The sequence below is a fragment of the Netta rufina genome (assembly GCF_964035555.1).
Source record: "Netta rufina genome assembly, chromosome: 1".
Classification (NCBI taxonomy): Eukaryota; Metazoa; Chordata; class Aves; order Anseriformes; family Anatidae; genus Netta; species Netta rufina.
The window spans coordinates 103,432,639-103,504,727 of NC_140123.1; the positions used below are offsets into that span (position 1 = coordinate 103,432,639).

The 72,089-nt window shown below is 39.2% G+C and overlaps 1 protein-coding gene across 5 annotated transcripts; it reads left to right on the top strand.

Annotated features, from left to right (window-relative positions):
* Positions 1-622: 622 nt before the first annotated feature.
* On the top strand, positions 623-27,273 carry BACH1 (BTB domain and CNC homolog 1). Of its 5 annotated transcripts, none has more exons than XM_084295210.1 (6): positions 623-768; positions 10,772-10,933; positions 11,495-11,792; positions 15,633-17,024; positions 18,645-18,851; positions 23,699-27,273. In XM_084295210.1, the coding sequence occupies exons 3-6, from the start codon at positions 11,553-11,555 to the stop codon at positions 24,158-24,160; spliced, it is 2,301 nt and encodes a 766-aa protein (XP_084151336.1). In that variant the 5' UTR covers positions 623-768; positions 10,772-10,933; positions 11,495-11,552; the 3' UTR covers positions 24,161-27,273. The 5 variants fall into 5 exon arrangements, with proteins under 5 accessions (XP_084151336.1, XP_084151339.1, XP_084151338.1 ...); XM_084295213.1 differs by lacking the exon at positions 10,772-10,933 and adding an exon at positions 19,853-19,947 and having other exon boundaries at positions 23,699-23,824; XM_084295212.1 differs by lacking the exon at positions 10,772-10,933 and adding an exon at positions 19,853-19,964 and having other exon boundaries at positions 23,699-23,805.
* Positions 27,274-72,089: the final 44,816 nt, after the last annotated feature.

Below are 72,089 nucleotides of genomic sequence, written 5' to 3' on the forward strand. Positions count from 1 at the left end.
CATTTTGTTGTTTTTAATGTAGTTTTTATGGAGCATAAATGGAATTCCATAACTCGTTGGTAAAGAAAATTGTTAACTTTATTAGAATTTCGTAACAATGACGTTCCTATTAGTTGGTACTAGTGACAGTGAGGCTTTCACAGCTGCCGTCATTGGTGTTTTTTGTTTTATTCAGGATATGCAGCTTCTGGAAGGACATTACCCTCCGTGGCATCCTTGAACGGACAAGCAGATGGAGCTCACCCCCCTCCCAAGCGGCCAACAGGATTTCCCCCCCATTTTAATGCACAACAGAGGTGAGTTCTTTCTGTGTGACGCCAAGTTCCCCTCAGCAGTGCCTTCAGGCTGATAATTGGTGAGATAACGAGCAGCCTTTGGCTATTTATTGGCAGAGGGAAGCTTTAACCCGCGCCACAGCCGCCTGACGGGGGGCTCCCCTCAGAGCCCGGGGCGCCCGCAACAGACACCGGCGGCGGCGGCGGCGGCCGCGCGCATGCGCCGTGCGCGGGCGGTCGGCGGGGAGCGCGGCGCCCAATGGGCGGGCGGGGTGTGCGCGCGGGGGCGGCCCGTGCTGCCGGGGGTCACCTGACCGCCGCCAAGCCGCCGCAGTCGGGCCGCAGCCGCCGGGGCAGGAGCAGCCGGGGCGGAGCGGTGGCGGCGGCAGGAGTAAAGCAGGGAAGGAGGGAAGGGTGCGAGCAGGCAGGCGGTGGCCGCGCTGCTGCTCCTGCTGCTGCTGCCCCCGCCGCGGCGGCGGCGGCAGGCGCTGAGGTGAGGCGAGGTGCGCTGCGCGCGCGCGGAGCGGCCGTTGGGTGCCCGTTGGGCTGGGGGCGGGGGGGGGGCGCGAGGGCAGCACCACTTCAGTGCCGGGGGGAGGTGGGGGGGGTGAGGCTGAGGCGCGCTGGCCGCGCTGCGCCCGGGCAGCCGCAACCCCCCTCGGTCCCCCCCCGCCGCCCCGCGCGGTCTGGGTGCCCGGCAGGGGAGGGGGGGGGGGGGGGGAGCGGCAGCGGGCCGTAAACAAGGAGCCGCAGCGCCCGCCCGGAGCCTCTGCGTTGTCGCTGAGATTAAAGGGAGTTCAGAGCGGTGTTGTGGGGGTAGAGGTAGCGCTCTGCGTGCGGCTCCGTCACGCCGTGACTTCTGACAGACGCGTTGATCTGAGGCGCTTTCGGGAAGGTGTGTGGGAAAACGTGCTTAGCTGTAGTAATGACGAGTTGCCGTCTGGAGAGAAATGCCGTAAGTTAGTTACACAGCTCCACAAATCCTTTACAGCCCTATAAACTGAGGGAGCAAACAAATGGGAATCTCCTTACCAAGCAGGAGTGAGTAAAGCTGTTAAGCTACGATGTCGTATTTTGTGGGTCGAGTTTCCCCTTTAAAGGTGACTTGCATGGCATGATTCCTCCTGCGTGTCCTGACACCTGTGAGTAAGCGGCGTGCACATTTCCAGGTGGTGAGGCCCGAAGGTGGCAGATGTGGAGAGAGAAACACTTGCTGAAAGCAGAGTATCCATGCTGCATGCCTTTCATAAGGATCATTCTGAGATGATTCCGCTAAATCCCTTAGTATTTGGGCTTCTTTTGGTGTACTTCTAGACTATATCTTAATACAGAAGGAATCTACAAGACATTTAGATGTTGAGCTTAGTGATATGGTTTAGTGGAGGACTGCTAGTGTTAGGTCAGAGGTTGGACTCGGTGATCCTGGAGGTCTCTTCCAACCTAGATGATTTTGTGATTCTGTACAAATCCACTTTTGTAGGCTGGATCTGTTTTGTGAGGTGAATGGAGGCACAGTAGGTGAGATGTTTGGGAATTCTGCTTCACTGGCACGTGAAGTAACCAAAATGGATGTTTTAACTTGTATCTGCTGAGTTATTGTCTTATACTCAAAAACATCCAAGACCTTAGTTTAATAGGATCTTAGTACCTTAAGGGTATTTAAGCAATAGCAATTTGATGTTAATGTTAGAATTGTCTGGTATTAGAAGCCATGCTCTTCACCTGATCATTTTGATCAGGTAGCACTACCATTGGACATAGAAAAAAGGTACTGTTGGGGGTAGAATAGAGACATTTTTGTACTTGAGTAGTAATTTGAGTCCCAAATAACTGCCCAGTGGTTTTGGCCCAAGTATTTTTGCCCTGATACTTCTTCCACTCTTCCCCCACCTGATCAGGTGAGAAAAGGTGTTCAGATAAATTTCTCATGTTTCCATTCAGCCGTCAACCCAGCTTTCTCCCTGCTCTGGGCAGACTGGTGTGAAGGGAGGGATTGGTAGGCCAGTTGAAGGACTTGTCTCTGAGTGCTGGTGTTTTAATTGCCCCTTTGTGTTTTGCCACTGCAAGTTTCAAGAGGGAGGTTTTAGGGGCTGAAAAAAACTTGGGGGTATTTATAGCATAAGTCCTGTTTGTATGCAGCCCATAGTTAAACAGTGGTAACATGTTGGTTAATGCAAATGTGAGTAGGAACAAAACCGTAAGTGAGCAAAAAATAACTGCTGAAGCAGCCATGAAGTTGTGTGAATTCAGCCAAGTATGCCCAAACTGGGGATAATTTGTGAGGACTTCCTGCAGCTTTCCCTGTCTTCGTTTCAGAAGTTAACAGTGGGGTGGTGTTGGGAGGGGGTGCTCACTGTGCTGAAACAAATCATAGGCTGTGTTGCAAAAGTAACTTCATCTCCAGCAGCATGCTATATTTTTCAGTTAAGGACCTTTTTGTGGTGGAGAGAGGTTTTGTTCTTTGGTAATGTGAAGGGAAGTCAGTGTTCTTTAGTGTTTTGTGTAAATGTGAGGTAGCAGGTCAGAGTAAAGCTCAACTGACCTGTCGGCTACTGAAACTTTACAAAGAAGAGGGAAGTGTGTTATGGAAAATTGGCTTTAGAAGCATTAGTGAAACACAAATTCAGTTTAACCATTAGATGTATGCTGAAGAGTGGAAGACCCTAGCATAGGGTCTGCTAAAATGCCTTTAGATTGACTGCGTCTTAAACAACATCCAAGTAGTCTTCAGGATCGTGTTGAGATAGTGTTTGTGAGTGACTTAATTTTAACTGTCAAGATAACATTTGGATTCTAGTCTTGGCCCATTAGCTAATACTTTCATAAGGAATTAAATAGTACTTGCTATTCCCATTACCGTTTGAAGTCAGGTACATTCTGTCTTCTAAACAGAAATATATAAATATTGCGAATTCTGATCAAACTTCCATATGCTTTTCTGTTTCCATAGAAGTGTGTCCAAAATTCTTCCTGATTCATGCCTAAAATCTTCTTAAAATTCTGTTTGTTTCATGTGCTGTGAAGAAAGGTTGTGGAAGCAAATCAGAAGAGCTAAAAAGCTAACACCACAAACAGTGTTACTTTCAAAAAAGAAATAGTTACTTTGAATTGCCAATATATTGGCTTCTCAGTTCTTTCTGGGTTGTTTCATACATTAGAACTAATGATGGTTAATTGACTATTTGTTGTAAATATTTTGACATTCATACTTATGAATGGATTCTGACTGTTGTTTATACATAATTCATGTGGTTTAACTGTGGCAAGGAGTAGAATATGTAGATATAAACGCAAAGGTATTTGTCCTTTAAGGCAAGAGTTGACAGTAAGTACTTGTTGAGCAAGCTTTGTTATTCATTTTACCTTTCATTCTAAATGAATATTTTCAGTCAGGGCATAGCCACCTTCCCAGAGTAACTGTTGAATACCAGCAGAGAAGACGGGTTGTAAATGGTGGGATTTTGCTGCAAAAGAGTCTGAAATCCCTGCAGTCCTGTTTGTTTCTAGCACTGGAACAAATCAAATCCCACAAAGTGATTTTTTAATTTTTTTTAATGCCTCATACAAAATTTTAGTGGTGTAAGTTAATATTAAACTGCAAATCAAAACACTTTCTGGCTTTGATATGGACTGCTTTATGTCACCTTCTCAGGGAAAGTGTTCAAACCTTTACTCTGGTGAAAGTTCTCTGTTCATACAATATCCTAGTCTTCTTTTTTTTTTTTCTTTAAAATCCAATCCTATGCAGTGTAATGTCTACTAGGATTCTCAATTCTCTTTCATTTTTTCCTCTCTGAGTTCTCATACAGATGGCAGATATTTTAAAAAAGTGAATCTCTAGGCTTAAAACCTGGAAAACAAATGGTGACTGTGAGACTTGTCAGTGGCCTGACTTTCCATGAGTCTTTAGTTCTCACTTGTGACTTGACAAGAGTCCAAATGCTGTGGTAAGAATTACGCAGAAATGCAGCCTAATCATTTTTAAAAGCTCATTTTGTAATTAAGCTGTGAACAATACCATCCAGGTGTTTAGACTAATAAAGAATAGCTTAGAGTTTTAATTATGAATGTGCTAATCATCTGAAGAGGAGACCTACTTTCTTTGTAGGAGAAAGCATTGTTTTTATGAACAATGCCAATTGCTGTAATCAAAAGGTTTTTTTGAATCACTTTGTTCTTTTTAAAGTATTGTCTGGCTGATGATGGAGAAGCAGTAAACATGAACACTAAAATGCTTGTTCACCCCTTGTCAGCATAACGTGAATCAGCAGCTATTAACCGCTGTAGGCACTCATCTGTAACATAACTTCATTTCCTTAAAAGGCGAGGAAGTTGGGGGCAAGGACAGCTACAAAGCCTTAGAAAAAAGCATTTACCATGCATTTCAAATAAGCAGTCTCTTACCCAAGCAATCTCGTTTTAGCAGTAGTAAACAATAGTTGTCCCTTTGTGCTTTACATTTGTGGATGAGAGTTTTATTTTTGTAGAATGAAATAAATGTGTCTAAGGGAACTGAGAGGGAGATAAGTGACATGCTTAAAGTTACTTGATACATCAGCATCAGAGGCAGGAATAGCACTCGGGTTTTGCTTTTCAAGTTATTTTCTTGTCTATAATACCTTTTTCCAATTGCTCAGGTACTTAAGGGGTTCTAAGAGTACAGATAAGTTATGAGCATTGTCATTGCTGAGCAGATGTTTACTGGCTGCTGCATGAGAAATTAATCTTGCCAGTTTGGTTTGATGATGATCACAGCAGAAAGTGCATTTGGATGTCCAAGTTAGGTGGTGGATTCAGGAGAGGTGACCTGCCTGAGCTTTGGAGCTGCTGAGGATGAACTGCACTCACTGCTTCCTTGTATTTCAGGAGCTCTACCTGTGTAATACTGGAAATTACTGTGATTACTACTGGAGATTGATATGCAGCATGCCTTAGGAGGATGGCTGTTCACTAAGTAAAGAATAAGGAACAGGTTTTTGTTTACTTTTTCAGTAAATTGAGTAACTCTTGGGTTGGATAATTTACAGGAAATGTATTGTAGCAGAAGGTCTGGGGGGGCGGAAAAACAAAACAAAACCCTGTGGTTGTTGACAGATTGGTGGTAGAGCAACATAACCGAGTCTAGGAATAGAAGATTAGCTCCTTTCAGGAATTTCTGAGATGGAGTTATTGACTGATGGAAAATAAGATGCTGTTGCTCTTGAGAAGAAAGCATCAACTTGATAGGTTGTAACTTGTATGGCTTTTTTTTTTCCTTGGCTCTTGCTAGTACCGTTACTATCTTTGTAGAGCCTAAGACCTACGAACCACATGTCAGTTTGAGCTGGTTTATTACCCCTCTTGCTATTGAGTGTATTACAGTTGATGGTAGCAAAGTACAGTCCTATGTTTTATTTGACAGCCTTTCACAGGTGATCATTAAGCTAGGATGCTCACTAGATTTGAAATGCAGGTGCCTGTGGATTCCCATTATCTTGCTGAGAATTAGATACTGGAGTTTCTTTTCTGGGTCTTTAGATTTGCCCCACAGAGTTTAGATTGTCAGTTTGGCAAATCAGCCGCCTCTGTCCTGAAAGTGGAAGCCTCCTGGGTAGGAAAAGCTAGACCATTATTGGTTTCCATGGATTTGCATGCTCTGATTTAGTATTTTTAAGGACACTTGAAACACTCAACTCAGAATGTCCAAAAAGTATTTTAGTAAACATGTACACAAATCATAGGTGTATCCTTCTGTCATTTCTGCTTTTACTTGCATTAATTTCCATTCTCAAATATCTACCTCAGTTCTAAGTGCCATTTTAGTATGTTTTGGCTGTTTTCCCTGTAGGAGTCTGAGAGCCTATGGAGCTGACTTCTATGACTCATTCATTTTTTCTGGTTGTGAGTTTTCTTCTAATGCTGCCAGAGGATCTTTCCAGCTTCAGCTGGTCTCACATGCAAAAACATTTGCTTTAGCTGTAAAGTATGCCCCTTTGTATGCTGAGATCTCTCACCTTTTTCTTTTTAGTGTTTATGGTGGTTGAAAGCAAACTGAAGGGTGCTGAATTTATTCATCAGTGTGAGAGCTGTCATGCTGTTGTTTTAAGTTACTTAGTAGTGAAGTTCTTGGCAGCTGTTGTAGGCAGGCGGGGACATTTCCAGCTGTTGTTTTTGTCTTCTCTGGTTAGAAAGAATGATGGAAGTATACAGTAAACAACTATAAGCATACAGAACCGGTGTTATTTGATTGTTTTTGAGTCAATAAAAAGCTTTGTGGTAAGCTATATGACTTTGGGGGGATTTTCTGACATAGATGCAAAATGCAGGCTATTCTGTTTAAAGCTTTAGAGTACGAAGTAGTTCTTAAATAGTATGTTTCATTTATTTTGTCAGTTCAGTTGATTTTCATGATCCTGTATGTTTGGCATTCATTATAAATAAAATATCTTGGACAGAGCATGGAAGTTCTAGAAGTTCTCAGTAGAAAGGATGGATTATTTTTTTGGTAGTTCAGCAAGCATCTGGATGAGCATTGAGGCTATGACTTGAGGTAATTGCTGCTGATGTTAAAACTCGCAATGAGCTGATGGGTGACATTTTATTCTTTTAAGGTTTCATATGCTTTCTTAACATCCACATCTTAGTGCTGTTGCTTTCAGTTAGAAATAGCACTTTCCCTTTGGAATAGGATTTCTGTTTATCTTTGTGCAACTGTAAAGGGCTTGATCATTGGGGAATATCGTCAAGCTTGGGCTGAACTATGTGAGAAAAGCGGGTGCTCCTTTTGAGTGTACATAAACTGTGTTTTTGCTACCCTTTGTGTAGTGGGAAAGTTTCTCCTTAGCATTAAGTACTTCAGCTTCATTGACAACTTGATGCTTCAGAGCTTCTTTCACCTCTGGCATAAGGCTCTTCTGCCAACCACAGGATGTTCATTTGCATGTGGGCTTCTACCTTTTGTAGTGGTGCTGCTGAGCGTGAAAGTTACAGTTAATTTACCTTGGGCCAGATTCCTGCATGTGGAGGAGAATTGTATCATGTGCGCTGTTACAAGGTTTTATCTGGGTAATATGTTTCCACTCTTACCCTATGTATTCCAAGATAATATTATCTATTATGTTCCTTCTGTAACTTAGTAACTGCAGTTCCTTATAGCTTGACATTGACTCGACCAGGGTGATCATCATCTTTGGAACATACGCAACTCAAGTCAAGTGGGGACAACTTAAGGTTTTCCTGAAGATCAACTCTGAAGTGACTCTTCACTTCCCTCCCTACCAGTACCTGCTCTAGAGGATTACTTAACCTGGTTTATTCTGCCATCAACAAGGAGTTAAGAAGTAACTTTTACCAATTGTAATCTATCAGATGAGCATACCTGAAGTCTGGTTTAACTTTACTTAAAATACCTTACACTTTCTATACTATGCAATTACCTCCATGTTAGTAATATAAATTAATGAATAACTTCAATCATGAGGAAAATGGGTCCCGGTGAGATCTCTTGTTCCGGATAAATCTGGACAGGCATCTTGCTCTAATCTCTAGACTGTATTCAAAGAAATTTTTCTTTACTTAACATTGTTGACAGTGCTAATTCCCATTAATATAACAAGTATTTTGTATGTCCTTTTGTATTTCATATGTCCTTTGAAAATAAATGCATATATATTAAGTCAATTAAAGCAGAGATGTGTAAATCTCCTGAAGACAGTAATTTTACAGGTACCTATTATTCATTATTTTTTCTGTTGAGCCCTATCGTGGAAGGGATGAAAGAAATCAGTATAACTTCGCTATGAAGCAGAATAGGGTTTTATAGCCAGTATTTAAGAGAATAATTTTGCCCTTAAGCAGAATGTTCTTGATCACAGTGGCTGCCTGATAAAGAATGGCAGCTTTACAGTCACATGCTTCACTGTGTTTTCAAAGTAGAGCTCGATTCATTCAGCTGCAAGTGTTTCTCCAGGTAACTCTTATACTAGCACTCATGTTAGTTTCTTTCCTCTCCCCTCAAGCCTCTGAGGTTTTTAGGTGCCCAGAATTTCATGAGAGGAATTTAAGGAATGCCTTTGTACTGACAGTACTAATTTTTCTTCCACTGACAGAGGATTCGTACTTAGTGACATATTGTTTCTTCTTTAATCCTTTCAACCTGTAGTATAAGGAAAAAATTTTTTTTAAGATCTCTTTGGATTCCCCTTATTTTTGATGGTGACTGCTCTATCAAATACCTTAAGCAGTGTTCTTACCTGTTTCTGTTTCTTAGCTTCTTTTGCATACAGCAAAATGTTTGTTAGGTTATACTGACTGAGTGAACAGGGGTTTTAGATACAGCCATAGGCTGACTTGTAGTATTTCTACAAGCTATCTGTGCCTGCCTCTAGTTTTCTTTCCTTAAGTGTTCACTTGAAAATAAAGATAGCATGGTAAAATAGGAGATTGATAACTTTCAAGGAAGTAGTTTATCACTGTTTTGAGTGTCCTGTTTCCTTTTTTTTTTTTTTTTTTAATTATTTGCATCTGAATTGTAGGGGTGGGGGGGGGAGAGGGGAATCCAACAGGTGTTTGTTGAAGAGATGCAAGCTCCACACCTGTGCTGGGGCAGGGAAGGGCTGTGAAGGTCTGTGCCAGGGGAACAGTTGCAGATTGAGCTTGCAAATTACACACCTCCTTAAAGTGCTATCTAATTGCCTTCTCTGCTTCAAACCTCTTACTTACCCCCTTTGGCCATCCGTAAGTAGTATTAATGAAAATAATTTGTGGGTGCTCCAGAAGAATAGTTAGAGTAGGAAGAACCCAAAACAATTTAAAAAAGATTTTTTTTCCAATTGGAGACAAGAATACCGAGTTTCTGCTAGCATTGTGTTTGTGGATGTGTATATAATGACACTTTTATGGCCAACAGTATTCTGAACATAGAGTGGAAAATCTAGTTGGCTGTCATGACGTGCTATAATGAATGTGTGGCCTTGCCTTTATTACACAACTGGAAAACAGAATTAAGACACAGATTTGACCTTTGTTAGTACTTCTCTTAAGTATGACAGATTTCATACAGTGCTTACATTTTTCCTTTCCTGTTTTGATACTTTGTTTTCATGAGCATTGTCAGTCTTCTGGTTGTTTTCCTTTTGATTTCTCTTTGCAATATATGAAGGTTATTAGATTTTTACAAAGAAGACATTTAGTGCTTTGGGATTTGTTTTTTGCTTTTTAAAGGTTCTCTTAAATTTTGAAATGCTTAATGAAATGCCACATCTTGTATTTTGGATATTTCATACTTGTCTCCTGTTTAAAAAAAGTGGGGGCTTGAGGCTTAATCCTTCTTGGAATCTTCACATTAGAAAGTAAAATATTCTATTACCTGAAAAATACTAAATCAGGTTATACTCAAATAAAATGCTTTCACCCTTGAAGAAACAGAACGTGGTGTTCCCATGTAGAAACTTTCTTTTTTTTTTTTTTTTTTTTTTGGCAGCAACAACATTGGAAATTCATTATCAGTGCTTTAAGTAGGCTGCACGGGGTTTTGAAAGCACATTGTATGCCGTGTAAAGATGAAATGGAACAGGTTCAGCTGTCTTCCATGCATATATATGCTACTGTTCTAAACCTTCCATGCTATGAAAGTGCAATGAACTTCAGATTTTCACAAAACAAAATTTTGTATTTTTAAGCAAATACCCTACAATGGACTTACTTTCTTGGTCAAGTCACGACCCATAGTTTTGTTAGTGAAGTTGAGTGTGCAGTATTTCATTAGGGAGTGGAAGGTGTGAATCATGTTGACACTCTGCTTTACTGGAGTCTGGATGTTTCAAAGATCACTAAAAATGCCTGTATCCTGTGAAAATAACAGGAGTTGTGAGTAACTAGAAGTATAGCTTAGCAGGGTAGCTGTTGTTATTTTGCCCTCTTCTCTCCCTGACTTGTGAAAGCTTCCCATATCTGAAAACTGAGGATTCATATTGGCTACAATTTGATTGTTGTTGGGAGCTGGCACATCATAACAAACTCCATTGAGCAATACAATGGTTGGGTAGTTTTGTGTCAGTTGCTGTCTGCAGTTACAGTAACCCTTGTGTAGAGCAGTCCAGAGTAATGGAAGTGCTTAGTTTGTTAATGTATCGCTATTCTTAGTGACACACTTTCCTTGTAGATCACTAGCTAGTTCCAAATCCAACTTCTTAGCTCCTCGATCAAGCTTTAGGTGTGAAGATGCTTTCTATTATGCCTTTTTTTTTTTTTTCTCTCTTCTTGAAATAAGGCTCAATCCAAAGAAAGTAGGAAGTTAGAAATGCAGTGTAAAGATTGGCCTTGGAAACGGTGTTAAACTTTGCACTCTGTAGGAGGGCTGACTTTTCCTAGCTCTTTATTTCTCAAACACCAGGAGTTCAGGAATAGCTTCAGGACACTTAAGAGTTTATTTCTGAGACCTCGATGTTATATCATGTAGTGTTATTATCCAATGAATACTGTTATTTCAAAACTTTGTTCTATCACACCATTGCCAGGTGATCTGAATCAGTGTTCCATTAAGAAAGAAAACTCTTGACAAGCATGATCCAAATAGCAATGAGCAGAAGGGCAGGAGGAAGGCTGCATTGGAGAATTACTGAAAGTGAAAAATAAGAGAACTAATGTGCTTAAAAAGTGAAGTATTTGCTAGAGAGAAGGTAAAAGCTTTTTTTTCTTTACTGCAAAAACAGGAAGAATTGTTAGAAGATTTGTTTTATCTTCTTTAAAAAAGTAGTTTACTCTGTACAGGATGAATCAATAAACAAATAGTTTAGTAGCATCTTGGTGGATTTTGGCTTAACAGATTTGGGTTATATTTCTCTTTACATTTCCATAGTGTTGGAGTTACTAGCTCCGTAACTAAAAATTAATGCTTAAGTAATTTCTAGGCGTTACAGTAAAGTTATTAATGACTTGCTGAGGAAAAACTGGAAAAACTGAGGAAAAACTCTATATCACTGAAGTCAAGGGAAAATGTGTTTTTTGGTCTGTTCAACTATTAAACCAATACTGAAGATGTACATACCAAGGTTTGGATATGTTAAATGCTCATAATCATGTATTTGTGATATCATGAATGAAATATTAGGTGTTAAACTTATTCTTAGAATTAGAACAGGTGATGCATGTTTAACGGTTTCCTTTTTATGTTCTAGTATCATCAGTATGTTCCTGCTGGATATGATTTTTATGTACACTACTTCTTTTTCTTTCTCCAGATTGGAAGAATAGAAGCATGCTTTCCACTGAGACTTACACCAACACTTGTGATACAGAATGTCTCTAAGTGAGAAGAATAGTGTGGTTTTTGCATATGAGTCTTCAGTACATAGTACCAATGTACTTCTCAGTCTTGATGATCAGAGAAAGCAAGATATTCTTTGTGATGTTACTATTTTAGTGGAAGACCAACGCTTTCGGGCTCACAAAGCTGTGCTAGCAGCTTGCAGTAGTTACTTCCTTTCAAGAATTGTGGGCCAGTTGGATGCTGATCTTATCATCACTTTACCAGAGGAGGTGAGTGTCACTTGCTTCTGTATTTTACCTGTCTGTTCTTCTGATCCATTTTGTTCAAATCTGTTTTACAGTAGGCTGGTGCTAAACTGAGATTAGAAATTAAGGGAAGAGAACTGAAGAGGAAGGAATTTTGGAGTTATAAAGCTGCCATTGATTTGAGGTAAAGGCTAGGCAGATCAGAGGGTATATCACAGACTGACAATAAGTAAGTACTGTGCTGGGGAACATGTAGAGTAGAGCTGTTCAATTAAGTGTATATTACTTTTAAAATGGTGTACCAGATTCAAAGCATATGAGCTTGTCAAAAACAGCTGTTTAACATAGACCTCAATTGTTGAAGAAGCACTGCAGAAGTAGTCATCCTATACAACAAGGGAATACTTCTGGAGTAGTAAACAACAAATGAATGGTATTACTATTTCAAGCTTTACACCAGCGTCATCGAGGTTTTGTTTAAGAAGGTTTGAATAATACAACCATGCTTATATTCCTTGCTTGCAGCTTACCATTGTTGTTTTCCTTCTGTTCAATTCCCCATCTTTTTTTTTTGCATGCATAATTAGCAGCTCGATCTTTTTTTCTACTGTATTTTTATACTTTTAAGACTGAGAAAATGTATTGCAACTACTTGCTTTCTCTTTCCAGTTGAAATCCACACTCTTAAATCAGATTGAATTCAAAGGCATGCAGTGGAAATGAGCTAGAACCTGTCATCCATAGGCAAGAAAATTGATTATTAGATACCTGAAGCATCCAAGACATTTAAAGTTTTCAGTTGGTATTTAGTTAAAAGCATTCAAGACACTTAAAGATTTCAGATGCCATTTACTTAATAGCATTCAAGGCACTTAAAGATTTCAGATGGTATTTATTTAAGAGGCATGAGGCAAACAAATGATTGGATTTTATATTAACCACTGTGCTTGTAAATGAAAAGTCAAGAGCCTCCAAGTGCTCTGTGCCAAGAAGCAGCAGTAAGCTTAAGAGTTAGTTGGTGCGTGATCAATGGTTTTCTGGGAGGTGGCTTTTGATAATCAGCCTGGTGAGGGGGATAGAAATAACATGCCAGTTGTCGGCAAGTCAACTGAAGTCATTAAAGCAGGAGGCAAGGTGCATGCCAATGAATATTTGTAGTGACGCAACACTAGTGACTTGTTCACATAAGAGTGAATTGAGTGCTAAACGTAATGCATCAATATATGCACAGTAAGCCTGTATCTCATTAAAATAATCCTTTCACTATAAGATTCTGTATCCAGAATCTTCCTGATCTGATAACAAAGGAAAACCAAAAGGGGTCAGATGGTCTCTTTAAAGAGTTTCCATGATCTTTACTATTCTCTGATCAATGACTTTGTTACAAATCTATACCATATCATAATATCACTAAATTACTTTTACTCAACTTCTTTACTATGTCTGTGTGTTCTTTTTTCCCCTTTTTATTCTTGATAGCTTACTATGTTGGTAGCCTGAATATCTTCCCTATTAAAAGAAAAGTAATGAAAAGAGCTGATAAGGGAGTTAGGGTGATGGGGACACAGTGATCATTTGGAATAAAAGAGAAGAATTAGTGACATGACAAACTTTTGAAATGGTGAAAAATAGGATATTAGAAGAATAAGAAATGTACATCAAAGTTGGAGAGGGGGAACAGTCTGTTGTAAAGCGCTGGTGTTCCCATGGACCTGTGAACTCAACTTGAGTTAAAAGAGAACCAGAGTTTGTAAACAAAATGAAAGAATTTAATAATCCTGATACCATGAGTGAGATGAGTCCTCATAAGTCTACAGTTTAAGAGCATCGTTTAGCATTACTGATGTAAGAAGCAAAAATACCAGTGATTAAGAGATAAGATTCACTTAGATCTCATCATCTACTTGATAAGTTGCTGAATCTGAAAATGTTTTTGAGCTTGTCTTCTGGGAACTGCTGAATACTTTGAAATGAGTCAGTTTATGAAGCTGCATATATGAGAGAGACAAATACTAATCATGTGGTTTGGTTAAAAAATTCTTAACCCTTTTAATCATCCAAAGTATTTGAAATTTAAAATGAAAGACACCAGTCCACAATCTGAAATGCCAATATATTTTTGGCTTTAGATTTGTTCATATACATTATATTGTCAAAACAAACTACTGTCATGTTGCTGTCTGTTCTTTCTGCTGTTGTTTTCCTACCAATGTTTTTACTAAGAATTCAAATTTGAGCCAAAAATGCAAATGAAATTTAATGGCTTCTGCAAGACCTGATTTTTAGGATCAGTCAGTCCAAGAGTCATTCTAGTCTATTTTGTTCGAGGATAGACATCTAGATATGTCTAAGAGAAAGTATAAGGGGTATAGTGTTTTTTTCTCTTATATTTATTGCTAAAAAATGAAATCTGCCTTATGTAGGAAAAACAGTTCTGAAATATTGTACTTGTTTTGTTTGGTTATGTGCATAAGTGCAATTTGTTTGTAAACCTACTACAATGATTTGTTGGCTGTACTAGGTTTGAATAATTCTTGAAAACATATGGATGAACTGTCTTTTCCCTGCCCATATTGTTAGGGATGAATTAATGTGATGGCGTAATCAGTATTCTTGTCTCCAGAGAATACTTGAAACACTATTTTAAGAATTCTTTACAACAAGGTCACAAGATTTTATTTCAGAATGTTCTTTTGCTGAACTGTCTCTGTGCAGATCCACATGAAAGGCAGCTGAAGGGTATTTGTTTTTTTTTTCTTTAAAAAGGAACTCAACTGATTCCTAAATCAAATTGTATTGTATAGTAAACTGTCTTGCTGGCAGAAGAATTCAGTATAGTTCATGCATTAATATGGCACTTTATTCAGCATAAAGCCCTGTTCTTTTTAAAATTAAGCCCACGCTCTGGTACCTTTCTTGAGTTTGAGTAGTAATAATGAACATATTGCTTCATCTTCTCTTTGCAGAGAGGCTAGTTGAGGTATCACGTAACTTGTAATATGATGGTCTGTTTACACTTTCCTGCATGATTCCTTAGTAACTTTTTCTTGTGTAGAACTTGTGATGATACAGTTTTGCTCATCTTTGAGTTCCCTTTTAGGTACCTGTTCTGCAGTAGAAACTGAGGTGATAATGATGGAACTGTTCCAGTAAACCTATGTACTCCAAAGAGGCTTTAAACTGAGAATAACTGCTGTTGTGTAGGGTTTTAGGTACCATTCTTTACATCCACGGGAAGAAGAAAGGAATAGAGTGGATACAGTAACAAATCAGTGGTCAAATTCCATTATTTCAAAAACTTTGATATCAGCGATGCATTAAGCTGAGCCAATAGCAGTAATTGGTCTTCAAATAAATGATTAATGCCAGCAGCATCTTGATCTTATTGTAGGGTAATTCATGCGTAACTTCAGTTTGAAAGATATTTTTGTAAAATTGGAGTTCAGTTACTGGTTTTCAGCGTACAGCAATATTTTTCACTGTTTAAAAGATTTATCACAGCAGAGAAGAAAATTGCCATAAAATATACAGGATAAAAATGTATCAGAAGGTTTGTTTTACAATGAGTGTGGCCAGATTTCCTCTGTGGAACAACCCTGTTGCTTTTCTCTTGTTCTCTATCTTGATGACATGGTTTACACACTGGTAAATGTGAGTTCTGCGTGTTTAAACCCATTTACAACACTGGTGCTGCAACTGGAAACTTGGCAACTGAACTGCCCAGTGTACTGGAATTGGAAATACAGAGCCTTGTTCTCTTTCATACTATATGTCCTGGTCGAGAGGAAGCGAGTGAGAGTTGGTCATGGTTTCATCGTGAAGGAAGTTGGCCTTACTAATATATTTTATTTTTTTTTTAAATAGGTAACACTTAAAGGATTTAGTCCCTTGCTTCAGTTTGCATACACAGCTAAACTTATTTTAAATAAAGACAATGTGTCTGAAGTTTGCAAGTGTGCTGAATTCTTGGGTGTACACAACATTGAAGAGTCCTGCTTCCAGTTTCTCAAATTCAAATTTTTGGACTGTAAATCGGATCAGCAGGAATGTTCTAGGAAGAAATGTTGTACGCAACATTGTAAGAAAGCAAACCCTAAAATTGGCAATGTGGATGATGGAGACCTAGAAATAGATGATGAAGCAGAAGAACTTATAGAAAAAGAATATATTCAAACATCTCACACAAAGCTCTGTAAAGATGAAGAAAATCCTAAAACATCACCTGCTCTCCAAGATAATACCAATCAAATGGGTGATCCATCACATTTAGAAAAGGGTAACATCTCCAGCTCATCTTCCCAATGTCCAAAGTATAGGAAATTCCAGAAAGCTTTTGGAAATGACAAGGTTCATACTACAGAGTCCAATTCCAGTATTAAAGACACTCAGGTGCCATCGATTGCAACTTTTCTCGAGAAGGAAATATCTGATAATGATGGCACACGAAAAGCTCAGGAGTGTGTACCTATGCAGCTGGTCTCAAAATGTGAAGAGACTCAGGTAAAAATGGAAGAAGGGGAGGAAGATGCTGAGGAAAAGGAAGAGTTGAAGAGGGATTCTGTGACTCAGAGCGTGTCATGTCCTGTGGAGAAAATCGATGTTGCTGCTTTCCCTCAAAACACTGCTGCACCTCATGGACTTAATTCTGTGTCTTTTTTGCATACATGTGAGCAATATGGTAACTTGAATTTCAGTGGTGTACAAAACAACACGGTCTTAGCTGAAAAAACTGCAACAAGTACTGGAGTTGGGAATGACAAAACTGAAGGTCAAGATGATGCACCTTTGAAGGTTGATTTGTGCACTAGAGAAGCCATTAACATTACGTCAGCTGGTGATCGAAGCAGTGTGGAGAGAGAGATAGCAGAACATCTAGCAAAAGGGTTCTGGAGTGATATTTACAGTACAGAGCCCTGCCAAATCCATTTACAGTCTGCAGTTCTGAAAGAATGCTCAGAGCCTGTATATTCGGGGAAGAAATCAGAGTGTCCATGGCTGGGTATCAGGATCAGTGAAAGCCCTGAACCTTGCTCTCAACGAACTTTTACAACATTGAATTCTGTCAACTGCCCCTTCATAAGTAACCTTAGTACCGAAGGATGCTCCAACAGCTCTGAAATAAGCAGTGGAGATTATGTTCAGGGACAACAGCAAGAACAGTGTCCCTATAACTATGTGATAAGTTTAGGAGAGGATTCGGAAACTGACACCGAGGGAGACAGTGAATCCTGTTCAGCAAGAGAACAAGAATGTGAGGTAAGAACATCCTTGTGTATTCTTCGCTTCCAAGTCTTTTAAGTCCCTATTCAGAAGCCCGAGTCCTGTTATTTTGTTGTGGTTGCTTGTTCTAAAAACTTGGGAAATTAAACTTAAAATTACCATTTGAAGATCTATGTGGGAAATCACTGTTGATTCAGGGAGACTTAAGAGTTTTGTTGGGTATTGAAGTGCCAGATGCTTAGGTATTCGATCTCTTCAGATATTTCTGTGGAACAACTTGATCAAAAGGTGTTAGGAGTATTTTAAACCACAGCATACGGATTCTTTTTTTTTTTTTTCCTACTTCAGTTAAACATAACTAAATTTCATGGTCTGTTTTCTAGAAGCTTAAAACACTCCTGTTTTTGTTTTGAGGTGAGAAGGCAAAACGAAAATTGAATTTCCAAGTTGCCTACAGTAGCTGTGTATTTAAGACTACTTTAATAGCATCACCTTCTCCAGAACTTTGGCTATACTTGTTCACTTGAAATGCAGAAACTATTTGACGCTGCTTTCCTACATGTCACTGCTTTAGTAGCATTGTAGACAGATGCTGTAAGTAGTCAAATCTCAAAAAGATTTACTGTGTAAATAGAATGACTTCTGTCACAGTTCCTAGAATTGTAGAATTGCAATGCAACTCTGTGTATGGTGGGACCTTACTGAGACTTAAAATAAGTGAAAGCTGCCATTTCTGTAGAAGGTTGTCAGGCCATAAAGGGCCAGATTTGGCTTAAAAACATTCCTCATCTTTATATTAAAAAGAAGAAAATGGCATCATAGCTTAAGGTAATACTTTGCCCGTTTGTTTGTCTATTAACCAGTGATAGCCAAACACAAGAAGGGTGGTAGTTTTTTTTATTTGCTTTTTAAACAAATTCCAGAACTTTAACCACTGCAAGGTAACATTTTACTGTTTAATGTACTCAAATAGAGGGATTAAAATAGTGTCTTTAGTTGGGTGCTTAATAAAACCTGACACTTCTTTTGTAAAGATGGCTTTCGGTATTTATGAGGACTGTATGATCTGCATGTTTCTGATACCTGCTTCCATAGCCCAGGTGTACATACTACCTACATAGACTGACTTAGTAGCAACAGCCTGATTCTTCTCCAGCATTAAGAATTATAAAACAAATACTAACTGCCAGTAACTTCTCTACTTTAAGTGCCTGTTTCATACTAACTTTTCCTACAGTGAAGTATAAAAATAGATACAGAACACACTCTTAGTAGCAGGTTAGAGGAAACTTCAGACTGCATAACAATTCTTGACACCTATTTTATGCACCACCTAACCATAACTTAGTTTTACAATGTATCACCTAAGTGATTTGCTGTACACAGGGATCAATTTTTGGTTTTACTCTCAACGTTCTTTTGAAGATCTAGTGTAAATGTGCTCAGTTATTTCTCCCATTCTTGAGCTCATCCCTTTGAAACCCCTGGATTTTATCCACCTCATCTGATGGCTATATTACTTTGCTCTTGCTTCTGAGATTAAGGAAGGAAGATAAGTGTTGTGATAATGCTTATAATTATAAGACTTGAATTGACCTGTTGGAGTATGTGGAAACCAGTTTCACCTTTGACTTACAACTGTATCTTACATTCTAGGTAAAACTGCCATTTAATGCACAAAGGATTATCTCACTTTCCAGAAATGACTTCCAGTCATTTCTGAAAATGCATAAATTAACTCCTGAACAGTTGGACTGTATTCATGATATCCGAAGGCGAAGTAAAAATAGAATCGCAGCACAGCGATGTCGTAAGAGGAAACTTGACTGCATACAGAATCTTGAATCTGAAATCGAAAAACTGGTATGTATAAATATTCATTACTAATATTGATCTGAGTCTTTCTTTAAATGTCATCTTTGGATATGTGCCAGCAGCTTGAGGTGGCTTATTTTATCCACTTAAGACAAAATAAAGCTCAGAGAACTTTCAGTCTTAAAACAGATGACTTCTTAATAACAGTTTTAAATTTTTCTTTGCCTACTCTAAAATGCATGCTTTTCCTCTGTTTTTCTGTGGTAAAATTTTATCACAGCATAATCCTTTGTGAAGGCTGTTTCAGAACTGCCATCAGTATTGAGCTTAATTACACAGAATGATTCCCACACTGTCATCTCATCCTGCTCAGTGTTCTACCTCTCTGTACTTTCTTGCTTTGTGCTTTTTTTTCTTCAACTCGTTATATGGCTCATGGTCAAGTTTACTGTTACAGTATTGTTGGTAATGTCCTTGTAACATACCAGCACAGGCTGGGAAACCATTTCTTGAGTCTTGAATCTTAAAAGTGAGACATGTGCAGAAAGGCAGAAGACAGAGCAGAATGCAGGAAGCTGCTTGCAGTTCTATCAGTTTTATCAAGATTGTAGCTGAGGAATTAATGCATCCAAATTTCTCTACAGGCATCTGTTTACATATTTGCTACTCCTTTAAAGTGACAAATGTGTAGCTTCAGACAGCTGTGTGTGATCTGAAGTTCTTCTGGCAGGAAAGTTGTTGTGAATGGCTTTTTTCTACTGTTTGTTTCTGACCCTCTCATCTCAGTTTTGTTGTTGATTACACGAGATGAACTAAAAAGTTAGGTTTACTGTACTTTTAATTTGTGTCTGGTGATTAAGATTTTGTGCTCCATGTAGGTGAATGTAGTATCTGCATCAGGAGCATATGTAGTCACGTAAGCATGTTTTTTTCCTTCTGACCTTGAAGTGAAAAAGAAAATAAAACTAGAGCAAAGGACCACAGGCTAGAAACTTAGAAACTTATTTTCTAGAAATGCTTTGTCTTTCACAATTTTTTTTTTTCTGCAGCAAATGCGAGACTTTGAGGGAAGGCTGAGAGTGCCATACAACCCTGATGAGTTGACAGAGCAAGTCCATTCAGTGTGCTGAATGAAGATATTCAAGTAGGGAGGGAAATCAGGTGGTTGTGCTAATAAAAACAAATTATATTACTCAGGCTAAGCAAGGAGCTGTTTCTGACATTTCAGAACTTTGTTTCTGTCGTCTTATGCGATTTCTGTTTGTTTTGTAACTTCGTCAACATTGTGCAACAGTTTGGGGAGAAAAATTTAAAGACATGATTCATCTGCAAGATTAGACCTGTAGTTGACTAAACGATAATTATAGTGTAATATCCTTTTTTTCTGTGGACCTACATTAGAACAGAATGAACGTCTGCTGTTTGACAGATTGCTGTGCGAGCGCTAGACAATGAGCATTGAGAATTGTGAGGTGAGGCCTGAGTTCTGAATTGTGCTCTAGGCACAAATGTTTCCTGTCACTTTTTTTTTTCCCCGAGTGGGTAAGTTTCTTTAGAACTTGTTGAGAAGATGATGTTTGGAGCTGTTGAGAGTGTTAGGGTAGCTGATGTTGTGCTCTGTCAAACTTGTGGAAGTTGTGCACAAATACAGAAACTGAGAGACTTGTCTAGGCATAAGTTTTGGGTGGCTGGAAGAAGAGACATCTGAAAAGTGTTGTGTGGTACACACCCAGCTTGCTTTGTGCATGGGGACTCCTGCCTCCTTTCTGCTTTTCCAGGCCAATCTTGGGTCTCAGAAGCTGCTCTTCCCATGGTATTCTCTGTGATGTGGCTCTGAGAGAGGATAATGAGGTATAGCTATACTTGGAAAACTTTGGACAGGTAGATAATACTGTGTGCTGTTAGGAAATATTATTTGGCAAAACTACCCATACTGGTTTCCAGTATATGCAGCATGTTGTCTTGTATGAATGTCTGAGTTGTTGCTTATCAGGTTTTTGTTTTTCTCAGATTAAAACATAATATTTGTGGTGTATTCTTGAGAAACCCCTTTATCTGGGGCAGACATTAACCCCTTGCATTAGTAGAGGCTGGAGACTGGCTGGGGAGTAGCTTTGCTGAAAGGGCCCTGGGGGAGTGTTCTGGGCATGAGCATGAGTCAACAGCTGAGCATGAGTCAACAGCTTGTCCAGGCTGAAAAAAGGCTGTCAGCATCCTGGGTTGTATTAACAGGAGCACAGCCAGTGGTTTGAGGGCAGTGATTGCGCTCCTATACTTAACACTCATAAGACTGAATCCAGAATACGGTGCCCAGTTTCGCCACCGCCCTCCCTGTGCTAGAAGGACCTCGACAAATGAATAAGGTTAGGAGTGGGGTCCCCAGGGCATTCAAGGCTGAAGTACTCATGTGAGGAGAGGCAGATGAAATGGGGCTGCTTCTGCTCGGGGAGAGATGGTTGTGGGGAGAGCTAATAGCCACCTGCCCACATCTGGGGGGAAGTCATCAAGATGATGTAGCTGTTGGGAATGGGAGTACTCCTGCCTCCTAGCAGGTAGTGTTATTTACAGCACAGGAGCTGGAGACACTGTCATAAAGAGAAATAGGTTTCAACTGGATATATGGAAACCCATTTACCAATGGGGATGGGCAGGCAATGGAGGAGGTTACCCATAGAGGTTGTGTGGGCTCTGTCGTAGGAGGTTTTCATGACTTTTCATGACACCACTGGACAAACCCCTGAGCAGACTGATCTTACTCAGAGGTGACTTTGTGCTCAGTGGGAGGCTGGACTACAGACCTCCCGAGGTACCTTCCCATCCAAGTGATTCTGCGAATCTGAAAGTCTTATGTTAAGCTCCACTTACATGCAAACAAAAGTAGTACTGTGTTGAATCGAACTGCTCTCTGAGAGAACTGGATTTAGTCATTTCTCTTGACCAGCTCTGTACAGAAGACCATCTTTGACCCTGGGTCTGGCAGGGGTGGAGTTAAATTCCCCACAGCAGCCCATGGAGTGTTGTGTTCCGCAGCTGCAGCTAAAACAGCCCTGATATCGCACCAGTGTTTGGTCTATTGCTGAGCAGGCTTGGCACAGCATCAAAACTCTCCTCCCTTTTTTCTTTTTCCTTTAAATGATCCTTATCTCAACCTGCAAGCCTTTGTTTGCAGTCATATTTTCTCCTCCCCATACCTCTTCCTTTGACGACGTCAGTTGGTCATTGGTGTGAAACCATGACAGATCCTCCTCGTATAGTCCATGCAATCTTTGCTGATTGACCTTTGAGGTGAGCCTTTGTGTTCCTGTTTTTCACTCCTGTTCTGTATGTGCGAATACACATGGGCCTCTCAGGGAAAGGTTGGCTTCATAGAAGCAGTTCTTTCAGAACACCTGTATGCATATCCACCTACCTTGTACTTTCTGACACCAGTTTTAGACTGTGGGAACTTGTGAGGGGGGGCAGAGTAAAGGACAGCTGGCCTCAAGAAACACTACTTCCTTGGAGATCCCATGGCTCAGGAGGAGGATGTGTCACTGTGTGACAGGCCATAGCTGTGATCTGAAATGCAACTGGGATCTTGTTATATATACTATAGCAAGGAGAAATGCATGACCTAAATAGGTTCTTCACCAGCAGTGAGTTCTTAATTTGATGATTATTCTGACTTCCTAGTTAGCATTACTTTGCAGTACTAATATAATGCAGCTAAAATTGAAATGCATTAACTTTTTAACAACTTAAGTTCTCCACCCATATCTTACACTGGGAAAAAATTATTTCTCAGTGTTGAAGTTTGTGTTAAGCAACAGTTCAGATTATTTCATCAGTCCATGCTGCACAGCTGAGTGACTCTGCATACCCAAAATGTACACTTCAGATTAGGAGATCTGGCAAAGCTGCACTCTTTCTAATCACTTTCAGCAAAAGAGGCTGGCAAAAACTGCTTCCCTTGCAAAGTGCTGCTTAACACTAGTGAATTCTTTCAAAACGAAATTGTGGAGGTTGCAGTATGAGTTTCTCCTGCAAGAAGGAATGTGAGAAGAAATAAGAGTAATATTTCTAAGAATGAATTGATGTAACCCATAGTGATTTATTTCTCAAAAGCTATTTAAAACTTCGTGCAGAAACTGAAATGTGTGTCTTCAAAACTCTGCCTTTTTAAATTAACTATAGAACTAAAAATGTTTCTTCTTTCAGCTACTTCATTTGGGTCTTATTTCCTGTCCTTTGTTTCCTCATTTTCTTTTCCTCTAGACATTGCTTGTTTACATCATTAGGCTAGCCCCTTAGTTTTCCATGTCCTTGTGTCTTCAACCAGTTGTACCAGAAGTCTCAGGAAAGATTATGGTGTTGAAGTAAAATAAATATTCCTATTCTACTTCAGAAACAATTCTGAAGTCCATTGTTTGTTCTGTGGTGGGCTTAGTACTTCCTGAGTATTGAATTTATTTTCATCTAACAGAGTAGTATCAATACTGAAAATGTGATGTCTGTTTTTTTTACGCTTAAATTTTCAATGTAAAATATCCATGGAAACTGTTCTGCTTAATGTTTGTTTGACCTAACAGGGCTGGTAACAGTGTAGATATGTTATCCTGTAGAACTAGTGTTTTGGGAATATTTACAGTAAGTGGAACTAGGTTTCATTTAATTAGTAAGCGTTATTCTTTTAGCTGTCAGCATTAGTTTTGAAGAACTTTGTTTTGAAAAGACACTTCAAATAGCTGAGTTAACGCTTCAAGATGGGTAGGATTGTTCTTTTAGTAGGCATTTGGTTCTGTTATTGTTGATCTTACAGTCTGCTGAAACAGCAGGAATTTGGCAATGTTATTTACAGATTTGTTTTATTTTTTGTGTGTTAAAATGTATGCTAAAAAGCTATTTCTTCTTTGCAGCAAAATGAGAAAGAAAACTTGTTGAAGGAGAGAAATCACATTCTGTCAACTCTGGGTGAGACAAAGCAGAATTTGACTGGACTTTGCCAGCAGGTGTGTAAGGAAGCAGCCTTGAGTCATGAGCAAATACAAATACTTGCGAAATATTCTTCCTCAGATTGTCCGCTTTCATTTTTATTCCCGGAGAGAGAACGAACAGCGCCATCTGATAGCGAGCTTGCAATACCAATGGGTCTAGAACTAGCAGATGGCCTTTCAGGTGTTACGTCTACAAACGAGCAGAGTTCCTGTTATCAGTGTGTGAAAGGTGTGTGTGATGCACCATATGATCAAGTACAAGAACTGCATCCAGCTTCTGTAAGAACACTGGAGAAAACTTCACTCGTGGAACAGAGTGGACAGAGTGGTGCTATCACAGACTTCTGTCAGCAAATGACTGACAAATGCACTACAGATGAGTAAATCTATTCTCTTCCTATTGCCAGCCTCTCAACGTTGTGATTTAAAGCAAGATTGAGCATTATCCTAAAGTAATTTACAAAGGGAAAGTAAAGAGGAAGCTTTCTTTTAAAACTACGTTGGCAATTATATACATGGTCATTATATTACTTGGCAAGCCTTGGGTTTGCTCTGTGTAGTTCTAGAGTGTAATTTGTACGTGTCAGCCTTGGAGCTTTTTCTGTGTGGTGATGGCAAGGAATGTTCCAGTAAGTTGTTTGAAAGTATAAACTTTGTGCACAGATGTTCGTTTGTGAGGAAGCTTTCATTCAGGTATCAAGTAGCCTTCACTCTGGTTTATGCCACAGTTTATGCCTAATGCCACTCTGCATCTCAAGATTCCTAACGTGTTTATGCACAATGACTTCTGTACATGGAGTACTTATCTGTTTAAGATGTCTTTTTTTCTTCTGGCAGACAAACTTTAAGAAGCGTGTATAGCTTTATAAATGTTTATTTTGTAGATGGGTTAGGATAACATGACATTATGAGGAGATTCTGCCAAATACTGTCTGGAACAGCTAACTGCTTCCTGCTGTTCATATCCCTGTACCAGAGCCACCTTTTATTGAATATTTGCCTTTGTCTTAGCTTTCCCATGTGTAGTTAAGATGGGAACAGCGGAGGTGCTGCAGCATACTGCTCTTCCTCTGTTTATTTTTTGTGAGAGAAATAATGTATTGGAAGGGCAGAAGCTTGAAACTGGTAGAGTTCCTTGCTTATACAGTGTGCATTGGATCCTCTGGAATCTGAATCCCAGGTGCTTGTTAAAATTCATTGATGTACAGTAATTTACTATCCTAGCACCTTTTGAGCTTGCTGCTGTTAGTAATGAGATGGAATTGAAGTTGTGGAAGTTTAAGGACAAGTGGCTTTGTTTTTAATTATGGTATTGAGGCACCAAATTCTTCAGAACTTCAGTGCCTAATTGCATTTTAAGTAATCTCTAAGTCTATAATCTCTTAAGTCTAATTGCCCTCTGATCACTGGGACCAGTAAAGATCTATTTCAGAATTTTAATCTTCAGGATAATTTTATGGCTAAACCTGTAGTGCATTTTCAATGGCTTGTGTTATAAGTATAGATGTATAAAAAGTATAATAAGGAGAAGAGCTAGAGAGATTTCTTTTATTTACTTTATGAAGGAGAAATTCAGCCACTAAAATAAGAGAAATGGCAAGTAATCCCCCCCCTTTTTTAAGAAGACTTTTACTTGGAAGTAGATGCATATTGTATACTGATGATTGCTTTGTTATTTAGATGTTATTCTTACACCAGAACTAAGTATTGAACCTCACCACAGAAAACTTTGGTTTTGCTGGTTTACAAAACATGAAGAATCTTGTACAAGCCAGTGGAATTCTTCATTTCCTACCTCAGAGTGTATATTAGCTGTTTGTGTCTTCGTGTGCATGTACAGTAGGCGGCGACTAGAGCAAAGGACTATTGTAAATACTACTTCGTGTTTTTTTCTTTTCTTGCAGTGAGACAAAACTTGCTAAAGAAACTGTTTGGCAAGGATCTTTTTTTAATTCTCTTCCTCTTAGCAGGTAACATAGCATTAATAAATAAAGACTATTAGGCCACTTATTTAAAACAAAATTGACAGACTTCAACAGTACTTCTTGTAACCAGCACCTAATACAAGTGACTACACTACCTCACTTATGTGATTGAAAGTTAATTCAAATCTCTAGTGATATCCTTGGATTTTCATCATATATCATATTTTAAGGGGAAAAATTATGTTAATGGAATATAGCTTGTATAAATCAGTGCTTGCAGTAACTGAAGTTCAGAAATAAATACTTGCAGACAAATATTGCAGACATCATGAGAGTTCTTCTGCTTTGGAAACATTTTCAGATAATTGAAATTCTTTTAAATGACTAGGATTTATATATGTTGATCCTGTATATGTATTACTCATGAAGCTCTCCGTGTCTGTTCTCCAGCATCTGTATATTCCTGATTAATTTAATCCTGCCTCCCTCGTGTACTGCCATCATGGGCAGTATATTATCTTAAGTGTCCATTTTAATTAGTAAGCAAGCCAACAGAAGAGTAAAAATTAAAGTTCCAAACCCTCTACTGTCTATCACTTTTTAAAGTTGTTGATATTTGAAACGACATGGATAATGACATTAAAGCATTGTCCTATAATACATGTACTCTAAAATAGAATTTCTTGGGTTAAATATGTTTTGTTATAAACTGATGGAGCAAGTATATAGAGAGTGGCTGGCTGGGAACTTAAAATATATCCAGTGGCCCATACCCCGACTCACCTGGCTGTGAATGAAACAAAGTCCGTGACAACCAGGTCCAGAGGCTGGAATATCCACCAAGAAGAGTTGTGCTCCACTGCCATGGTCTGATCAGCCTTGTCTGAATTCCATCTAGCAAATGTTGCAGGGCTTCCAGTGCAGAAGTTACAGCTGTCGTTTCACGTTGGGTTCAGATAAAATTTGTGTCATGTATTTAAATCTATTACGAACTTGTTGAAGTTTGAGGGTAGGTTTTTGCCTAACCAGCTGCATCTAAATAATTTTTAAAATATTTATTTAATACAGTAGACATACAAGTTGCATGTTGACTTCTATAGGCTATATCATCAACTTGCAAAAGTTAAGAATGAATGACAATTTTATGATACCGAATTCTCAGGTAAATGTTTTGGAGTTTTTCCAGTAAAGAAATAGTCAATTTTGAAATTGTACAATACTTTGTTAAAGCATGTTTTAAAATACTTTGGACAGAATATCTAAAAGCCATAAGAGTATGGTGGCATACAGATTGTAAAATAAACAGATAATTACAACAGTTGATTTTGTATCTTTCATAATTCAATATTTTCTAAGACTACAATAAAAACCACTATCCTTTCTACAATGGCTTTTCTTTTTTTGTACAAATCTTTTGCGGTGACAATGTTTATTGGTGTATTATTAACTTCTGTAGTACTATTAAAACATTTCTGAAAGTAGTAGCAAAATAATTTATATGGTCTATAAATTCCTGAATAGTACACACAGTAGCAAACATTACTAAGTTGGAATAAATTTCCTGTAAGTTTATTTGATGTTTGTGTCCTGTTCTGTTTGAGTGGGTTTTCTTCTCCGGGGAACTTTGAGTCTCTGATTTGGAAAGAGAGAAAAGAGCTAAATAGCTGGTTAATAGGATGCTGTATAGGTTTGGTTCAAGAAAAAGCACAAATGACTGTGTGTATAGTCCAGATGAGTGCATGAGATAGAGGTGGAAGCATCTTTGCAACTGTAGATAAGGTAGGTCCTATTAAGTAATTAGTATTGCAGAAGAGCTTTCCTTTGAGAAACTATATTTATCTGTATCTCCCTCTGTACCTCCTAAACAGTTAACTGTAATACAGGATCTGACCTTTCAGTACTGTGACTCACCTTATTCAGAAAGCTTTTCTTTAGAAGTTTTTGTAACTTGTGCATTTGGCACTTCAGTCTGACGTTGTTTGATCCTACAGCAGATGCGTCATTAAAAGTGAAAGTCATTTCAGGAGGGAAAAGCTGGAAAGTAAGATGATGGATTAGAAGGCTTAACTTGCTGCTTATAATGGGTAGGGCAGAAAACTGTTTTTTTCAAGGTAGTTTTGTCCTTGAAATTCATTGTCACTTGGATTTAGTCTGTAGGTGTTTCATATGTTTCTTGACTTTAAGAGTCAAGTTGTTATCTTTCACAAAAAAGTTACCATGGTTCCTCTTTGAGGAAACTAAAATCTCAGTGCAAGGCTCTGTGATGTTTAAAACTCCTCTTAATATTCAGAAAGAAACAACTGCAATGAAAGCTAAAGGGTACATACACCAGAGATCAGGACTGTACATTTAGTTCTGCCTCTGGATCTTCTTTTTGGGAAGTAAGAAATGAGGAACTGTTGATAACTGGTACTCTAGAACTTTGGTTTTTATCTGAGTATGACGGCAAGTCAAATTAGTAAGAAATTTGAAGCAGCAAAAATTCTACCAGTGTTGAAATAGTGAAAGCATACCCACTCTAACTAGCAGTTTTGGTACAAATTTTAATCTTGTTCTGATGAAGGTTTCAGTATAAACAAAGTTTGCCAAAGTGAATTTTAGCCCTTTTTGACACAGAAATAGAAGCTGGACAAGCTGGACCATTATGGCAGTCTGCTCTTACATTGTTTGCACATTGATTTCCTCTTGACTTCATTTGTTTCCAAAAAAAAAATAATGCACACAGTTGGGATTCACTAACATGCATCATGGAGATTTTTAATACCAGACTTGCTGTCAGTTGAATTTCTGCGGACAGGACTTAAGGGAGAAGGGGAGAATGAACCCTTTTTACAAAGGGGTTTAAGCATAGTACTTAAACGTGCATTATACTCTTGTGGCCTCTTAAATTTGTATACACTATACAAACTTCTTATTACTTTTTAATCTTTTTGATTTGCATATGATAATCTGACACCATGTGGATGCAAATCTTGCTAACAGAACAATCTTTTTTTTCCAGTTCCAGATAAGTGGTGTGGGGCAGGGAAAGCATTGTTCACCTCAGATTGAAGCTTTAGAAATGAGCAGCGTGTTTAAACAAACATTTCTGGGGATGTTTGTGTATGAAGGTCCAGGTAATGGCATTTGTTGCTGAGAAATGTTTTTCCAGGTCATGTTCAAAAACAAATAAGTGTTTGTTTTTCTGTTGAGCCAAGAAAGATTCAGGTAAAATTTGTGATGCCAGAACCCATGTTTTTTTTCTGGTTAAGAGAAGGTGAGTTTCAGAAAGGTCAGGTTGACTTTTCTAACCCTTCCTCACTGTTTCAAAGAAAAGTGGAAGAAATAAAACCATTTACAATAATGCTTATTCAGTATATGGTACAGTTTTCTAAGGATGCTGTTTAAAACATGGATGCATATTTAAAAAAAAATATAAAAGTTTTAATACCTACCAGGTTTTGCAGGCAGGCACTATCCAAAGAGAATGGTTAAGAGATGTGAGATAACCTAAAAATATGATCTGCAAAGCACAAGATAAACTAAAAATCTCACTTTAGTTCTGGGACAGTGTTTCAGCTTGCTACCTACAAAACTTCTAGGACTTCTAGGAGGATTTCTAGGCTTCCTGTGCTCTGAGAAGGTATGGTATGACTGCAGGAGGGTAAAAATAGCTTTAGACTGTGAATGAAGATGAATTTGTTTTGTGGAGGGTTATATTAGGGTTACTTCTATAATATATTGCTAATGTTGATTCGTATATGTTCTTATTACAAGCTAGTGTACTGAGTAGTAAATATATAGTAAATGTTTATGTGCATATAAAAAATTTCCTGAACTCATCAGAAATGCTAATACCTGTTAGCTGGACTGATGCATGTCTTGGAGTACCCAGAGTTGTTTGGGCTGCATGATCTGTACAGTAACTTGTGGAAGGAACATGTGACATCCATTTCCTTCCTGTATTGGGATCTCCCATTGGGGAGGAAATGGAGATGTGGGGCGCCTCACACAAAACTTCATTCTGGCAATGTCAGGCAGAGCAAACTGTGTGGTTGGTATTCACTAGGAAACATTAAGGTTGTTTATAATGTTTAGTAGAAGCTGAATGGTTGATTGTAGATGGTCTAAAACTCCAGTTATCATCAGATAAGAGTATTCTTTGTGTGCACGTAGTGGCTTCTTCCCTTTTCAGTTCATGAGAAGCATTTTCTGAGCACTATAGCTGGTGAAAAACTTCCAGCTTTCTATGTATCCACAGACATAGAAAGAATGAGGATACAGATAGAAAAATATTAACAAGCTCTTATAAGTTTTGATAGTAATTTAATACTTGCATATTTTTGCTTACAAAATTCACTTAGTGATTTGATTGTGTTACAAAAGTAGGTCAAAATGAACATATTTGTAATGCCTAGAGAGAACATCAGAAAATGTCATCTGCTTCTTGAATTTCAGTCACTCAAATTAGGATCTTTGTGTTTTTCTTATTTTATAATAAAAATAAATACAAAAATCAAAGGAAATAAAGTCAAGAAGTGTCAGATTCTGGAAGACAAGTTGGTAATTTACAGGATTTCCACATCTGCAAGATTTCCATTATTTTCTTAACAAGAAAAGTTTTTTTTATTTTGTTTTCATAGAAATATATTAAATACTCTTTTTTAAAAAATAGCTTTATGCAAAAGCATATAATTGTACGAAGAGCCATCCTGAGAACGGTAAGACTTGTGTCCAAATAATTTGGAAAGTGAAGAATTCAGCATCTTTTTTCTAAGCTGCTAATACCTACTTTGAAAGTGCTAGTAGGTGATCTCACACTTGTAATCAAGATTGCCAAATCTGTATTTCGTACAATTGAATGATTTTTGTGTTTCTGTACAGTTACTTTTTAATGTAGTCCAAGATAAGACTCCTCAAGGATGTCTTTCTGATGCCTTTAATAAGGTCACAAGTTTTGCTCAATGGGCTAGAACATAAGCACAAAAACGACTGCATCTTGATCACACATTTCATGAGAAGCTCAGTTGATTTTTATTTTATAAGTGCTACTTAATCCAGTGGTTTATATTATAAATTGAACTGTGCGGCCTGTTTTCTTCTTTAAACTGTAGATGGCAGCATAATACTGCTTACTGTGTGCATCACTAGGTGTATCAGTGAGGGTGAAAAGTTTGTTGGTTAAAAAAAATCTACTGGAAGAGTGAATTTAGATTTAAAAAAAAAAAACAAACACCACCAACAAAAACTTACATTATGAACCTCAATATCTAGCACTTCATCCTGTAAACTATGCTTACTACTCATTCATTTCAGGAGATCAGTGATGCGAATGCAGCTTATTGGTCTTGATATATTCAGATGTGAATTCCAACAGTATCTATTTTGCTTCCAACTTTTTATTCCTCAAGTGTATAGTATCTCATTGGCTTGATTTCAAGATAGAACAATAGTAAAAAAATTAATAAAACATTTCCTAAGGCTTTCCTCTTTGTGAATTTAAGTGGGAGAGTACATTCCAGTTTGCCTTGGGGCCTGGCCGAACCAGTGTGCTAGTACCTTTTTAGTGCTATTATTACTGCTGCTGGTACAAAGGACTTTATATTACTCATTTTCTAAGAAAGGAAAGGTCTTTAAATTGTGCTAGCATTGGGCCTTCTAAATATAAACAGGGACAGATGTAGATTTTGGTTTAAAAATGAAGATATAGCTTTCAGATTGTCAAACTATCGCTGATAGTATCAGGCTGTGGTCTAAGAAACTACAATCTTGCCACTTCATGTATACTGTGCAGTAAGAGGAGGTAATTCCCACAAGGCTGAGGATGTTTGTTCCCTCTTCCAACCTTCCTGGTGGACTGCCTTCTTCCTGGACTATCTTCTTGGATGCTGCTGAAGAAGACAAATATGCTTTCCAACAGCCTGAAGGGTACCAGGTGATAAGTGTTTGGTCTGAACACACAGAACAATCCACTCTTTGGAAGAAAAGATTTGGCTGACACAGGATTTACATAGCACAAGCTGTAGCTCTCAGCTGATGCTGTCTAACACATGCCTGTGAAGGAGAAAGAATTAGCTGAGATAAAATAGATGCCTGCATTTAGTTCTGTTGAGAAACTGTAGTGTCCTACATGCTGATGTCAGATGATGCCAGATCAAGCCTTAGGGTGTATGTAAAAGAAAAAAGAATTTGCAAAATGGTATTTCAATTATAGGCTAAAACTTTATGTAATTCTTAATTGTGTAGCTAGATAAAACACTTAATGCACAAATCCTAGCAGTTAACTTCTCAAATTTCCCTTTATTCCTCATCAGCTTAAAAAATAAAAAGATAGATCCACATGTACGTGGCAAAATTTTCTACATTGGCAAAATTCTACATTGAAAATAAAATTATCTTATTATGTAAATCTTACAGAGATAGTCATAAAAGTGCCTTTAGGGATATTTGCTTGAAAAATGACAAACTTAACCAGAAAACAGCTTTTTGTTGTAACAATGTGATGACAAAGACTTTTCTAATGTATTGGAGTGCAAATGTTAAAAGCAAAAATGTACAGATGTCTTAAAATGAAAATCCCCATTTTTCAAGCTGGTACATTCCCTTTTGTTTTGCAGTTATGAAAAATTTCCAAATATTTCAAGTGGTTTTGATAGTGATAGAAAATGACCTGCATATAATTGCCATCTCAAAAGTACTTAAAATAAGTAAATAAATAAAAAATCCTTTGTCTGAGCTGTCAAACATTATTTCTGCCCTATCTTAAAATCAAATGGTTGTTTCAGTTTTATTTTTTTAACACTGTAGTCCAGTGTTACAGGCTTACAATGAAGCATTGAAGAAACTAAGCAATAAAACACAGCAGCACTAATCCTTCTTTACTCTTTTCCTCTTATGGTGATCTGAAGATCTAGCATCTGATCCTAGAAATATTCTTTGACTGGATTACATTATGGAGTTCTTAATAAGCGGAAAAAGTAAACCGAGAGGAGGAAGACTCGGTGCTCCAACTGAGGCACTTGGCCTGCAGTCATTCCAATGGTTTTTGGAGATGTTCTTATGGCTGAAGTCTTGTTTGCATGCTCACAAATTTAGGAAATCTGTCAATCAAACTGTTATGCCAAGCAGCCAGCAGCTGTGTGTTGTTGGATGTTTTGCTTTGTTTCCTGAAGGAGCTGTGATTTGAGGCTAGGGGCTTAGACATCCAACAGCTGCTGTTTGGGGTTGGCAGTCTGGTGCTACAACTTTCTCATGTGTGAATTCCTCCAGTGAAAATACCACAGAGAAACGTGATCTGCCATACAGTTGCAGGAGGAATTGCACTGAAGAAAGTTTTTCTTAGCAGTCTTCTATAGATGGCTTATTGCTTGAAAATACCCATCCTAGTGCTGAATGCACTGCAGTCATGTACGTTGTTTATATCTCAAGAATTACTGGATTTTTCTGCCATTATAGAGCAAGTTGCAGCCATGGGAGACACAGTCACTCCAACAGCTACTTTCATAAATGCTTGAAAAAAATATTTTAAGTCAATTCATAAACAATGTTAGTTTTAACTTTCCCTTTAAATCTCAAGTCAGACTGAGCAATACTGATGAATAAATTTGTTTGTCAGCACCACCCCATCCTGTATGTTCAGAATTGCTGACTGGTTACTGACAGAAGTCAGCCAGAACAGAAATCTTGCTTCAGTGTCATTAGCTAGCTAACGAAGGAAAAAAAGTCATTTGCACAAGGCTTCCTGTTTTTAATAGTGTCCTCTTTGTCTTTTCCTTCCTCCCAGCTTGTGACTTGTAAAATATAGGAATTGTAATTCTGCATGTGCTGTGGGGCCATCACACTGCATCATCACCAGTCAAGTCTATGAAATAATAGGGCCCAGGACTCTGTTTTCCTCACTGTTCATTTGAATGTGATTTATGATTTGGCTATTTCAAGAATCAGAAAAATATTGTGTAAGACTTGAGAGAAGTCGTGCTGTTGCTGATTTTCTTCCTCTAACTTCTATCCCCTCCAGAAGCTACTGTGTGCTGTTCAGATAGGAAGTAAAGCACATGAAAATGTGATGTAAGATTAGTCATGACTCTTCCCACACAGTTTTTAAAATGAAGGTTTAATCGTTGTAGGTTTTTACAACTGTAACCCAAAGCTGTAAATTAGCCCTTATTTTTACAAAATGCCGCTATCAAACTAAGTGCCTGTGCGTTACATAGCATTACTCCTACTGTCTTCAACATTAGCCCCAAGAAGTCAGGGATCTAAATGAGTAAATTACTGTGAGAGGGGGAATAGCAAGTATAGCTCAAGAGCTACACCTTCTTTCAATAGGGATCCCCACCCTTCAGCTCCTTAGTGGCAAGGATTGCAGGTGATCTGAAATTGCCCACAGCAATCAATGCTGGCTTTCCTAAATTCATGGACTATTTTATAGTCTATCTGTGTGTCAAGGCCAGGTCTGCTCTGTAATGACAGTTGTGGTCATCTCTTATCTGGTCCTTCAGTGCATGTGATGCGAGAGTTTTAGCTCTGTTTTGTAGGAGGATGCCAGCATGGAAATCACAAGGCCAGGAAGTTTCTTTAGCTCTGCTCTGAAGTGGAGACTGTCTCATGGCTATGTGCTGTAAGGTATCTGCAACATTGGCAAATCTGGCAGGGGGCTACAAAAATGTAAGTTATAACAAGGCTTTGTAATGAAATTGCAAAAGTAGTATTGAGACAAATTGAAGTATTTTGCTAACTGACAAGGATTTCTGTTCTCGAGATGTACTGAATGAGCTGAGGCTAGCTTAAAAAGCTCAGTGGATATTCTTTCCAATTCTGTGTTCTGAGAATGAAGAAGCTCAGGGGAATGGGGACCACTGCAATAGTGGTAATTGCAATAAACAGTTTCATTGCCGCACAGAAATATTCCTATCTGGCTAGATAAACTCCAAGGCAAAGCGAAGTATCACAAAGTATCAGTGACTGTGATTAATTTTGCTACTGTCATTGCTGACACTGGTAGAGGAATTGGGTTGCCTAAAAATAGGTGATTAGTGCTATTTCAGGTGTGTGAATCTCCCATAAGTTATCTGTTAGGCTTGTGTGATGTCTTGTATGCTTAATGGTGCTTTCTTTTATACTTGAAGTAGATGTGTGATCAAAAGAAAGGTTTTTATAACAGTGGATGTCAAGCCACACATTGGACATTGTAATGGAAAGTCACTAGTCAACCAAAACTGGGAAAGATAACTTTAAATGATGATACTGAGAGCTTTGGCAGCTCTCCAGCCTGTGGTATAACTTTGCTGGCAGCGAAGCACCACATAGCTGTTTGCTCACACTCCCCCCAACAGTGCGATGGGGGAGAGAATGAGGGGGGGAAAAAAAGTAAAATCTTGTGGGTTGACGTAAAGACAGTTTATTAGGACAGAAAATAAAGAAAAATAATAATGATAATAGTAATAATAATGTGCACAAAAGAAGTGAAGTACAATACAATTGCTCACCACCTGCTGATTGATGCCCATCCCATCCCTGAGCAATGGTCTCCACACCCTGGCCAGTCACCCCATATTAATTGGTCATTATAACGTCATATGGTATGGAATATCAATATCTGTCCCCTCCCAGCTCCTGCTGCACCTCCAGCCTCCTCACTGGCAGGGTGATATGAGAAGCTGAAAAGTCCTTGGCTTAATGTAAGCACTGTTCAGCAACAGCTACAGCATTGGTGTGTTATTAGTATTCTAATACTAAATCCAAAACACAGCACCATAGCAGCTACTAGGAGGAAAGTCAGCTCTATCCTAGCCAAAACCAGGATGCAACTTCACTTAGGGAAGAAGTTTGAAAAGTGAATATAATTCAGTGAATATATAGTTTAAGGGTTTGGTAGTGGTTTTTCACAGAAGGCTTTTCATTCCAGGAATCAGAGTGACTTAAGCGATGGGAACTTCCCAGTTTAGGTGCATGACTCAAGAAAGCATTTTAAAGCACTGGATGATAAAGCACCTTTTACAATTTAAGAAAAAGACAATATCTAACCAAGCAAAATTGGGAATTATAATACTTGTGAAAAGGATAGGCAGGAAACAATATTGTAGTCTGTAAATAAAGAAGAAGAATCAAAGCATGTTTATGAAGGGAAATAACCCTTAATTCAGAAGAAAAAAAGGGAATAAAAAAAAGAGGGAGGGGAGGGAGTCTACAAATTACTAAAAGCAAGTAGTTCTTCCTGTGTTGTATGATCTTCCATGGACTATTTTGGTGTTGCATTTAAAAGGTTATTTTAATGCTGTCTTTAAGATGAGACTTCTTGCAGGTCAATCCAGGAGATGAAGGTCTCAGTAGCTACTGGATGGTGTCTTCTGCAGTGTTTTCATCCAAGTGTACATCCACAGGTATGATGTTACTATCATATGATATAATATCATATGTTACTATGTTAGTATCAGTGTTACTACACTGATAGTTCAGCATCAGACTAAGTGGAAACGTTAGGTATGTCTAGACAGCCCACGGACATCTGTGTTAGTTGGATGAGGTGAATGGACAGGAAGTCTGCTGAGCTTATGGTCACCCTGAGTCCTTCAAGAACAGGCCTTCTTGGCACTAGTGTGAAGATGTTAAAAAAAAAAAAAAATCTGAAAAAATCTTAAGGAGATATTTTAGTTAAAGCTTTATACATGATAACAACCTTTGGTGTCAAATATTTTGACAATTTTTGGTATTAGATAATGAAATAAAACTTAATGTGAAGAACAGATTACATCTTCTGGTTTTATATTTCTTGTATGTTCTACACTGAAATAAAATCAAACAAACAAAAAAGTCTTGTTCCAGTTGAGGATTTTAGATAGCAACTTAATGCAAAATTATTTTTAATGTTACTTTTCATATACATTTCAAAAGTTAGTAAATAGATTTTAACAATGGTATCACAGAACCAGTAAATATTAGCTTCATTGTATGGCTTAGTAGTAGGCTGATTGAGTAGTTGAGGCTGCTGTAGTGTCTAGGCAGTGTTTATAGGTATATGTATCCAATATACCTAAATGATTGCCAGCTGAGTCTAGATGCTGTGATGAAGCTCTAAGTTTCATCCCTTGCCATCTACATCTACAACCTATTTGGTTGAACTTGAGCATAGCAAGACTGCGGGGAGCAAGGGGAGCAATACCACAGTTCAGTTCTTAACTTCCTTCTATACATTGTTAGCTATGTGTAATATCATCTGGAGGAAAAGACAAAATTATACGAAAACAAACAACACAAAAACAACAATTATGATTTGATGTTTCAGCACAGTCTTTCAGATAAGAAACAGGTGGAAGGAAGTAAACCTCAAGCAGTTGTTCAAAATGGATAAGTACAGGATTGGAGGCTAACTATAAATATCACTGAAAAACTAATTCAAATTGTTATTTGCAGGGAATAAAGGATTAAAAGGGAATAAATCTGGCTTCTCACTCATTCCTCCCTCCTCTTTTGCAAAGGAACCTAATTAGTAAAACAAGATCCTCAAGAGGGAATGCCAGGGGTAATGTAGAAGTGTAGATGACAGCCAGGAAGAATCACTGGCTATTGAAAATGTTTGTAATAGCAGAACTTGAATACAAGAGAATGTCTTGCTTCAGAAATCAGGTGAAAGGACCCTGCTAACTCTGACTGTGGAGGGAGGATGGGGATGGCTAGTAATACGCTGGTTTCCTGTTGGGTGGGCACCTTCATGTTCTCCAGAAAGTTCCAGTTGGCTGGTCCGTTTCGCTGCAGAACACTGTAGCAATTGCATGTGTTTGCATCAATTTGTGTTTGCACAGCAACTGATTTTTTTTATACAATAGTACTTTGTGCGAGGATAATGGTGCTGAGAAAATGTACTAAAATTTGGCATGATAAGCTATACTTTTCATCTGAATTCATGAAGAAAAAAAAATAAGAAAATAATGGTGTTCAAACAGCTAATAAATGCATACTTTTCATACTAGCTATTATTTGGTCCTATTTCTGACTGATCACATGATGATTTACTGACTTCACTGATAATGCTCTCAGAAATCACAAGAAAGATGTGAAAACACTTAAATATCTACAGACCACTTCAACTTCTTCATTTCTGACGTAGTCAAACAGCAACTGTAACTTCCACAAAGCCAAAGGACCAACTTCTGTTTCACCGAATTCCTTTTCCGTTTCAAGAGAAAACTTGAGGATTGGAGATCTTCCTTTTTATTCACACCAGTTTTTCTTGTTCCCTTCAAAGACCATGAGTAATAAAACAGTAGCAGCAGCAAAAAAAAGTTTCTTCCATTTTTGATGACAATGACAAAACTCTTGCTAAATTTAGGGATTATTAGGGGCAGCTGCATATGGTTTTTATTAGGGAAGGTGATGAAGAAAGATCTTATCTATGTTGGTAAGGGCTGTTTCTAAAAAGTTTTTTAATCTTCAGCTATCTTCCCAAAGGAAGGAGGAAGATCTTGTCATAATCCTTGGATTATGTGAATATCCTTTATGCTTACAAATGCACTGCATAAAAATTATGGTGTCAGAAGCCTTACATGAAGCATTTCTTTTATTTACTAAGGATTTTTTTTTCCTGGTCTGTATCAAAAACACCTTTTCCCTTTTGAATTTCCTCCTCCTTTAAATAAAACTCCAAATATTTTTGTTATTCTATCCATCTGTATGTGCTCTTTAAGGAAAAAAATTGAAATTAAGAAAAATTTAATTCTAGCTCACTGTCATCAAACTAAGTTGAAGATAGTTCAAAACTCTTATTGAGCTTCAGGGAATGACTTTTCCTTGGACTTTTCCTCTCTTTAAGGAATTTGAATAATTCAGGAACTGATAAACTGGGATAGCCATCGCTAACAATGATGTAAAGTGCTTCCAGAACTATGATGAAAAGTGCAATGGATTTAAAATGAATTGTGAAATCAAGATTGTTGTTCTCCTAATATGGCTGACTAAGATTTTCATGACGTTAAATGACTTCAGTTCAGCTATGTGCAGAGAAAATCAACTGCTGTTTTGTGAGGCAGCTCAGATGCTTGGAGATTTCTGTACAAGACAAGGAACTTAACGCAGGAGGAATAAATGAAGCTCACAAAAGAGCTATTTTAGATTTCTTCTGCAATTAGCAATGCCATGTATGCACTTGCTTTTGAACTAATTAAATCATTTATACTCTAATGATCCTTTTCTTGCTGAGTTCAAGGCAAGACCCCTGAGTGGGGCTGTCTCACCAGGGTGAAGTGAGATGAATTAGTAGATTGGTCACAGGGAAAAGCAGCCTGGTGGTCTGGGTGCTAGCCTGGGTCCCATAAGGATGTATGTCCAGTTTTTGTATTGAAGCATTTTGTTGTGTGCACGTGGAAATGGGAAACAAAGTTTCACCAAATCACCTCTTCAGACAAAATCACCTCTTCAAACACTCTGATAGTGGAGGCTGTGGACATGCTACAGGCAGCTAGAGACACCCATGGAGGAGGTGTTGCAAGGTGCCATGTCTACTGAAGTCCTCCTCTCTGTTGGCAACCCTAAGTTCCCAAAATGAGGTGCCTGTGACTGGAGCTGCTTAAGGAATCTTGACCCACTTCACCATGATCTCCTTCAAGTACTAAATAGGTTTAAACAGAAACAGGCTTGGTGAATAAAAACGCCTAAATGTCTTGAAGGAGTTGTATGCATTTCTTGTTTGGAAAAAACTATCCCTTCCCCAAAGAATTTGCAATAAAACTAAATGTGCTTGGTAGAATTGTCCTAAAATTCTTTTTGTAAGTAGAAAAAAAAATCTAGGTTTGTACATAGTATTTTGCTGACTCATGTTCTCCAGTATTGTGCATTATTAAATCTCAGTAAGTAATCACTCCTGGAAATGTCTCAGGTGTTCTAGGGGCAAAGGGACTTTGAAGGTAGCTCTCTCTCTTCATGGAGGGACTTGGGTAAAACAGAATTATTTTCCTATCATATTAACAACAATTTAGAAGAAACACATCACAGGCTCTGATGGATTTTAATTCTTCACTGAAAGGAGAGAGGAGTTCAGATTTTTCTTTGCTGGAGAGTATTTTTGTCTTTTTTTTTTTTTTTTTTTCTCTCCTGGGACCTTCTTATAGGTTTGAAATGGCTCTCACTTGCTGTGACAGTGAGCATGAGAACGGGAAGCAAACAACTGTCCACCAGAGGCAGGTCAGAGGCCTCTAATCTTCCATTTTCTACATACAAGATTAAAGATCTGCTTTGAGTTTTGATTAAGAATGCAAAGTTAAAAGATTAAATACCAGCAAGCCAAATTAAAGAGGTTTAAGTCAATCTCAGAACTCATCAAAGTACCAAATTTTTAAGCTGTCATTACAACACAGGATTAGTGCAAAGCTTCCCAGAACCCTGATTTGATGTCCTTCAGTCAACAATGTTATTCTCCCTGCAGTTTGTGCTCTTGGCATAAAACCAGCTATTGTCTTGTAGTTAGAGCTCATCTCACCTAGATCCCTCTTTGACTTTTTCTGTTTTTCTACCTGTGGCCCAGTTAATCTAAGAACCCTATTGTTTTGTGACTTGTGGTTTAGCAATGCACTGTTCCATACTACGCGTTGTCACAAAATGCATTCACTCTCAGTAAATTTGACTGTTTTAAAAAAAAGTCTTAGTCACTCGGGTAATTATAAACTATTCCTATGAGTCCTAAGGAGTAAATACTTTCTGCATCCTCTGTATATTTCAGACAACTGATTCTAAAAATAAAGTAAGAGGGGAAAATCTAATGAGTTCCTAGAATGAAATGAGTCTAGCATGGTGATCATCAGCTACCTGAGAATTGGTTTTAACAGGCTGTAATCGATGTTCCGACCTTTATGAAACCATGAATCATTTCAGCTGAAATTTGTGAAAACATAGGACAGTGAGAATGGAAGACTGGAGAATGATTAGATCCAGGAATCTGCTAATGCAAATAACTGCTTCGGTAATAAATTTTACAAGCTGTCATAAATGTTATTTAAAGCTCAGGCTGTAATGCATTAAAGTGAATGTTCCTCTGGTTTTCAATATAGTAATTTGGTTCCTTTCCATATTTTATTTATAGAGTTTGGGATGTCTCAGCTACATTAACATTAAGCTTTCCAGGATTATAACCACAGAAGATAACTTACTAATGTTACCAAGCACCACACTAATTAAATCTTTAATTTGAAGTTATTCCCCCAGTAAGATTGTGTGCCAAGTGAAATATTTCAAAATTTTAATCTAAAGACTTATTTTTTATTTTTTATTTTTTTTTTGCTAACAATTAAGAACAATAATTCAGCTTATTGAACACAGACACACATTTTAACATGTCTGTGCAGAATCACATCTTATCCAAAATACCAAACTCACATGCTAAACTGTCTTTTTTTTTTTTTTTTAAACAACAACAACAATATGAAATTAATATTTGTGTTCTTTATTGAACTGTAGTATCTGCAGCTCTGTATTCATGAGAGATCTTCATGGTCTGTTCTGACTCTTGCAGTCATTTCTGAGAGATCTTCATGGTCTGTTCTGATTCTTGCAGTCATTTCTGAGAACTGACTTGATGGGAAGGACCTTACAAATTACCGATGTATAGTACATGGGACTGTAGTAAGCACATAGTATCTTTCAGAAAATTCTTCAGGATCATGGAAGACAAGGGATAAATTCTTGGCCTTTCAAAAATGTTTTTTCTTGTAATGTTTTCTCACTCACTTTTTTGAAACTACCTACTATCTAATGTGTTTTGAGTGTACTACATAAAGTCCGAAAAAGCATTTAGTCAGCAAATAAAATTCAAATTAGCTAGGTTTTCTGAAAGAACTACATGTGCGTGTTTTGATTAAAGGCAGAAAAAACAAACAAACAAACAAACAAACAAACAAAAAAACAAAACACAAGTGCCAAAGAACAAGGAGGACCATGAAGAAGGAAATAAAGGTACTTCTCATGAAGCTCTTAGCATCCTACTCCTGGCAGATTTACAGTTATTTTATACCTGAATTTCACTAGGTCCTGTTTTCATTTGCTAGTATTCAGGTTGCAGACAGAAATGAAAACATGAGAGTATGATTTCCAACCCATAGCAATTATGAAAATAAGGACTTTACAAAAAACACTGTCTTCAGAAAATGGTATTGGCAAATTCACTTTAGGAGTAAGCAGATAACAGATTAGGTAGAGTTTGAGTAAACTTGTTCATGAGTTGGTAAAGCTGGGATGCAGTTGACTTCTACGATATTGTGCAAATTAGTTCCTGCAGTTTAATGGATTTCTTTTTCAATATTTATAGTGTAGAAACAGTCATGCTGTCTGTACACAGGTTCACCTGGCTCTGTAGGCACTTTGTGAGAGTGGCTAATGCACTTTGGAAAAATACAGTGATATTCTTCACCTGGCATTTCCTCCTGGTGACCCACAGGTTATGATTATGGGCTTCTTGAGCCCAAGATTGCATTGGATTTCTCTGTAATGGCCTAGTGGCTTTTTTTTTTTTTTTTTTTTTTTTGAGAAAATGTACATTTCACATGCTGGCGAGTGACACATTTTAAGTATGCAAAAAAACTCATTCTGATTATTTTGTTTTTATGTTTTTTACCTGACCAATTCTTTTGATGCTTTAGGTATTTGTATTATGAAAAACAATGAATAACAATTCTATTTGCATTTTCCTTACTGCGCAGAATTTCTCACAGCACTGACCTGTTACCTCTTTTTTCCATGATGAGTAATTCTCTAAAGCCTTGTTCTGTTTTTCTCTTCGTCTTTGTCTTTCTCTCTTAAGATCTGCTATATCCATTTTTAGATATAGTGAGCAGAACTGAATGCCTTGTTTAAGAGACATATTTATATACTGGTAAAGAATGCTTTCTGTTTTATTCTCTATTCCTAATCTTTGCTAATCTTTTTTTTTTTTTTTTTTTTTTTTTTTGACCATAAGTGATCTATTTCCAAAAAACTTATTCACTATGGCTCTTGATTTTTTTGTTTCTTATTCATACACAGTTAGTTTAAAAACCATTAGTGTGCATGTCTAAATAAGGTTGTTTTTCCCTATATGGATCACTGTGCTTTAACAACATTTAATTTAATCTGCCTATTTTACCATCCAGCTGCTCAGTCTCCTCCTGCAACTCTCCACAGTGCATTTTTTCTTTTACTGTGCTGGATTATTACCATCAGCAATCTTTATTGTATAGTTCACTTTTTTTTTCACATAGTTTATGACCATGTTCTACACAGAGATCATTACTGGACCCATGTGGTAGCTTCCTCTATAGGTTGAAGGCTAATCATTTATTCTTGCCTTTTATTTCCCATCTCTTAACCTATTATTAATCCATAACAGGACCTATATTTCACAAAGAGCTTTGTTCAGGTAGTATTATACAAGCCTGTTTTAGAAACCATAATATGGTTCACTCATGACCACATGCTTGGTGATCCCTTCAGGGAACTTTAATAGGTTTATGACTTCCCTCCCGTGGTCATATTAACCCTTCTCATCATAACACTAATGTGTCTTTTAACTCTTCCCCTGTTATAATCTTAATCAGTCTGGTCTCTACAGGCAGCAGAATTACTAAACAGCTGCTCCATAGATCCTCTCATAGCTCTTTTCAGAAGTTGGTATCACCTTCCTTGTCTCTGACTGCTCATGTCATACTACCACACCTAACTACTTCTAGAATTAATATTTGAGATACTACAGAATTAATGAATGAAAACCATTTGGTCCTCATAAATTATTACTATAAGTTTTATTTATTTGTTCTACATTTATTCTACTGATGCTTCTATTTATCAGATTCTCCAGTTGATTGTATAAGTAGGTGCCAAAACAGGCAACTCCATGTTCTTCCCCATGTGTGGTGGTTTTACCGTGCTGGGCAGCTAAACCCCACAACCGCTCTCTCACTCCCCCTCCTTTAGATAAGGAGGGGGAGAAGTAAAGCAAAGAACAACTCACGGGTTGAGATAAGGATAATTTAATTAAAGGGAAATAATTATAATAATTAAATAAAGACTACCATGAACTAAACAATTTAACTAAGGGGAAATAAAAGGGAAAGGGGAAAAAGGGAGGAAAACAAACAAACAAAATAAATGAAAGCGATATGGAAGTGCAAAGGAAAGAAATTACTCTCTACTTCCCACAAATGAGCGATGATTGACCACGTCCTTGAAGCAAGGCCTCAACGCACGCGGCCGGTGTTCGAGAGGAGGACCGACGTCTTCTCAACGAGAGCCCACCCCTCCCCTCTTCTTCCTGTTTCCACCTTTTATTGCTGAGTGTGACACCACATGGTATGGAATATCCCTTTGATTGGTTTAGGTCAGCTGCCCTAGTGATGTTTCTCTCCTCACTTTTTTGCCCACCCCCTAGGAGGGTTAGAGAAAGGCCCAATGCTGTGCCACTGCTGCTCAGCAGTAGACACAACACTGGTGTGATAACACTGCTGTTCCAGCTACAAGTACAGAGTACGGCACTGAATGGGCTGCTGCCGGGAAAGTTAACATTCCAGCCAGACCCAGTACACCATGGTAGAAATAGAAGTAAAGCATTGATTTAGCATTTCTGCTATGGCTTTAAATTTCTTGTGTGTATTTATTTTTCTTGCATCTATTTCATTTTCAGGTTTGTAGTGGGTTTACGTGGCAAGGTTTTGGTAGCAAGGGGCCATAGGGGTGGTTTCTGTGAGAAAGATCTAGAAGCTGCCCCATGTTTGGGAAGGGCCCCATTGTTTTCCAGAGCTGAGGCAATAAGCGATGTTGTTTTACGCCTCTGTGAGAGCATATTTAAGACAGGGAAAAAAATGCTGGGCCAGACAGCAGCCGGGAGAGTGAAGGGAGTGAGAAACAGCCTTGCAGGTGCCAAGGTCAGTGTAGAAGGAGGGGGAGAGGTGCTCCAGGCGCCAGAGCAGAAGTCCCCTGCGGCCTGTGGTGAGGACCATGGTGAAGCAGGATGTCCCCCTGCAGCCCATGGAGTACCACGGTGGAGCAGGGTTCCACGCTGCAGCCCGTGGAGGAGACCACGGTGGAGCAGGTGGCCCTGCACCGACGGAGGCTGCCACCTGTGGAAGACCCCTGCCGGAGCAGATTCTGGGCCAGACCTGTAGCCCATGGAAAGGAGACCACGCAGGAGCAGGGGACCTGGCAGGAGCTGCTGCCTGCAGGGGAGCCAGGTTGGAGCAGTTTTCTCCTGAGGGATGGACCCCATGGTACAGACCCATATCTGGAGTAGTTCTGGAAGAGCTGCTGCCTGTGGGAAGCCCACGCCGGATCAGTTCATCAAGGACTGTATCCCGTGGGTGGGACCCCACAGCACAGGGGACGAGAGTGACCGAGAAGGAGTGGCAGAGAAGAAGTGCTGTAGACTGACCATAACCCCCATTCCCCCGTTCCCCTGCGCCGCTCGGGAGGAGGAGGTGGAAGAGGGTGGATGGGGGGGGGAAGGTGCTTTTGTTTTTTTTTTCCTTTGTTTCTCACTTCTCTAGCTTGTTAGTAATGAGCAATAAATCTTACTATCTTCTTATGCTGAGTCTGTTTTGCCCGTTACAATAATTATTGCGTGATTTTCTCGTCCTTATCTCAACCCTTGAGCCCTTTTCACATATTTTCTCCCCATTCCTCTTTGAGGAGGGGGAGTGAGAGAGCGGCTGTGGTGGAGCTCAGCTGCCCACTCGAGCGGAACCACGACAAGGTTCTACAGACTGGTTGATTTTCTACGTCTGAGAAATTTGAAGAAAGTTCAAAAGACTTGTCTGCAGTATATTTTTAATATGGCTTTATCTTTAGCTAGCGTTAATGCACTTTTCTATTTTCCTTGTTTGGACATGGCTTCTACTTCTGGACAGATGCCTTTTTGCTATTAATAGCTTTCTTTATTCTCCTGCTTGACCACACCAGTATTTTCAGCAATCACTTGAGAGTCATTTTTAGTACAAAGTATGCTCTAAGTCTCTGCTATACTGTCTTCATATACTCTCAAATCACCTGCAAGGATTTTGGTAATTTAGGTACTGATTTTAGTGTTATATTTGTGTGACATATGGTTTCTAATACATTATTTCCTTTATCAGGCCTGTGTGGTTTCAGTACGAACAGGTAAAAAATTTACATAGCAATTGAAACAAACAGATGAGCAAAGATCAGCAAATTAGTCTGTGTGAGGTTAAACTCCGAACTTTTGGCAAAACCACAATAATGTTGTTATTTGGGTTGGGCCCTGCCTGTTCCCAGCAACACACACGTTCAATGAACTCTGACACCGCGGTCCTGCTGGGTGCTGAAGAAATGCCTGTGAGCCTGACAGAGCAACAGATGGACCCCAGTCACATTGACCCACTGAAGGAAGGGCCGCCCTCTAAAAGGGCTTCTTTTCAGTTTAGTTTAGTTCAGAGGCTCTCTTTTTCTGCTTATGCTTCAGCTGAGGTGGCTCATCTCCCATCTGGAGGGTTGGGACAGCATCTTCAGAGGATGCCCCTAAGGCCTACCACCACTGACAGGCTTCTGCCCTGGCCTGGTCTGGTGAAAATGATGTTCCCAAGGCCTTGCTAAGAGTGTGTCATAACATCAGAGGGTGTTACAATTTTTAAACTGTCCAGGACATGGGCTGTTTCTACACAGTTTTTCATATGTGTGAGAAATTCAGTGGTTAGAAATAAGAATGGAAAATGGAATAATCCACGGAAAGTAATCTGTCCGTGGCTCATAGTCTATGCTTCCTGAGCTGAGGAATCACGATTCAGAACAAGCAAGAGTTTCTGAAATCTTCTCTGGTTTAGTTATGTAAAATCTTTACTGTATTGATAGGAAGAGACTGAGGATTCCTGCAGCTTCTTGGGAGATTGGAGAGGAATCAGGGGATGTTGCTGCTTAGCTGTATTGGTTTTCCTTGAAAAATCAATGTCACCACTGTGACAAGGACATTCAATTTAATCATCTGAAAATTAAGGCAAATAGTTGAGGGGCCCCAGAGAATACAAACTGCAATTAAGAGCTAATTGACAGAGAATAGCATAGATTGACCCATTATCCCTGAGCCTTGCTTGTGAGGATCAGAAGTGGGAATAGCTCCTGCATGAGGAGTTGGTGAGGAGGTCCAGAGGTGATGTGGGAGATGTGACAGAGGCCCTGCAGGGTTGTGACCAGAAGGGAAGGACAGAGGGGGGACCAACAGCTCAACATCTCTGTGGACCATTAAATGAAGCTATCAGGAGCCTGGTTCAAACCAAACAAGAGGTGGGGTTTCACTTAGTGGATGGCTTGGACTTCATGCAGAAAGACATGTTTAGGTGCTAAAATATTACATAGGTTGAACAGGCATGTGGAGAAAAATACTGCAGCAAATCTGGGAGGTACCGCTGCAGAAAAACACAAGAAAAGAAGTTGCATGTGTCATGTTCAGTGCGTAGGTATGTCCCCAAGCGACACAAGTCAAGACTGGAGCTGCTGTGTCATAAAATGAGGCATGGACAACATTTCAGATGGAGAAGCTATGAACTAGTGTGCAGTTCTCTGCTACAAAAAGAGAGATTTATCTAAGCTTTACCTAAGATGTTTACATAAGCTTTACTTAAGCTTTACCAAAGCTTTAAAATCTTTTTTTTTTTTTTTTTTTTTTTTTAAGGAACTGTTTTTAAATATGAAGTTTGAATTTAAGAATAAAGTAAATTAATTAATCTGAATAACAAGAAATGTAGGATCATGATTACCATGTCTATTCAGAAATTACTATAATTATAGTAAGAGAGCTATATTACTATATAGCTCTCTTCACTCATGCATCTTGATACTTCTGATAGTAATAATCATGTTATTTTGAAATCCATATGTGTAAGCATTATAAGCTACATTGGATTGTCACTAAACTGCAGCTAAGATGAATACAAAAAAACAAAAGTTACAGCTTACAGTTCTACAGAATAAGCTGTATAAGTTCTACAGAATAAGTGGATGTCACAATACCCTCTGACCAGATTTTTTCAGATATTCCACATGAGGAAGGTTTAATATGATATCTACTTATCATCAAATGTTACTTATTACCAAATGTATTTAATATCAAATAACTTATTTGGTTTATTTGGTGTTACATGGGATTTGATTTAGCAGAGTGATACAGAAATATACCGAAATCACAAGCATAACATAACAACTGCAGTATACAGTTGAATTGCAATACAGACGTAATTCCCATTACCAGACTCTGTATGTTCACCATCACTGCGCTGGGTGTCCCCAGTCACTGACAAGGCACATGTGGGTTGAGATCAGCTCAAATGGTTGCTTTCTTCAAAATGTGTTTTATTTGTTGGCTGGTATAATACATTATGCTGGGCTGAGCCACATGGGCACTCCCCCCACATGGTGATCCGGCTGGCTCAGGAAGACATTGCTCTTTGTTGACTGTCTCTGAAACATGATGACTCACTGGTGCAGCTGTCTTATCAAAAACCAAGGTTACCCTCCAGTTGCAAGAAAGTGTAACTTTTTTTTTAGGATATATTTTTCCCTGAGCTTATTGCTTTTGTTGGTGTTGTTTCCCTTTGAGCTCTCCTCCACTGTGGGGAGTGTTGGTGGGGCTCAGTAGGGCTCTCGAGTGATGAAAGAAAAGGCATTGAGTTGTATTTTGGAAAAATCAACTTACTGGTGTAGTTCCTTTTAGCATATTTTTAATATTAGAAAAATGTAATAACGTTAAGCTTTTAGTTACATTTCATTGTTTTAACAATTGTGTGATACATACAATACATTGTATTGCATTGTGTTAGTTCTTGTGAGTGCATTAGAGCCCTCAATCTTATTGGGCACTAGAGGTCTCTTATTTACACTTTTTCAAAAGACTACAGTTCATTTGTATGCTGAATACAGTGCTCATCACATCGCACTTGCTTGCTACTTTATTATTAGAGGTACATCGTGTGCTGCAGACCAAAAAATATTAGCACCAATTAAAAGTCCTAGTTATTGAATATTGTTCTTTCCTATACAAGCAGCAGCACAGCTTCACTAGAAGAAGCAAAGCATAAAAATCTCCTATTTGTCTTAAGGAAAAAGAGACAGAGAGAGAGAGTTAAAAGACAAGGCAGTTTTTGTTATTTACTATGCCTTTGGGAATGGGGAGTCCAAAGTTCTCCTTAACTGGCAACAGAGTGTTGAGAATTTGAGCCTAGATAGACTTTTTTAGGTAATTGACTATGTAGCTATTCTTTCTGGTACATTGATAGCAAAAGAATAATTGAAGAATTTATCCGTAAAAGCATACATTTTGTCTCATAAATATGCCTCCATTTAATTTTTTGTGCATGAAAGATCTAGAGCACTCAAAATGCAGTAATACAAAGGAGAAACACACACTTGTAATAAATCCTCAGGCATTTGAAGTATATATTTGCTATGACTTTTATCATGCATTTGACATTTTCCTTCTGCCCAGCAACAGTTTGTTATAGCCTTTACTGCAAGAAAGATTGTCAGTGGGAGGTTATCAGATGCTAGAAGTGCTACTGCTGGAAGATGTCATCTGTAGATATTGCTTACATTTCTTCTCTTTATCTGTATTTTCCTCCTCTGTTCACCCCAGGGGAAGATAGAAAATGGATTAAAATTGATTGAGCTAATGAGTTTTGGAAAAAGTGCTGAAATATACATCTTCCATAAAACCACAAATGAAATGCATGCTAGCTGCAGTCTGCAGAGGGACTCTGAAAATAGAAATGCTCAGATGCAAATTTTTCCTGATTATCACAGGATAAAATTCTTGCATCTAGTCAGTGGCTCCTTCCATTGTGAAGCCCAATAACTTCTTGCAAGCATTAAGGACTGAAGCAGCAGTTTAAATTGTCACTTAAGTGATTATTTCTCTTTTATAAAGGAAGCATCTGAGGCACAAAAAAACAAGACCCTTGCTCCCATGCAGGGAGTCTTTGGCAAAAGTAGGGTTATGATCTAAGTCCCTCGTCATAAAGAGATTCCAGTTAAGGTTTCTCATTTCTAACAGCTTTGACTGACTCACCAAGCATCTGTGCTGAAAACCTTCTTGAAGTCCAGTGTCCAGCAGCAGCTCAGTCCAACCCAAGAGCACATCCTCCACCCGTGAGGGTTTCTAAGACCCACGGAAAGGCCTGAACAGGCTGCTCTGATCCCAGAGCTGGCCCTGCCTTGGGCAAGGGCTTGGACTGGAGATATCCCAGGTTTACCTGCCACCCAAATTATCTGCAGCACTCTGAGAGCTTTTCTGAGCACCACGGATGGCAGTGGAGGCTGCTCCTGCACCTGGCTGTGGTGGGGACAGAGCTGGATTGGTGCTGCAGGCACACTGTGTCAGTCTGTGCCTGCCCGTCTGCACCTCTGCTCTTCTCTCTGGCTCCAAGATTTGAGGCAAGGTCAAAAGGAAAAAAACAGAAAAGAGAAAAATAGAAAAAAGGAAAAAGAAAAGGTGAAAGAAAAAGAAAAGGTGAAAGAAAAAGAAAAAGAAAAGGTGAAAGAAAAAGAAAAAGAAAAAGAAAAAGAAAAAGAAAAAGAAAAAGAAAAAGAAAAAGAAAAAGAAAAAGAAAAAGAAAAAGAAAAAGAAAAGAAAAAGAAAAAGAAAAAGAAAAGAAAAAGAAAAAGAAAAAGAAAAGAAAAAGAAAAGAAAAAAAAGAAAAATGATTCCTAAAGCATTTTATCTCAAGTGCAGTTGTCCTTCAACTGATAGACATAGCCCATGGCAGGGCAACCTGGGATGATTTTCCAGCACTGGGCTATATTTGCCCTCTGTCTCTATTTATTGGTCTATAAAAGACTGATAAATTATACTTGCCTGCATTAGAAGTGAAGAGTTATTATTAAATTGCTATATAATGTATCTCTAATGAGATATTTAAAAAGAAGGGCAGAGATAAGCTCAACATAAATGCAGGGTAGGAGTGTTTACTCCATCCCACAAATATTTGTGTTTTTGCCTGTCTACATCAAAGCCAGCTTACACTGGGAAAATGAGAGCTACCAGCACAGCAACCCTGAGCCTGGGGCTTCGCAGGTAGCCTGGTGGTGCCACCTCAGATCCTGCTGGGACAGGATCCCTGCAGACAGCCCAGTGCCAAAGGCATCTGGACCATGGGCGCTCAACCACATCAGAAAGGAGACCAGGCTGACGGCACTGCAGGACGGCTGGATGCTGAGGTGCACATGCAGGTGTCCCTACCAGTGTCTGGGGACAAGTTTGAACATGAATGTAAATCACACGTTCCTGAGCGAGGCTGAGCACTCCTCTCAGGCTGCTGGCCACTGTGAGGTAGGGCAGAAGTGGGTTGAAGGACCAGGATGCCCATCCTGCAGCACATGGAAACAATTCAATGGGATATCAACACTGATTAGACCCTTTTCTCTTTCCTTAAAATTACGGATGTGGCAAATCTCTGCCTGGCACCCTGTGTGAAAGATAACTGATCAATAAGCCAAGGCTGCATGCTGGGATGCTGATGTTATCCGCTATTTGTACTACTCGGAGCGCTGACTTCAGAGGCTTGCGTTCTTGATTCGCTGAGTTGGTAGCTGCATTACAAGTCTCTTCACGTTTTTCCAGTTAAACTAAATGACTATTATTTCCTCCTCCTCCCTCCCCCACCCGGCTGTTGTTGTTTAATTAACCATAACATGCTGCTCTTCAGTGGGTGTTTGTTTATAGCTAGATAAATGTCAGTAATATGCTGTAGTGTAAAGTCTTTTAACTGGGAATAGTCAATTTTTTTAACAACTACTACTAATGTAAATAGGAAAAGTTGCTTAAAATCTATTTTTCTGATGCCTTTTCTTAATATTTTAATTTTTTTAAAAAAAGAAATGTGCATTGGATGTGAAATTTTAATCCCAAACTGAAACCATATGTGATAAGAAAAGAAGATTATGTGGATTTCTTGTAGCATTTTATCAAGAGGTTTAGTTCCCTAGAAATTCAGATCACATCTGCATTTCTCAGCTTTTTATTTTCCCTCTTTTACTTACTTTTTAAGCCTCTGAGAAGACATAGGCAAAACAAGCTCATGCCCAGCAAGACAGAGAATACAGGTATAGGCTGATTACTTTGATTTCTGATACCTGTGTTCAGTTCCCCCAAAGTAAGTTAAATATCTTGAATAACAAAGAATTTACTTTGCTAAAAGTGCCACTGGAGCATATCCAAAAGCTGGTCTCTAAGTGTTTTGTAGTTATTTCTCCAAAACCATCTTTATTTCAATAGTCTTTCATGTAAGAAACACCTGAATTCACTTTGTGTGTGTGGAATGCCGTAGATAGTTGATAGACATTTGGGACACAAGGTATTCTAGCATATGCCCTTTCCTGGTCAGGAGTAACAGGACAATGGAAGAGGTTTAGGGTTCCCCTCCCACTAGATTGCAGAGACCTGGGACACAGATCCTGAGGGTGCAACTTAGTCCAATGTTCAGAATACAAATATTCCTGCTTAAAGAAAAGTATATTTAGAAAAAAAAGATTTTTTTTTTTTTTAAAAAAGGAAGAAAAGGAAAAGAAAAAAAAAATAAGAGTGAGAAACAGAGAGGAAGGTTGGAAACAATGGCAAAGACAGAATGGGATTATAATGGTCAAGGACACTGAACTACATTTTACCCTACAGTAAATCAATAGACTTCTCCAGGCTGCCCAAAGTGCTGCTGGCAGTCTTTCTCCATCACACACACTGCGCCTGTCTCCTGTGGCTCCCTGTTTGTGGCCAGGTCGAAAGGCAGGCTGAAAGCAGTCCTTGCCTGAAAAGCACCTCCAGAGGCAGCAGATTTGTCAGTCTGAATCCCAAGCTACATCATTTTACTCACAGTAACGGCAGTGACTAGTTAGAAATCAACCGGGGTGCAAGCACACATCGAGGGGGGCTGCTCTGCTGGGAATATGGCCCAGATGTGGCTGGACTGGGGGGTCTCTGCCTGCAGCCTGGCAGTGGGGCATCTCAACTCCACATCATGTGGGCTGTGTGCCTGAGAGCATGGCCAGGACAGGGCTGCAGCCAGACAAACCTCACGGGGATTGTTCTGATCCTGAGCTGTGTTGGCAGGGTTGGTAGCTAGGTCGCAGATGAAGCATCTCCAAGTGCAGGGCTTTGCAATGTTCCTTTTTTTCTCAACTTGTTAAAAAATTGAATTTTCTACTGTGAGTTTGTTCCTGTTTAGGAATGAAGGCAATCGCTACATCTCCTTATAAGCTTTCAGCCTGTTTTGCTGTTGTTTTTTTTTTTTTCTGTGTTACTAGGCAGTATTGAAGAACTGAGGAATATGGGCACCAAAATCAATTCGTCTGAACAAGACATCTCTAATTGTTCTGTAGTGCTTATCCAGGCTCATTCCCTCCCATGGAAACATGCTGAGGGCATTTCTGCCTTGCTGAACAGCCACAGAGCAGCACCCTGTGACAACATTGCCATGGGGTGTTATGCTATGGGACCAGGTTGTCTCAGAGTTGGTTCAGGGACCTGCCATCCTATATCAAACTATGGGGTCTGGATCAGCTTCTGGCTGCCTAAAAAGCTGCTGTATTTTGTGGATATTTTGTATGTTGCATAAACATAACACTGTTCTACTAGTTGTAGATTAAATCTGGAAGATTTATTGTCTGCATTGTCTCCCCGAATCCCTATGCTGAGATTAGATATTTTCATCTTTTTTTTGGTCCCCAGTCCCCATTTTATCAACAGAAGACATAGACGTTCACCTTGGGGGAGACATTCTTTTTCTTAAAACCATAAAGTTTAAATGGGGAAAAGAATACAGAACAGCAAAAACAAGCTATCATTGCTATCAGATGTCACAGGAAGAAAGCATGACTTGCCCAGTGTCACTTGGAAAACATGTGGTGTAGCTTGCTGTTCCATCCAAATCTATCATGTGATTTTCAGTTTTTCACAATACCCCTTTTCTTTGCCTGTTTTGTTTGTTTGTTTGTTGTTTGTTTGTTTTACTTGGCGGCAATCTGTATGTTTTGAAACCGTAGAGGAAAAGTATATTCATGATTTATTTTGCAATGGTATAGAGTGTAAATACAAGCTATTGCCTTCATGTACATTTATATTTATTGGCTGTGTGAAGTTTAACATGTCCCAGATTATAGCTGTAAGAGCCACTGAGAATGATCTTGGTCCTAAAAAAGTGTGAAAAGTAGAAAGGCAAGAGCTGGCAGCCAACACGCAAGGATTTCCATTGGGAAATACACTCTGTTTTCTATCACTTACTTCTATGGAAACTATCTCAGGCCAGAAAGAGTTGTTTTTCCAACATAATAATTTCTAGTCATTTTTGTTTTCATTGCATGAAAAAGCTCTGCTGAGACTAGGGAAATACCAGCAAACCCCACTGACAGCATTGCCCGAGCCTGGCTAAAGTAGTCCCAAGTAAGAGGGAAGCTGCCTCCGCTGCTCTTCTCAGAAGCGCTGGCCGACTGCTCTGCTCTGACCACCTGGGGTCACTTCCATGAGTAACATACAGGCAAGAACCTGAGCTTCCTGCCGATTTTGTTGTTTTTAGGTTAAGGAATGTTTTCTCTCTGCTAGCTATCATAGAATCATAGAAACATAGAATATCCTGAGTTAGAAGGGACCAATAAGGATCATTGAGTCTAACTCCTGGCACCACACAGGTCTACACAAAAGTTTAGACCATGTGACTAAGTGCACAGTCCAAATGCTTCTTAAACTCTGACAGGGTTGGTGCAGTGACTGCTTCCCTGGGGAGCCTGTTCCAGTGTGCGACAGCCCTCTAGGTGAAGAACCTCTTCCTGATGTTTAGCCTAAACCTCCCCTGCCTCAGCTTGACACCATTCCCGTGGGTCTTATCACTGGTGACTGAAGAGAATAGATTGGTACCTGCCCCTCCACTCCCCCTCATGAGGAAGACGTAGACTGCGATGAGGTCTCCCCTCAGCCACCTCTTTTCCAGGCTGAACAGGCCCAGTGACCTCAGCTGCTCCTCATATGTCTTCCCCTCTAGGCCCATCACCATCTTTGTAGCCCTTCTCTGGACACTCTCCAACAATTTAATGTCCTTCTTGTACTGTGGTGCCCAGAACTGCACACAGTACTCGAGGTGAGGCCACACCAGTGCAGAGCAGAGCAGCACAATTACTTCCCTCGACCGACTAGCAATGCCATGTTTGATGCACCCCAGGGTACAGTTGGCCCTCCTTGCTGCCAAGGCATACTGCTGGCTCATGCTCTATCAACAGAGCATGGGCTGATGAGTCTGAAGGCCATGCTGTACACCAGCTGTGCAACTTTCTAGCAAAAAGAATGCTCCACGTTGCAGGAGATGACATGCTACTACCATCCATGCTGCTGCTCGCAGACATAAAGCTGCAAGGAAGATGGGGAAGAAAAAAGTTGTTCTCATTGCAGGATAACAAAATCTGCCTCTCCCTCTTTTGTTGTTGTTGTTGTTGTTGTTTGTGTAATAATTTAAGGCTGGGCAAAGGCATTTTACAAGGTGTTTGCCATAGGGTTGGGGCATACCTGCAACCGGCCCTTCTGCACCACTGATGAATCAGGAGTGACTGTGCAAAGATAGTTGGGAATGAACAGACAAGCTGTGAGAGAACATCATCATGGGGACATGTTGTGGCAGAAGCTTCTGAAGATGATGACCCCCAGAAGAAGCAGAGGGTGAAGGCAAGGGTCTGGTCAAAGCGTCTGCCCTGCAATGAATGGTTTGTAGCCTCATGCTCTGCTTTGTTCTTCTGTTTTCCACCTGAAAAAAAAAGGGGCAGACCAACCTGCATTTCATGGGAGCACTATGGCTGCAGCCATTTTGTGTCCTAAGTTCCTCTGTCCCACCACATCCCAAAGCAAAGGAGGAAAAAAAAAAAAAAAAAGTGAGTGCTCTCACTTCCAGTGTTGTGTGTGTGTTTTTTTTTTCTTTTTCTTTTTCTTTTTTTTTCTTACCAAAATAAGACTTTCATATGTATGAAGCAAAATATTTTGTGTCCCTTTACAAAAATCAACTCAGATACCTTTTTAAAGTCATCTTATAAACAAAGCAAAAAATAATTTGGAAGATGTCTAAATGACTTTGCTTCTTGAAATTCCCTTTCCTACACTAGCCCAAGTTAAAGAAATATTCATTTGAATCCAAAATGCATTTTTGATGACCAAACTCCACACAGGAAAATGGAAAGTGATCCATTAAAAGGATTCAGATGGTAGGATAAGGAGTCTCACATGAATAATGCAGACAGATTGGTCTTTAAGAGACACATTACCTTCTAATTTCTGAAGCAGAGTTTCAGTCACTGAGTTATGTGATTAAATCTCTCTTTTCCCAGCATCTTTGTACCCATAAACAGGAGATTTATCCTTCCAAATGGTGAAGTATTCTCTCAAGTGCTGCTCAATATTAACATAAAGGACTCCCCATTAATATTTTGGGAGGAGAGTTAGTGGTTTCTTTGGATATCACAAGCTAAGAACATTAGCCAGGTGGGGCTTGGGAACAGACATGATATCTTTTATTAGACAAACTGGTACAGTTGGGAAAAATAAAAATGTTTTCTGGCACACACTGGCTGAAATGAAAGCAGCAAGTTTCAAAGTGAAATACAGAGTGGGAACAGTTGCTCTGAGTTTAACTGGTTGTCTTGGTGGTTAGGCTGTCTGAGACAGAAGGTAAGAAGCAAGGAGTAAGGGAGGATTTTGGTACTAGAAAAGGCAGCTAAGGACAGAGGAGGAGAAGTAGAAGGAGGGAGTTATCACTTGTAGATCCCAGAGGGGCTAAGGAGTGACTGCTGAGCTCTAATGTTTTCTGAAATCACAGCAATAGAGTCTCAAGGAATCAAATACTTTTATCTTACAAGAAACTATTGAGTTTCGTAGTTTATTTATTTATTTATTACATTTTTGGATTTCTTTTTCTTCTCTTTTCTGCCTTCCTTTTCTTTCCTTCTGTCAGGCCTTTCAAAGTACCAAAAATGAATGATGCCTACAAATTCTCCCCAGTGTTTAGAAAAATTCTTATCTCTCCCTACCTCTTTCGCACCTGTAAAAACTCTCTGTCCTCAGAAACATTATTGGCACAAGGTAGAAATTTGGAAGAGAGAGAGAGGGTAATTTTTAAATGAAATTTCTTTGAATATGATTTTTTTTTTTTTATTAGCAGCTGGAAAAATATTGAATAAAAAGAGTTGTTTTTAAGAGCTAAACTAATGCTGCTATAAAAGCAGAAGTAGGGAGTTAAAGGCACCGATAGCAAAGAGAAGCACATGCATGTTTAGAGCCACATATGTGCATACTTACTGTGTGTCTCACATCTGAGTCATCACCATGTTCCAGCACAGATCACACACATTTGGGGCTGTATTTAATTCACCTTTCTTCCAGGGGCTGTTCTGTTACCGGAAGGTGAAATGACAATTATACATGTATAGGGTGAAGCCCACATGAAATTTCTCCCCCAGACTGGTTAGTCTGCCCAGATGTCAGCAGCCACCCATGTCCCTTGCTGCTGCAGTGACCCCAGCTGCCAGGCAGAAAGGGAGATGCAGACAAAGCCCTGCACAGTGCCACAGCAGCACCAGGGGGGCACAACATCACGCTGTGTGCACACACTAAAACACCCATGCACACGTGTGCTGCCATCTCTCATATTCTATCCTGGCAAGGGGAGCGCATCCACTTGTCAGGCACATCACTCTGCAAGTATTCCTGCTCAGGTTCCGTGTGCCTAGTCTGTCTTGTTGAATGGGCACTTCATAATTCTAAGTAAGGAGGTCTGCTAACAGATACGATACTCTTCAGGGGGGATTCATGCACTACATCACTTTTGAAGAAGAGGGTGCTGCTTAGTGTAAATAAGAGTGATGGTAGATGTTTTTTCAGACCTGTGCTGCCCATCTATTTGTTTACTGAAGCATCAATCTAAACTAGAGGACTTCATTGATGGATGTAGCACAACCATGCCTGTCTGTATGATACAAATTATATATGATACAGACTTTATTTAACATATATCTATTTTCTTTGTGCATGTTAGCTATGCTCTTCTCTTTATTTATTTAAGGATTTAAATGAGAAGACAAATGAGTTTGGACAGTCCTGTGAGACTTTGCTGTTCTTAACTTTGATTCTTGGCTCTGACACAGATCTCTTATGTGACCTTGATCAAATTGCTTAACACCTCTGAAATGGGTTACTCTCTGTAAATTAGTGATAATAGATTTATCTCTGCTTTCACTTTCAGCTTCTATTTTAATTGGATGGGAAGTGTCCTTTGCTTTCTTTGGTTCTATATTTTACTCAGGAGCAGTGTTTAGAGTAATGTGACATGACTTCTGCTGAAGTCTTTGGTAGTCTTACACTACTATTAAGACTGGGGACTGGTCAGTTCAGTTTAAATAATGTAAATGACAAGTGCTTGAAAATTTGATATGAGTGACAATTACATTTTAATTCTCTTTGAGAAGGATTTTTTTTTTATGCATACCTATTTTAATAAAAAATTGTAAATTCATGCTTCTGCCTAAGCTGGAGAAATATTCAGGTTTGAAGTGCCAAATTTCTAAGATGCTATTATCAATCACAGCCTTTCTGATCTTGCCAAAGCCAGACAGAAAATCTCAGGAGTAACCCCTCTTTCATGAAATTTGTAGACCAGTTTTTCAGCCTCTAAGAGGTTATGGGAAACTGCATGTCTAACAATAACTATTACCTCTGAGAGTTTTATATAACTGCAGGAACTCACAGTGCTCCATTTGTTATTTTAGGAATAGTTTAGGGTCTTTCTTGGGTCATTAGTTGAGTTGTGAAATCATATAGTTTTTTTGCAGTCACTTTATGTGTTTATATTACTGGAAAAAAATATTTGAAACCTTTTCTTTTTTTTTACATGACAGTGTTGCAGACTTGTTTAGTATCCTCAGTTGCTCAATAGTGAAGAGCTCAAAGGTCACTTTGACATGTGGAGCTAGACATGGAAAGGGCAAGATTTGAGTAATAATGAAGATTTCTTGTCTTGTTCAGAAATTTACTGCATGCATCTGTCCCTGTATCTGCAATATGTTTTGCAATCAAAAATAAGACTGAAATGCTTTTTTTTTTTTTTTGCCTTTTTTTTTTTTTCAGTGATAACTACTTCCATATATTGCTTTTCATAAGCAGCTTGAGGTTGATGTTATCTTCCTTTATTCCCATGGACCTTCTTTAGTTTATGGGATTAGATTTTTGACCCAGGCACCCTATTTCTTTTCCTTTACCCATGATTTCATCTGCTGTTGATCTAATCAACGTGATAATAATAATAACAGCAACAAGACTTTCTTTCTTAATGTTATATCCTAAAGAAACCCTTAGAAAACCCTTAATGTTCATAGTTCTCCCCAGAAAGTGGACTGCCCTGAGGCATTTAGGTTTTTCTTTGTCTGGAGGAATTAAAGATCAACATCTGTCAGGAATACGAGGATGTCTGTAGCTCTGCTTTGGTGCAGGGGAACTAAATGACCTCTCAAGACTCTTTCTAGTTCAATTTTCTGTCTCCACCACATAGCGTTGCAATATGTCTAGAAAGAGCAGAAAAGATCCTGCATATAAATATCCCATTACAGTACACTTTTTTCAATAACACTTGAAAGGTCAGATTTGAAGGGAAAATCCCCATGCAACATTTAACTACTGTGTTGCTATTGATACATTAATCTCCTATGTATGCTTTAAAAGATAACAACAAAGAAAAAGCAGGAAAAAAAAAACAACAGGTGTTCAATAGTAGCATGAGGAACCTTGGACATATGTTCACCAAGGGCAGAAATTTAAGGATTTTGAAAAAAAAAAAAAAAAGTCTTACCCTGTAGAAGTACTTCATAGACAGGAAAACTCTATTTGTGCTTGGAATCACCTGGAAGTACATGGAACCATTGAAGTAAGGATAACAGGTGTCGGTCGATGGTCATAAAGCCAAACATGTAAAAGAACAAACGATTACAATTTCTTGTGTCCATACTAAGCAAAAGTTTCTCTCCTTTCAACCAGTGCTGCATGTTATAATATTTCTTCAGATGGTATAGCTGGGAGTAAATCTAGCAGGCACTGCAGAATTGGTTGTCTTCATCTGCTCTTTCATCTCAGTGGTTAACCTTAATCTCAGGAATATCCACTTTTTTTTTTTTTTTCCTAGTTTCAAATGAAAAATAATATTAGCCTTTAACTAGCATGGTATGTGGCTACTACAGAGATGATAGATTTCTTAAATAAATATAGAAGTCCATTCATTTATTAAAAAAACACTCTGGCTAAATTGAATAAATATTGATCGCCTATTAATATTAAGAATGACATGTCTTGCTAATGTTTTGGCTATGGATTGGCATCATTGTTTACTGACATTTTGAAACAGCATTGCAGAATAGATGATGTTCAAATCTGTGTCTGAAAAACCCACCATAATCTTTCTGCAGAGAACTTCAGGGGTCAGGAAAACAGAAAAAGAAAGGATGAAGAGCTATAAGACGAGACGTACAGCAAGTTCAGCAACTCATTTTACCTACTTTATATGCATTTTGTATAAATCAAAGGTCACACTTTGAGTCTATGTTAAATCATCAAATAGCTGCTTTCAAAATGTCAGCAATTCATTGCACAAATAGTCTGCCAAATAATAGTTAATCAAGTATAAATGGCATGCAGATTCTCATGTAAACTTTGGGAAAATTGTTAACCTCAGCTAAATGTAGATAATATTTTTCATGGAAGTCACTTCATACTCTTGCCTTGGCTGATTTAGTCTGGGCACAGCTCTGCTGTAAATCACTTCAGAAATGTGGATTATACTGAAAAGACATGTTTGATCTTATTAACATAACTGTACCTTCTATCCTGTATCTGGGAGTTCCTTGCTGCATGAAAGCAGCCTCTTCACAGATCTATATCACGAGTTGAGAGAATACTTTGGGTCAAACCTTTAAAGAGAAAGTATTTGTGTAATGACCATAAGCCTGGATTTTCCCCCATATTTCACAGTAAGCAGAATGACATACAAAGGAGTTGACAGATTCTCTGGTTACTTCAAAACACAGCCCTTAAGCTCTTGACAAGACCAGCTTTCCTCCCATTTGCACTGAGATTAGCTGTTATGCCACCTGCCCCTTTCCTTCTTCCCTTTTTCTTGCCAGTGTGTCAGCTCCCTTCTCCTTCACTTTCCTACCACATCGGTTCTGTCAAGGCCACTTCATTTTCACTCTGTTTTCTTTATAGACAGTTGACCCCCACCCCCACATCCCAGCCCAATTCAGCCCAATTCAGCCCAGGGATGAAGAGACATGTAAAGGGAAATCCAGCCATCCCTCTTCTTCAAGGAAGTGCAATGAAGGCTGGATGAAAAGTATGGTGCTGAGCCATCTTTACACCCAGACCATGACCCATTTCTTTTCTCATGACTGGAATTTTTTTTTTTTTTTCTGATGGAGAAAGAAAGGTTAAGAATAGGCTTGGAGCTCACGTACTGGAAATGCACAATGCTTTCTGGTGCAAAGGCAGTGGAGCATGGACTCTCCTCAATGCACTCATGGTGTTTGTTCCTTCTCTGACAGACATTCTGCTCTCTCAAGCCAATTTGCTTCATGCCTTTCTTTGCTTGGCGGCTCTGCCCAGTGCTTTGTGTCTCCAAATCTCCATGGGAAGTTTGTTTCTCGCTATTTTAAGGAAAGCTCCCTTGCATTCTCTTAAGGTTTCGAGTCATAATGTCTTTTCAGTCCATTTTTCCTGTCACACTTGTGCCCTGTAGCTACACTATGAACCTCTACTGTGATTTATACATGCCCTAATTTATGGTCATTAGTTAGCTATCAGCGTGAGCCACTTTTACTTCAGACCACAGCAACACTTCGATCCTGACCACTTATATCACAGACCTAGGGTCAGGTGACTCTTCTGGGGCAGCTTTTTTTCTGTTCTCCTCTAATTTCTTCCCCCGTTAGTCTTGAAGCACGGTCCCCCCAGCTGGGTACAATACTCCAGCTGGGCTCTTACTGGAGCCAAGCACACTAACTAGAGAGGTGCCAGTGTCTCTCTTGCACATGCACTGCCATGTATCCAGCCTGGTATGTTTGCATTCTCACACAGCAGTATGAGCATAGTCAGCTGTAATCCCCTGATCCTCTGCAGAGAACACATTTTTTCCACTGCACACACATTTTTTCTCTGTTCTCTGTAGGCAGCTGGTTATTCATATGCTAGGGTGGTGCTTTACATTTGTCCTTAATGAATTGCTTTCAGCCAGTGTCAGAGGAACTTTTCAACTTAGCAAGATCCCTCTGAATTATGATCCTGCCCTCCGGAGAGTTTGTTGATACTCCAGAGTTGGGCTACTCTGCAAATAAGTTTATTATCTTTCACCATTCACATTATTTATGGAAAAGGCGAATTGATAATAAAATCCTGAAAATATGTTTTGACATTTTGTTCAGCATCATACATTCCCAAAGAACTGGTTCCTTGGGACAGCAAAGGAGATGCAACCAGTCTTGTATCAGACATATGACCCATTAGGTGTATGAATGAGTTTGTTCTTCAATGACTAAGAATAATTTATCCATAAGCTTTTTGCCTGCTGTGACACTGTGGCACACAAAAGTGGTTCAGTAATGTGTGTCATCTTCCATAGGATAATGCTGATGAACTTACAAAATGAATGTGTTGATGTGAGTTTACCATCTTTCTTAATATCACATGATGTCATTATAAAAAATTTTGGACACCTTATCAGCTACTTTATCTTCAAGCATTTTTGTAGAACAGCTGAATATGTGCCATCCAGGCAGTCTGCATAGTGTAGAAACAATTTATATTTTACTTATCAGACTGAACTGTCCACCACCCAGAAGTCTATTGAATTTCAATCCTATAAGATGCATTTCTAGTAATTAAAGTTGGTTAAGCCTTGCTGGAAAGCAGTACTGGGTGGGAAAGGTATATGTCCATCCTGCAAAATAGTCACATGTAGAAACAAAGAAGTTAAGCTAGTGTTTCTGCATAATTCAGCACTGTGTAGGTATGTTAGTTCTAGCAGTAGTATACAAATTTGAATTTGCCTCCAGTTGTGGTGCTAGTAAATTGTGTAGTGGCATGGGCATCCTTCTCCAGTGGCCCTTCTCAATGTCTTAAGTTTGCCTTCTTGGGTCCGTACCCCCAAAAGACAGTCCAAGAGCAAAAGCCTCTTCAGCCTCACTACTCTCTACTTTGCAGTAGTAAGTACCATAAACTGCTGTTATGAATATTTGTTTTCAGGATAGTATATGCTCCTGAGGTAGACCAGTGTATTTTCTACTGTTATTCCAGTTTTTTCCAGCCTTTAAATTTTGTAAAAAGTCATTCGTGTAAGCTGGGTATATTGGTGATACTCTGGTAACTATCTGCAGAGATAAAGCTGAAAGCAATATAAATAATTAATGTTTTTCTCCTGTTGAATGCCTCTTACTTAACATCAGCTGTCATTAAAACCAATAGAAGAGATACAGAACAGAGTGAGTTACATTTACTGAATTTAGCCTTTAGATAACTGTGTCAAATAGGTCTTGTTAATTAGGTGTTGCATTAAGACAATTTTGATTATGGCAGCTGTCACTAAGGGCTGTTGTCAAGGATTGTCTTCCAGCTCCTTTTTCTTTATAGGCAAGCATGTCTCAACATTAAGAATACCACTGTGCTGGCTCTTAGGTGTACAGCCAAGCTTTGTGTGGTTTTGTGGAGATGTGGGTACTTTGGATGCTAAGAACAGAAACTGGAAAAGATAATTTAGACATCAATAATTGGACAAATTTGCTGTCTTTAATTAAACAACCAGATAAAGCTTTATATCTGACTTTATATCACTGCACTATCTGGGGGCCTTCTAAATGGATTGCAGTTATTGTGCTCCAGATATACCCTGATAACTTAGACATCTAGAAGATTACCTTGCAGGGTTCAGTCTCTGACCGGGGTGATGTTTTTTTATAGGAAGAAAGACAGATAATAGTTTGGGAAGAGAAGGGACAGTGACAGCATGCTGGAAAAGCTCTTCTCACGCTTCAAAGCATCCCCTAGAGACTCTCAGACTCTGATTTAATCATCACAGGAAGATTATTTAATCTATCATTAACCTGGGTTTAAGTTTTTAAAAAACAAGCAATCCATTTATTTTGAAAGGGGAGCTGGGAAAGCAGAAAACAAGCATGTCTGTAAAGAAAGCTATCTTTTCTGGGTGACATCTTTTTGACAAGATAAGCATCAGTCAAATGTATGGGAAACTTAATCCTTGTACTTTCTCTTCCCTCTCAGAAAAAGCAAAAAGCCACTCACTTTCATTGTTGTTCTTGTGAAGACGCAGATTCACCAGTGTGCACAATGACTTTTTAAATGAATGGCAACCTACTCAACTCCTCCGAGTGGGAAATCCTCTGGGAGGATTTGCAGGATACAGATGTCCTTTCCATCCTTCTGCCCCCGCCCGTGAGGGACTGATACCCAACCTCCGTGAGCAGGCCATTAATCTGACATGAAATCTGATTGAATGAAACGGGGTAAATCCCTGTTGGATAACAAAATGCTAGATTAGCAGTTAGCAAACCTTGTGATTAGAGAGATTAACTGCTAAAGACATCATTCTTTCAAATATAAAGCCTCCATTTTCATTTAGAGTTGGTAGTCCATGAAAAACTACTGTGCTAGCAATTAAGAAACAGTAAACATACTGACCTGCAGAAGGGTGAATGAAACCTAAGGTAACTTTGGCAGCAGTATTTCTTGCTCTTTGCTTGTTAGGCACCCCATTTTTCTTCCTCTGGGCATTTAAAGCTGTGTCCTCTCAAGAGACACTGTTTTCTTTAAAGAGAATGTGACTCAGTGTTGGCTACAAGGAACAGAACTCATTCTTTTTGTCATTAGGTTTGTTTCATTAGGTATGGGACAACAGCTTTAAAGCAAAGACGTGCAAATGGCTCCAAAGATCAAAGGCTTCCCCACAATTTTCTGAGCTGCCTCCTGGAAATCTACCACGGGACATTAAAGGTTACAGTGGTCTCCCCTAGTGGCACTTGCAAACTCTATAATTTAAGAAATAATTATTGAAATATGATATGCACTTCAATAGGCACCATTAAAGTAGTCAGCTAATTTAATTCAATATGGACATTATATTTAGTTTATGCTTTGAGATGGCAAGCAGGAGCTTTACAAAACATCCTATACTTTTTTTTTTTTTTTTTTCTTCAACAGTGCTGCATCTCTTTCTAAGTGTCAGCAGAGAGTCCAGTGCTCTTCTGCTCTAAGCACATCTGCATAAAACCTGAAAATCTGATAACTATCAAATGAAAGGGGAATACCAGTATTATGTCAAAACCTGAAATGAAAGCTTTTGGGGATACTAGTGTTTATATCAATTCCCTTTCTTCACAGAATAAAGATGATTAAAAATGAAAAGAGGAAATGCAGATCAGGAAAAATAAATAGGAAATGTATTAGGGACACATTTAACAGGTAGCTTTAAATGTGATCTCTCACATTTCTCCCTTTCCAGAGACATGATAGGTAAGTAATTAGAGTTAAGCTAAATCACACTATGAGGTGTCCTCTTGGGGTAAAAAAATAAAAAAATCAAAATATATATATATATATCTTGGTTTAAGCAACTTCTTTTGAATATTCTGCTGGGATTGAACTGCATCTTTGGGCATCCAAATCCTTTAAACAGTGTGGCTTATACTTGATGCAATGAAGGGAGACTCACTAGATTACCTTTCATGCTCAGACCTGCTGAAACTAACACATCTTTTCCCCTATGCAAACAGGAAGACTTAATGTTTCATACAGTGTGACTAAAGCACTCTGGACAACACTCAGAGTAGTTTCTCTAGTTGGTATTTTCAGCAGTCTGGTGCTTTGTGCATGAGTAAAAGCCCATGGGAGGAAGTTTCAACCCGATCTGTGGATAAAAATTTTCCACTGTTGCTGCTTGGGAATGAAGGAGTTTGCTACCAGCTTGCCAGAACAAAGCTTTCAAAGTCTTTGTCACTTCCATTGTCATCCTGTACCAAACAGAAACCCATCTCCCTGCAACATTTTTTTTCTCCCTCCACTTGTGCTAGTTTGCTGCACCCCTTCAGAAGGTTAAAATATCATCCACAGTACTCTCATCTGGTCCTGCCTCACTGTTTTTTAGATCTGAATATTTCTTTAGCCTTGTAGTTTGCAGGAAGAGATGGTAGGCAGCTCAAAGATAAAAAACATGTCTGCTTTTAGGATATCTTAATAAATCACTTGAAAACACCTGCACACTTCTGTGGCAGTGTTGATTTTTCTCACAATTTTCAGAAAAATATGATGCTTTTGCTGGGGGTACAAGATTTTCAGCAGAAAACCAAGCACCAAAACCACAAAAAAAAAGGATGTGGCAACTTGCATGCTGTTGCTTTGTAGAAAACTCAGCGTTGGAAAAAAAAATAAAATAAATCCAGGCCTCTTACAGTGTCTCCTTTAGTATATATTTTGTAAGAAAAGGAGTATGATGTCAGTTGTGGGCAGAACACAAAGGAGGTATAATGAGTCAGCTTATGAGTAACAGGGTTATTTGAATTGTTCATCAGTCTGGATAACAACTCACCAGGCTGGAGCTCACTTGCAAGTAGAGAGCAGACCAGTTAGCCTTGTAAATGTGTGCCATCTTATTCTGCAAAGCTCAGTAACATCCCAGCTTTTAGCACTTTATCCATTCCTGGTAATTCCCCTTATAGTTTTCAAGGTGAGGAGTCCCCCCTGCTGTAAATATTTTTGGGCTATTGATAACAAAATTCTCGTTTGATATTGGGGGTCTTTTCCAATCTTAATGACTCTATGTTTCCTGTAGCAGGATATTATCCAGCTGTAGTGTGTATAAAGGCAGTTTGCTGACTGCATTGCCCCATATTGTCTAAAGTTTCTGGGTGCTGTCCCCTTGCAGGGCCTCTGCCTTGAGCTGTGTTAAGGGCAGGAGAGCTCCAGGCTTCCTGGGAGTCTGGTTCCTGGAAGATATACCCAAGCCCCCCTTTGCTTTTGGAAATCTCGTCTAAAGATGTGTAACGCATAAAGCAACGTGGGTCTTTCTGAAGCAAAAAACTAACTGCTTCCAAGCAGTACCTTATCTGAAATCACTGGGGAGTGGAGAAGTATTTTGGGCTGCTGCACACTTGTATGCATTTCAGGGAGGACGAGCACAGCGTTATCTGGTTCAGGTGTTTCTGTAATTGTGATTCATTAGTATAACACACAGCATTCCGTGTCTAGCACCTGCGTGCTCCTGCTGGGATGGTGTCAGTGCTCTCTGCTGTGATATGAAATGTACGGCTCTACTGGCTAGTTCAAGATATTTTTCTCCTCTGGTAGTCTCTTTTCAGCGTATTTCTTGGCCTCTACAGCTCTGAAGGTGCAGTTGCAAGTAGCCTTTAAATGACCCAGGAGCATAAGCAGCATGCTGAGTTTTATTCATCCTCTCAGAGAGGGATTACCCACATGTTCCCAATGACACATGACTGTTCCTCTCTTACCGAAGAGCCATTTCTTGTCCACTGTGAGGGAAGGGGAAGAATAAGGGCACTCAGCACAGATTGCCACAGGGTGACAACTGTAAAAGGTGCATAAGGACTAGACAATTTTTAAGGTGGCTAGCTGTGTTTAAAAGCCTCCTATGGTGAGGATGGAGGAGTGAGGTGCCTGTCCCTTCTTTTGGCACTCGTAGGGCTGATATGTGTTCAGTGTTGCATACTGTGGGTGAGCATCCTCATTTGCCATATGCACAGCTACCTGTGAGAGCTGATGCAGTGCCCAGGGCTCAATGGGCAATTTGTGGAATTTGAGGTCTTTGTATCTGTGGTTTTCATTATTAAGGGTCAGGCTGGAAACCCAGCTTTCCCCCATACCTCAGCTCATCTGAGCTGAAAGCTGCCATGTGTGAGGCTGCCCCATGCCACCAGCTCCAGGTCCGGGCACATCATGAATGCATGGCCCAAACATGGGTCTCATCTCCCAGGCTGTGCAACTGCTGTCAAAATCTAGAAATGCAAGAGTGAGTTTTATGTTTTGCCACTGATAGCTATGTAACGATTGTGCTAATGATAACAAAGCTTGAATTGAAGGAGGTTACAAGAGGCAAATGGGAATCAGAATGCATCAGCAGGAAAAAAATATGCATCTCTATCAATCGATTGAGCTGAAATAAAATTGCAGTTGTTTGACAGCTGTAAGTGATTTATCTTTAAATAGTAGCAGCTCTGATCCCTGAGAAATCGTGACTCCTGCAAGCCTGGCAGAGAGTAATTAAGGGACAAGCTCAGCAGTCAATAAATGCCCCATGGGATTACAGGTTCACAGCAGACCCACAAGATGTAGTCCTCTGACAAAGGGTTCAAAAGGTAATAAGCTGATCCTCATTTGTTTTGCAGTAGCTTATTAATCATAGTATTGGGCTGGGCCCTGTGCACACAACTTAAACAGTTGCTTACATATTTCCAATATTTTTTCTTTTCCACTGAGCTTGCCTTCCCACTTTCTCAAGAATGTTGATGGATGTTATATTACCCTTACTAAGACCACAGATTGGTGGTGGGAAAGATCACTTGACATTAAAACTAGGCCATTTCTGGAATGAAACACATTAAAGCTATTCAACAGCATCAGTCAATATTGTATTTCTCTTTTATAAACAATGAGGATGTATACCTGCTGCTGCCAAGACAGAGATCTGATGAGGATATTTGCTTTCCTAATGGATAATCTCTAATCAGGCTTCCCTTGTGCTGCATGCTGCCATGCAGGAAAATAGGCAGGAAAAAATATTTGTTGGGATATGGTGAAAAGGTCACAGTAATCATATTTGCTACCATGTCGATATGTAAGATTGCCCTGTGCTCATCCCCCCCCTCCCTCAGGACAAAATAACTTTCTCAGTCATGGCATGAATTTACAAGCAGCACCTGAAACCAAGGAAAATGTTTCTAGTGACACAGAAATGAAGATGCTTTAAAAAGGTGGGGGGTTTTTTGTTTGTTTGTTTTATACAGAAAGTGAGAAGAGCAGGATGGCTGTGAATGGACTGTTCGTGCCTGTATGTGGAGCTGGGACCTGTCTGTGAGTGGTGTTCCGGCAGCCTAACCAGTGACCTGAAGATGTTTTTGAGGAGGGTGGAAAAGGTCACAGCTCCAAATGAGAAGAGCACTTAGCTGAATCCTTAAATACCACTGGGATTTAAACTGATCCCTAAGCCTCTTCCTCAGCTGCAATTTTAACTAGCTGAAGCATCAAATATTCTGTTGAATCAAAGTGAGAGATATGGTGGTCTCAATCTCCCATGCATGTGTCCTTCAGGTCCAGAGGTGGAGCCAGGACAAGATCACCCCTGGCCTAAGGCAGGAGCAAACACTGAGAGCAGGTGTCCCTCAAATTCCTTCACTGTCTCATATTAATCCTTTCCGTAGTTTCTTGAAAGAAAGACAATTAGTGAGGGAGTCACAGGCCATGACAGTAGTGACATAAAAATATCAAGAGAGGAAACAGAGCAAGGGGTTGGGTGCGTATTGTGTAACTGCTTGGAGGTTTGGGGGAACCCACAGCTCATCAGGTAGTTCACACCTCAAGTCCACCCAAGCTTTGGGGAAAATTTATACTGGAGGAGATTTTATAACCCTTCATAAACCTGCATTCCAGGAGATGGAAGGGAAGGGCACAGATACACATATGGATGTGTTGCTTCATGAAATCTTGGCAGGCTAGTTAGCTCCTTTGCTGTAACTATAGTTTGTTAAACTGCCATCTGAGATTAACACACAAACTTCCTGATACACTGTGACTCTTTCAAGCTACTGAAAAGGAAAAAAGGAAATTAAATATGCTCTATTTATTGTTTCCCCAGGTATTTCTTCTCAGACAGCAAAGGCAGTATCTTTTTTTTTTTTTTTTTTTTTTTTTTCCATCTTTTTTAAGGGGTGGGCCACTAATGTGAAAGCTGAAATTGAACAAGCAACTAAACAAAATACTGTCTCTTAATTTCCAGAAAGTTTTAGTAGATTTTTTAAAAATGGAACTTGGAATTCTTTAACCTCAATATCTTAGGCACAGAAGAATGTCCCTTTAAAAAAAAAAAAAAGGAGGGGGGGGGCTGATCATAAATCTGTTATCACTTTGAACCTATTCATTTAAAAATATCTTAGCTAAAGGCTGTGGATGGCAGAGTGATAGAGTTACTCAGACTGAAAAATAATAACTTGCTTTTCAATCATGTTCTTAGGACATTACTGGTGGTCTGAAGTGCCTGTTTGTAACCTGAAGATGACATAAATAAAAGAAACTACCTTCAGAAGGATGAAGACACCTTATCATAAGATCCTCTATGAGCTCTCAGGGCCAGGGGCTGTTTTTCTTAACTATTGCTTATCAACCCAGCTTGTTACTATAGTAGGCAACAGACCAAGGTTCCCAAAAGCAAGCATTGATTTGAGAGTTTTCTACTGTTGTCACTGAAAAAGAGACTATTCTCCTTGCTTTCCCAGAGGCTGACTGCTGTGAACCCTCAGACAAACTCAGGGAGGACAGATACAGTCCAGAGGAAATGCTGGAAAACAACAATAATAATTCCTGTCTTCAGCAGAAGGAAAGGAATAATCTAAGGAGTTCGGGGCCAGGCAGCTTAACTCCAGGTGCCTGGCAAACACTGGCATATACTTCATAAATAATTGGTTGGAAATGAGCAGGAGTTAATATGAATGTGTCAATCCTATCTGATGAATTTCCTTTAGCAGCCTAAGGGGCCCTGTGGGTGAGGGAAGGGCTTCTCCATCTCAATTTTAATAAGCCTTTGATCCTGTCCTGTGTGACATTTTCATAAACAAGTAGGGCAAAAGGCCAGATGACATATACCAGACATATTCTGTCTGGTAGCCAGGAGTGTAAAACTGTCCTATTAACTGTCAGAGCCTCACTGTCAAAATAGGAGGAGGATCTTCAGGGATCTGTCCAACATCTGGATCTTCTTTAAGGTTGGTCTTTAGTGAGTGTGACAAAGGGGACAAACTGAAACACTGGGGAAACTGTGGTTAAAAAAAAAAAATGCACTTATGAATGGGCATGGCCCTAAGCTTGTGCTGAAATCATCACTGCCTGTACCGCAGAGAGCTCACTTGCTTTACCCAGTTCAAGCAAGCCAAACCTCATCACAAGGTGTATGAGCAATGGTGCTACCTTCGAGGTACATGAAACAGTTTTTCTGCCCAGCTTCACATGGATTAGACTTTAGGTGGAAGAGCACATCTAGTTTTGGGCATTCTGTTTTGAGAAGGACATGGACTAATAACAGAGAGCATTGGGCAAAGCAATGGTAATGACGTGAGTTTTAGAAAAACTGACCCCTGTGGAAAGGCTAAGTGAACAGAGGTGTCTCCTAGCCTATAGTAATAATATAAAAATGTATCACTTCTCAAGTAGAGCTTTAGTAAGAAATACCATTCTTTTCCATTCTTTTTCAGGTTGACCTTGCCATGCAAGATCAGCAGGGGCTGCACAGGGCAATGGTGTAAGGCAAAGGTGGAAGAGAGATTTCTCCACTCGTCAGTTCCCACATTACTTTCTGCTTTTGCAGAAGAAACAGCCAGGGATACAAGGCAAACATAATCAGTGGTAAGCAGTATGTTCCCTGGGGGAATACAAGAAGGACAATAAAACTTAACATTTTGCTGAAGCACCTGCAAGATGAACATTACCACAATTAGAAGCAAGTTGACATGACTGGGGCTCACCCAGCCCCACATGCTGTGCAGAAAAGCAGTCAGTGGCTCCTGTCCTCTGGTTCCCCTTTTCCAGCCTTTCATTAGGACCAGAGATAGTTGTAGTGTTGGGACCAACCTGGGCAGACCATACCCTTACTCAACCCAGCAAGTAGGATGGCAAGATTCTGCTGCCCATCCACAAGGCACAAAGGCACCGACCCCCAACATCCACCCTCATCCCTTGCAGGGCATCCATGGGAGTACCTGAATTTCTCAGGTTTTCTTCTGCAGGCAGCCTCAGAGATAAGCAGCTGGCACCAATAAAAGCCCTGGGAGCAAAAGAATTATCAAAAGGAAAACATAATAAATATAAACGTACCTCACCTTACTCTAATGTAAAGGCACTGCTATATGGAGGAGGGATGTGGGAGCCTGATACTCCCACAGTGCTCTTCAGACAGATTTTTTTTTTTTATTTTTTTTATTTTTAAAGACTTAATTTCTTCTTCCCAGTTAAAATATTTTGCTGGTGTCCCAAGCTGCAAAAATGGCTTCAAGTCCTGAGCATTGGCTCTATCTCTGTCAGATGTGTTATATTTCTGGTCAAGGTTTGTTGGAAATTGAATATTCTGGGCTCTAATTTCTAAAGAGATTTTTATTTTGAAGTCAAGAATCAATTT

Excerpts from the sequence above, each read along its gene's own strand:
- BACH1 (XM_084295211.1), top strand. The coding sequence starts at position 11,553 with ATGTCTCTAAGTGAGAAGAATAGTGTGGTTTTTGCATATGAGTCTTCA. Across the intron at positions 11,793-15,632 it reads TCATCACTTTACCAGAGGAG|GTAACACTTAAAGGATTTAG; the intron begins GTGAGTGTCACT and ends TTTTTTAAATAG. Across the intron at positions 18,852-23,698 it reads AATCTGAAATCGAAAAACTG|CAAAATGAGAAAGAAAACTT; the intron begins GTATGTATAAAT and ends TCTTCTTTGCAG.